General features: G+C 34.3%; 1 long non-coding RNA gene across 1 annotated transcript; it reads right to left on the bottom strand.

Moving 5' to 3' along the window:
- Nucleotides 1-39125: 39125 nt before the first annotated feature.
- LOC308640283 lies at nt 39126-69017 on the bottom strand. The gene is made up of 4 exons (XR_014020210.1): nt 68881-69017; nt 48397-48523; nt 42578-42656; nt 39126-39625 (listed from the first exon to the last, which is right to left on the bottom strand). It is a non-coding gene; the product is annotated as an uncharacterized lncRNA (long non-coding RNA).
- Between the last annotated feature and the right edge of the window lie 3072 nt (nt 69018-72089).

Below are 72089 nucleotides of genomic sequence, written 5' to 3'. Positions count from 1 at the left end.
GATTCTCCATGTACATGTACATGACAGTTAGACCTTGAGAAATGGCTTCCATATACTTGCCTGAATGGCCCCAAGATATGGCTTCTGCAAACACAAAGAATAACTAGGGTAATGGGGCTCTGTTTCTGTAACTGGGGTGCCTAGGCTACCCTAACCTGGGGAACTCTCCAATCTCTGATTGGCCCCTGCCTTTTTACCCCCCCCCCCTTCTCCTCTCTCTATATTAGTCCTCTCCCTCCACAATAAAGTGAGTTGCTGCGCCATCTTGGCTGAATCATTTCCCGACTCGGTGTGATTTTTGCCAGGCTTGGTGGCGGGCTGGATCTCGACACTTACCCTCTCACTCAGCCCAGAGACACTCACTAGCTGTTCTAGTGATTCCCCTCAACCTCTGTTGGAAGGGCGGTTCTGACTACTTTTTTTAAGTATATATGACAGTAGAGCAAATTTTGACATATTATACATGGAGTAAAACTCATTTTAGTTAGCATTCCATTCTTTCGGTGTACATGATGTGAACCTTCACTTGTGGTGTATTTATATATGAACACTGAAATGTTGTGTCTGATTCATTCTACTGACATCTCTATTCCTATTTTCCTTTTCTTTCCTGCATTCCAGCTTTGTCTAATCCACTGAATTTCTATTCTCTCCCCCTCCCTTGTTGAGAGGTTTAGCATCCATATATATTATATATTATATGAAATGTCTGTTTCACTCTACTATCATTCCTATCCACATATCCCCTCCCCTCCCTGCACTCCTCTCTACTTAATCTAAAGTAACTATTCTTCCCCACCCCTCATTGTGAATTAGCATCCACTTATCAGAGAGAACATTTGGCCTTTGTGTTTCTCTCTCTCTCTCTCTCTCTCTCTCTCTCTCTCTCTTTCTCTCTCTCTCTCTCTCTCTCTCTCTCTCTCTCTCTCTGTGTGTGTGTGTGTGTGTGTGTGTGTGTGTGTTGGCTTATTTCACTTAGCATGATATTCTCCAACTAAATTTCATTTACCACCAAATGCCATAGTTTCATTCATCTTTAAAGGTAAGTAATATTTCATTGGTGGGGGGGATATATTTAATCACATTTTATTTATTCGTTCATCTGTTGAAGGACACCTAAGTTGGTTTTATGGTTTAGCTGTTGTGAATTGTGGTGCTGTAAACATTGATGTGGCTGTGTCCTGTACTATGCTGTTTTTAAGTCCTTTGGGTATAGTTCGAGGACAGGGATCACTGGGTCAAATGATGGTTCCATTCTGGTTTTCCAAGGAGTCTCCATACTGCTTTCCATGGTGGTTGAACAAATTTTCAGTCAGTCCCATGAGCAATGTGGGAATGTTCCTTTTCCCCACATCCTCACCAACATTTATTGTTTCCTGTATTATTAATCATTGCCATTCTGACTGAAGTGAGATAAAAAAAAATAAAGTAATTTTGACTAAGTATTCCTAATTGCTAGATGTGTTGAACGTTTTTTGACATGTATTTTGGTAATGGATTATATTTCTTCTGTGAAGTGTCTTTTTAGTTACTCAGCCCATTTGTTAATTGGGTTTTTCGTTAATTTTTGAATTCTTTGTATACCCTAGAGATTAGTGCTTGATCTGAGGTACGCGTGGAAAAGACTTTATACAAATCTGTAGGTTCTCTCTTCACATTATTGTTTCTTTTGCTGAGAAATAGCCTTCTAGGTTGAATCTATCCCGTTTATTGATTCTTGATTTTTAATTCTTATGCTGTAGGGATCTTGTTATGGAAGTCAGATTCTGGACCCACATTCACCTCAGATTTTTAAATGGCATCCCAAATTCATGAATGTTTCACTTTTATTGTTTCTCTTACTATTTCCCCTTATAGATCTACGTGTTCTAAAGAGTCATGAAATGATCTAGCTTCACATGCATGATTTTCTGATGACTGTTATTTTTCAATATGTAGCTGTAGATTATTCAAAATATATTTTTACTATTTTAGACACTTGAATTAAAGCACATACATGTGTTGTGTAGGAAATATTCCATCAGTATATCAACATCAAATGTATAATATATATAAAAGCCTGGATGGAAATGCATGCACATTCATTCCAGAGATTGGCCCATAACACTTATTCTACATTAATTCTACATTTTAGAACCTCCCTGAAAGAATGACCCAGATATTCTTTTTTTTTGGGGGGGAGGATGATGAAGATTTAACTCAGGGACACTCAGACACTGAGCCACATCCTTAGCACTGTTTTATGTAGAGACAGGACCACACTGAGCTGCCTAGTACATCTTTCACTGAGGCTGGCTCTGAGTGCTCTACTGCTAAGCTACAGCCACAGCCCCAGAGATTTTAATCTGTTGTTGTTGAGACTATGCTATGGACTTTTAAATACTTTCTTCACATTATATATGCATTTTTAGGAAATAAATGTAAGTATTAATGTGCTAACACTGTTCTGTGTGGAATCATCATGTCACAGATATCAAACCATTCTACTTTATTAAATGTTCTTAGTAACAAGTAGTAAAAACACACTATTGGGTAAATAATGGCATAAAATCTCTATTAATTATTAATTATTCAATTTACTCAGAGAATAGTATTCCTATTAGTCATATCTTTGTTCATTTTTTTTTTTCCTTGTCATCATTAGAGAAATAAAGACAGGTGTAGATAAGGTATGGGGATATGAAAGTAGGCCCCAGATTTATGTATCTTGAGTAACAAATTTTTAAATTTTTATCATGCAATTCTGGAGAGTCACACAACCTCCTAAACAGGGTAATTAGAAAGACCTCAAAGGCATAGAGCAGCTGGCACATATTCGGGGAAAAGGAGGGTCATTGGAGAGAAATACTCCCAATATTTTCAAGAGAAATGTGGTTACATGTTGATCTTTCCTGGCTCTTGACGCTTTATGTGCAGAAACATTCTGAAAAAGTCAGGCAATCCCTAAAAGTAACCCCTGAGGATACTTGACTGACTTCAAAGAATGTAGGAAAATATTTTCCCCCAATATTGACTTCCTATTTATTCTTGAAGCCCTAGCATGGAAATATAACTAGGAATGGGTACAATAATATGGATATAAAAGAGACATACACATGGAGCACTTAAACCTCCCACATAATTTAATAAGAGTCTCATGATGTACCAACTGAGCTAGCTGGGCACCTCATAATTTACTTAATTAAATATCTTTGTATTTTCCTACCTCTTTTATTGTACTTTATAATATATAATGGTAATTATACACTTGGGATGGCAGGGTAGACAGTATATAGCATAGACTTCCCAAACTTCTCTATACTAGACTGTTTACAAGACAATGTAAACTAAATCTGTCCCTTTTTTCGTCTTTCTCCTCACACTGAGAAAAACAAAATTCTTATTCAGATAAGCCACTAACGATGTACAAACCTGTTCAAAAGTTAAAGCACATGATTAGCCTATATTGTTTCATGTGTTAGTGCTTTGGCTCAAAAAAAAAATTCTACACATGTTGATTTAAGTTGACTGGAATATGTACATGTCACAATCTAATGATCAGTTTTAGGTATAAGAAAACCAATTTAATGGTAATGATGTTTCTGTGATCCTTGATTTATGGTTTCAGATATGGACATATCATGGTCATTCTCTTTTCTTCCAGGGGTCATGCCTCTACCTTTCCTCTTGTATTCATTCCATGTAATTTCACTCATGATAAATTAGTTCTGAGGAGTAATTTTAATTTTTTTCTACAGAAAGTGTACATTGTAATTTGGGAGTCATTGGGAGCTCCTGCATTTTAAAATTTTCAGCCTAACAATAAGATATGTTGTGGGGAGCCACACTGAATGACCACATCTTCCAGTCCTGAAGCAGGTGGCTCTGACCAGTCACTACATTTATGGTGACTCGTGGGCCATTACCCCCATACCATAGGCCTAATTTTGCAATGAAACAATGTAAATAACAGAATTCAGGTATTGCCAGGAGTGATTGATTGATTCAAATTTTTGACATAGTCTAAAATCACTGTGCAATTAGAACATGCCATCCGGCTCTCTAAAAGAGACTATCATGTCATTTGAGTGACTTAATCAAGGGTTTACTCCTAGGGAAATCGAGGGAGATTTACAGGAAGAGTACCTAACTGTAACCCAATCTCTCCAACAGAGATTATCTAATGCATCCAGCCCAAATTTTTTGGAAAAGGCCCTGACCATAAAAAAAATTAATTGGCTCAGAGAAGAGCCAATCTGGGTTTTTCGGTGACCCTTTACAGGGGAAAAGTTAAAATAGACCACATATTAGTTGAGGAACTACTTCAGGCTGGTCATTTAGAGCCCCTACACTTAGCCCTTGGAACACACCCATCTTTGTATTTAGGAAAATGTCTGGTGACTGGAGATTATTACAACACCTAAGATTTATTAATTGTGTTATAGAGCCTATGGGAGCATTACAATCTCAGCTTCTTTTTCCTACCGCTATTCTTTTAGATTGTTATTGGATAATAATAGATCTGAAAGATTCCTTCTTCTCTATACCTTTGCACCCAGGTAACTGTAAAGAATTTGCTTTCAGTGTCCCAGCAATTAATTTTAAAGAACCAGTTAAAAGGTATTGCTAGACAGTGTTGCCTCAGGGAATGTGTAGCAGTCCTACTCTATGTCAAAGTTTTGTGACATGGGCTATCACGCCCGTGAGGGATAAATTCCCTGAAGTATATATTATTCATTTTATGAAAGACATACTTTTAGCTCATGGTTACCCAGATGTACTCTTAAAACTTTTAGCCAAATTAGAGACATCACTCACAGTAATGGGTTTGTGCATTGCACCTCAAATTTGCTAAAGACCTCTCCTTTTTAATATCTAGGTCATGTGATTAAAGGACATACAATCCGTCCTCAAAACTTACAAATGTGAAAGGTCGATCTATTGTAGAAAAAGCTCATTTATCTATTAAGCTACAATTACAAAAGCTAAAAGGGGTAGATCGGACTTGGACTCTCCAAAATAACCTCAATCATGCTCTGTTTCTTTAAAATTTTCTAAGTTGTGACTCAGAAGGTCATACTACAGCTGAGTGACACATCTTCCATAGCAACAGGCCCCTTAAGCCGAGTTTGGTGGAAAGACTTGCACTGGCCAATGGAGAGGAACAAATCCAGTGATCATGTGGGGCAGAGGTCAGGCTTCTATTTTCCCAGAATGTGCTTTTCATCCTATTTGGGTTCCTGAACCTGCCATCAGGCATGGAGGACCTAGAATCAAGATTCAAACTACTGAAGAGTGACCCAGAGATGCCAGACCTAACCCTCTCCAACAAGAGGAACTCTCAAAAGAAGAGAGGAAGAAAGATGGCCCAGAGTGACCCAATGGTGAGGCCACCCTCATGGAAGGACATGAAGAATTTGACACTTTAGGCAAACAAATGATTAGACAGCAAGGAAAAGGTAAATCTCCAACTATGATGCTCACTGCAGTTATAGCTCTATTGAGCCATCAGGTAAAGGGGAATCAGGGAGATACTTACCGGACATATTTTTTAGATCCACCTCTAGTACACCCAGCAGTGTTGACTAGAGAATCCATCCCAGTGTTTGCTAATGACTCATTCATGATGGAGGATATACAGACACCCCTCTTACTCCCAACCATATGACTGGATTTAATTATTCTGTGTATAGTGTCCAACTACGCTTGTGTTGGTCCCACAATAAATATGCTGGCTGTCAAAAAGTATATTTGGGGAAAAGACAGCAGTTGGGGGACCAACTAATTATACTGTTCCTGGAGACTAAAAGCCTAAGATAAGATCAGTTATTAAAATGCGACTTTCTCATAACCTGTCATCTCAGCAGAACATCCACGAATACATTCTTCTTCTAACAATTTGGCAATACAAAATGGCACCTTTCCTAAGTGGATGGAATGTATAAATATTTTTCCAGTACAACATAAGGTGTGTAGAAATGGTGGGTACATTTTGGACTGGTCTCCTAAAATTGACTATAGGCAGTTATGCAAGGGTAATGCCATGAATCCTGCCTCCAGGATTTGTTAGTAGCATCCTGACCTTCAGCGAGGATGGCATTCAGAAAGATGTTTGGCACTTAATTGCTGCCTCAGAATTCTTACATTTTACTGACAAACCTTTACCAGACTTTGTAGGCAAGAACTGTAACAGAAAGGTTCTTGCTATGGCTTATGGGCCTGTGTTCAATCTCCTTATGTTTTAATTACAGGAAATATAAAAGTTAAAAGGGAAGATGATAGATATCTTTTTACATGTCATAAATGTAACCAGAAATAATAATGAAAAAGGAACATTGACACTTCATCAACCCTCTTTTGTCTTAGTACCAGGAAATATTTCGGAGCCATGGTAGGCTGATGCTGGTTTTCAAGTCTTACAACAAATACACGGCCAGCTAGTGAGACCTAAATGCGCTCTTGGACTCATAATAGTGGGGGTTGTTCCCTTGCTTTCTTTTATTGCTTCCATGGTCACGGTCACAGCTTTGGTGGCCATATCTCAAATATTTAACATGTGAATTTTCTTAATAATTTGGCTCAGAATAATTCCAAGGCTCTTCACCATCAAATAAATGTTGATAAAAGGATTGAGACAAAGCTAAATTCCTTAGAGGCTGCTGTCATGAATATAGATAATGAACTTTCCACTTTGAAATTCAAGGAAAGACTTAAATGTCATGCTAGCTATAAGTATGTGTGTGTTACTGCTGCCAAATGTAATGCTTCTTAATGGCATTAGGAGAAGGTTCAAAACCATTTGTTGGGTATTTGACAGAATAATGATGACAGCTTGGATCTTTTGAAGCTGCATCATCAGATTCAAGATATACCAAAAAGTAAGATTAATTTTTCAGATCCTACTTCTTTAGCTGATCAAATACTTAAAGAATTAAACAGCTTTAACCCTGGAAACATTCTTAATCACTCTGCATGGTATATCCTTGTATTGTTCTCATTGCTACTAATTCTCTAGTGTTATAATAGTAGGAATCTGTGCCCCAAGAAGAAGAAATCAGGGACTCTAAATAATGACCCATCACCTGATTTTTCAAAGAAAGAAGGATGGATATGTGGGAAGCCCCTCTTAATGACCCATGCCTTCCTGTCCTGAAGCAGGAGGCTCTGACCAGTCACTACATTTGTGGTGACTTGGGCAATGTCCCAGCTCAGATAGAGAGGCGGGTCTTCAGATGTAGTCATTACCCGTGAGGGTTGACTTACCCTCATGTGTCCCTTGTAACCCTGCCCCCTCTGACCTTTTTTGAATAGAACTTTCTAGGAACAAGAGACCTCCAATAAAAGCTCTCTTCTGAATGTGGTCACTTTCTCACCAGCCTCTCGTTACTTTCTCTTGGCCTCCCTTTTAGGGAACCTGAGGTCAAGAGTGGAGAAGCCGTCCTGAAGTTTGTGTAAAGGTAAAGTGTGACTGTGTTTTATTTAGTGTCCCTGTAAATTCACAAGAGTGACCTTAAATTTAGCTGACTGTGCAGGTCAGGGGCAGCAATTTGCTGGTGTTCAGAGGGATCACTCACACACACACACACACACACACACACACACACACACGACTTATATTTTTCAAGAGTAAAAGCTAAAGCAAAAATGGCCCTGGGATGACTAGATATCCACAAGAAGAAAAAAAAAGTATTTGCATACATACCTCACATAATATACAAAAGTAAAATTTTTAAAAAGAATCAAAGGCCTTTGTGTAATAGCTAGAAGCATAAAACTCACAAAAAACAGTTGAGCAAATTTTGGTTACTTTGGTTGTGGTGATGGATATTTAATATTTTGTATTTATTTTAATCATGGCACTCAATTATAATAATCCCTGTTTAAAAGTTGTATGATTTCATGTCAAAATAAACCTTAATGTTACATGTAACTGAAATTCACTAATAAAAAATGAAATTTAAAAATGAACAAATGCACTGGAGATGTAGCTCAGAGGTAAAGCACCCCTGCGTTCAATTTTCAGTACCAACAAATAATTATTAAAGGAACAAAGACATTTCTGAATGTAATAGGCTTAATCTTGTCTCTGTTTACACTTTTGTGAGTTTGGTGAAAATGAGAACCATTTTCATGATAATTCATAATTTGTTAAAAAATTTGCCTACCAAATTATAAGATTTCTCTTTTTTGGACTCAATAATACATTCATGACTACATGAAGAAGCCACAAGTATATAGCTGTTAGTTTGGGGTCAGAAGTTAATTAGTCAATATTATTTGCTTGACAGCCCTTCAGCTAATATGATTCCACACAATACTATGGATCATTTGGCTCCAGAGTATTAATCTTTACTCTTGAGAAATTTCAATTTTATTTAAGTCTATGGATTAAGACAAATGGATGTCCAGGTTTGACTTATACAAGGTAAATGTAGCTGGAGTTTTTCAGAGAGAAGTCCCCATTGGGACCAGTGAAATTTCAAATAGTATATACAGAAGCCTAGATGAAGTCTATAATTAAAAAAAAAAAAAACATAGTGACTAAATTATAAATATATTTTTCTTTACCCTTCACAAAATTTTTATGCCACATCATAAACCTCATATCTAAAATCCTGTAGATACTTTCTAAATATATGGCATTATAAGCAGTATCTTTTGGCACATGCCTATAATCTCAGCAGTTTGGGAGGCTGAGGCAGGAGGATCACATGTTCAAAGCCAGACTTAGCAATTGGTCTCTAAGTCAAATTTTAAAAGGGCTGGGAGTGTTGCTCAGTGGTTAGGCTCCCCTGGGTTCAATCCCTTGTACCAAAAAGAAACAAGAAAATAGTGTTTTCTAAGAATCTATTGTCCAATGCAGGGTCAAGCGGTTTACATGTTTTCTGCTAAGAATCTTATAGTTCCAATTCTCATATTTACACCTTTCTTTCATTAATTTTTTTATTGTTGGTTGTTCAAAACATTACATAGTTCTTGATATATCATATTTCACACTTTGATTCAAGTGGGTTATGAACTCCCATTTTTACCCCATATACAGATTGCAGAATCACATCAGTTACACTTCCATTGATTTACATATTGCCATACTAGTGTCTGTTGTATTCTGCTGCCTTTCCTATCCTCTACTATCCCCCCTCCCCTCCCCTCACCTCTTCTCTCTCTACCCCCTATACTGTAATTCATTTCTCCCCCTTGTATTATTTTTCCCTTTCCCCTCACTTCCTCTTGTATGTAATTTTGTATAACCCTGATGGTCTCCTTCTATTTCCATGCAATTTCCTTTCTCTCTTGTTTTCCCTCCCACCTCTCATCCCTGTTTAATATTAATCTTCTTCTCATGCTCTTCATCCCTACTCTGTTCTTAGTTAGATTCCTTATATCAAAGAATACATTTGGCATTTGTTTTTTAAAGATTGGCTGGCTTCACTTAGCATAATCTGCTCTAATGCCATCCATTTCCCTCCAAATTCTATGATTTTGTCATTTCTTAATGCAGAGTAATACTCCATTGTGTATAAATGCCACATTTTTTTTATCCATTCATCTATTGAAGGGCATCTAGGTTGGTTTCAGTCTTGCTATTGTGAATTGTGCTGCTATGAACATCGATGTAGCAGTGTCCCTGTAGCATGCTCTTTTTAGGTCTTTAGGGAATACACCGAGAAGGGGAATAGCTGGGTCAAATGGTGGATCCATTCCCAGCTTTCCAAGAAACCTCCATACTGCTTTCCAAATTGGTTGCACCAATTTGCAGTCCCACCAACAATGAACAAGTGTACCCTTTTCCCCACATCCTCGCCAGCACTTGTTGTTGTTTGACTTCCTAATGGCTGCCAATCTTACTGGAGTGACATGGTATCTTAGGGTGGTTTTGATTTGCATTTCTCTGACTGCTAGCGATGTTGAGCATTTTTTCATGTAGTTGTTGATTGATTGTATGTCCTGCTCTGAGAAGTGTCTGTTCAGGTTCTTGGCCCATTTGTTGATTGGGTAATTTGTTATCTTATTGTCTAATTTTTTGAGTTCTTTGTATACTCTGGATATTAGGGCTCTATCTGAAATGTGAGGAGTAAAGATTTGTTCCCAGGCTGTAGGCTCCCTGTCTACCTCTCTTATTGTTTCTTTTGCTGAGAAAAAACTTTTTGGTTTGAGTTAAGTCCCATTTGTTGATTTTTGTTATTAACTCTTGTTCTATGGGTGTCCTATTGAGGAATTTGGAGCCCGACCCCACAGTATGTAGATCGTAGCCAACTTTTTCTTCTATCAGATGCTGTCTCTGATTTGATATAAAGCTCCTTGATCCATTTTGAGTTAACTTTTGTGCATGGTGAGAGAAATGGATTCAGTTTCATTTTGATGCATATGGATTTCCAGTTTTCCCAGCACCATTTGTTGAAGATGCTATCTTTCCTCCATTGCATGCTTTTAGCCCCTTTATCAAATATAAGATAGTTGTAGTTTTGTGGATTGGTTTCTGTGTCCTCTTTTCTGGACCATTGGTCCACCCGTCTGTTTTGGTACCAGTACCATGCTGTTTTTGTTACTATTGCTCTGTAGTATAGTTTGAAGTCTGGTATCAGTATACCACCTGATTCACACTTCCTGCTTAGCACTGTTTTTACTATTCTGGGTCTTTTATTTTTCCATATGAATTTCGTGATTGCTTTCCCTATTTCTACAAGAAATGCTGTTGGGATTTTGATTGACATTGCATTAAACCTATAGAGAACTTTTGGTAATATCGCCATATTGATGATGTTAGTTCTGCCTATCCATGATGAGGGTATATTTTTCCATCTTCTCAGATCTTCTTCTCTTTCTCTCTTTAGGGTTCTGTAGTTTTCATTGTATAAGTCTTTCACCTCTTTTGTTAGGTTGATTCCCAAGTATTTTATTTTTTTTGAGGATATTGTGAATGGAGTGTTTTACCTCATTTCCATTTCAGAGGATTTGTCGCTGATATACAGAAATGCCTTTGATTTATGCATGTTGATTTTATATCCTGCCACTTTGCTAAATTCATTTATTAGCTCTAATAGTTTCTTTGTAGACCCTTTTGGGTCTTCTAGGTATAGAATCATGTCATCTGCAAATAGTGATAATTTAAGTTCTTCTTTTCCTATTTTTATGCCTTTAATTTCTTTTGTCTGTCTAATTGCTCTGGCCAGTGTTTCGAGAACAATATTGAACAGAAGTGTGAGAGAGGGCATCCCTGTCTTGTTCCAGATTTTAGAGGGAATGCCTTCAATTTTCCTCCATTCAGAATGATGCTAGCCTGGGGCTTAGCATAGATTGCTTTTACAATGTTGAGGTATGTTCCTGTTATCCCTAGTTTTTCTAGAGTTTTAAACATAAAGGGATGCTGTACTTTGTTGAATGCTTTTTGTGCATCTTTCGAGATGATCATATGGTTCTTATTTTTAAGTCTATTGATGTGGTGAATAACATTTATTGATTTCCGTATATTGAACCATCCTTGCATCCCAGGGATGAATCCTACTTGATCATGGTGCACAATTTTTTTGATATGTTTTTGCATCCGATTCGCCAGAATTTTATTGAGGATTTTTGCATCTAGGTTCATTAGAGATATTGGTCTGTAGTTTTCTTTCTTTGAAGTGTCTTTGTCTGGTTTAGGAATCAGGGTGATGTTGGCCTCCTAGAATGAATTTGGAAGTTGCTCTTTTTCTGTTTCCTTAAATAGCTTAAAAAGTATTGGTATTAGTTCCTCTTTAAAGGTTTTGTAAAACTCCGCTGTATACCCATCCGGTCCTGGGCTTTTCTTAGTTGGTAGTCTTTTGATGGTTTCTTCTATTTTCTCAATTGATATTGGTCTGTTTAGGTTGTCTATATCCTCCTGACTCAATTTGGGCAGATCATATGACTTAAGAAAATTCTCGATGCCTTCACTATCTTCTCTTTTATTGGAGTATAAGGATTCAAAATAATTTCTGATTATCTTCTGTATTTCTGAAGTGTCTGTTGTGATGTTGCCTTTTTCATCCTGTATGCTAGTAATTTGAGTTCTCTCTCTTCTTCTCTTTGTTAGCATGGCTAAGGGTCTGTCAATTTTATTTATTTTTTCAAAGAACCAACTTTTAGTTTTGTCAATTTTTTCAATTGTTTCTTTTTTTTTTCGATTTCATTAATTTCAGTTCTGATTTTAATTATTTCTTGCCTTCTACTTCTTTGGCTGTTGTTTTGCTTTTCTTTTTCTAGGATTTTGAGATGAAGTATGAGATCATTTATTTGTTGTTATTTTTTTATTTTTTTTAAGGAATTAACTCCAAGCAATGAATTTTCCTCTTAGAACTGCTTTCAATGTGTCCCATAGATTCCGTTATGTTGTGTCTGTGTTTTCATTTATCTTTAAGAATTTTTTAATTTCCTCCTTGATGTCTTCTATAACCCATTTATAGAATTTATAGAATTCTATAAATTCTATAAATCTATAGTAGTTTCAAAATATTTTCAAAGTCTTATGCTTTGCAATTACCATTTTGCTTCACTCTATTTCCCTTTTCAGTAAGTGGGGATTGATGTCTCTTAGTATCACAGTGATTCTTTGTTTTCATTCAACCCTCTCAGTGTTTTCTTTGTGTGTTTGGAAACTATGAAGTAAGTAGTGAATGTATTTACTCTTAATTCAGAACCTAGGGAAAGGGTCCTTTTCTCTCTTTTGCCTCTTTTCAATTTTTTTTTTTAATTTAAAATGTCTTCTATGTCCTATGACTGTCTTAAACTATGTTTTGTGTAGTATAATTTAGACAGCCCAGGTTTTGTTCGATCACTTTTGTATGTGTCATTATTATATCCTTTTGCTTTCAGTATGTGTGTTTTCTTAGATTTAGAGTATCCTGTAGACTACCTACAGTTGCAATATTTAGAGTTAATTCAGATATCCAAGTTTTGTTTTGATCAGAATTTTGTAATCTTGCATTTGCCAACAAAAAAAAAAAACTCTAAAAATGAAGAATCCCCTACTCATACTTTGTATGAGTACCAACTTGACTTCACTTTATTAAAAAACTGAATATATTTATGTGTCCTTTTAAAATTATATTATTGTTACAGGTATATATGCCTATTGACAGTATTGTTGTTATGCTTTTTTCTTTCAAATTCTATTGCAAAATTACATGTTTGGAGACATGTCATTACAGTAAAATAGAATTGTTTGCCAAGAAATGTTTAAAATTTCATATGACTTATGATGTTGTGCACTTACATTTTATTATTAAGGATCACCTTTAGTACTTTTTGGAGAACACATCCAGTGTTGATGAATAGTGTGTGTATTTTTATATGTTTAAAGTCTTCATTTTCCTTCTCTTTTGAAAGGTAGTAGCTGTGAATATAATGTCTTGGTTGATAATTTTATTCTCTCATCCCTTGAATAGATAGACTCAAATTCCTTACTGTGTTGTGAAGATTTGACTAAGGATTTCACAATTATATAGTTACACATTTCTAGATGACCCATCTTTTTCTCTTGGATGCTCTCAGTATTCTGAGTTTTTAAACTTGGATTGAAACCTACTTTGAGTCTTTACAACTTGGAGAAAACTGAGCTGCTTGGATGTTTCATTTTTCCTATTTTCTCAGATGTGTTTATTAGTACTAAAAAGAGAACTTAAGGGTGATTTAGCACTTTGCATATTTTACTTTGTCTGGTCTTCACATATTGATCCTCTAGCTCAACCTCCTATGTTGCTATGTACAACCACCCCTGACTCTTTCAGACATTTTCTAAAGAAAGTCTTTAAACATACATTTTCTGCTTATTACTAGTAACAATTCTTGACTAATGTTTATTCTGTTTTTTGTGTGTTGGTTTATTTCAGTAAACTTCTTTTAAATGATAATCTACTATTCCCTTTGAGTAATTCATAACTTTCCTTACAGTAGATTTAGCCATGTTTTTTTCTGTTGGTAAGCAGAAACCCCTTTTTGAACAGTCCCTAAATATTCACATGTTTCATATTTTTATATTTTTAAAAAAACAGAAGAAAGTTGGTAGATTTTGAAAATATATTCTGAAGGAGGAAAATCTTTGTGTAACACAATGTATTTTTCTCTACTATGTTACTCGCCATAGTAATTTACTCATCTTGGATACTGTGAACACAAAGATGATTAGGAAAATTTTCAAAGTAATTTTCTGTGTGTATTTTTATTTGATTTATATATTTCTACAGTAATGATAGATTTGGATTTAATAATTCACTCCCCTGCTGATGTTATTTTTTGGTGTAATTTCTTAGGTCTGCAAAATATACTCAGCCCAGTACAGTAAGTAAACATGTTTGTTATTTTTATTTATTACAGCCATGACTTCTCATCATCCTCGACAAATTTTACCAGAGCAGGGATTAAAAGAGAGAGAGGGAAGATAAGGAAAGTGTGACTTTGAATATTTACAACCAAGAAAACAATGGGAAAATATAGGTGAGAGTAAAGTTCAAAAATTGTATTATAATAGACAAAATCAATCAGTAGACCCTATTTATGATAAAAATTTGATGGTCAAAAGACATCAGAGAAAATTAATATCTGAAACAAAAATTCAATGTATTCCAATTATTTTGAGGAGTTTTATATGTATTTTAAGAATAAATCCATAGCCGTTTTTGAACTGAAAGGCAAAGTGGAAAATTTGAAATCTAGTCCATGCATCAGTTTTTAACTTGGCCAAGTATAAAAGTAGCACTGAGTTAAAATTCCAGTCAAACATTGGCACAGAAAAGATATTTCTAAAAGTGAACCTTTTGGGAGTTTTTTTATAAAATGTCCATTTTTCTGAAACAAAAGATGAATTTCTCCCTGTGTCCAAATGGACAAAATATTAAAATTTGTAGAAATATTTCTACTTCCCCACTATTGCTCAATGACAATTCTGATACAGATTTCTGGAAAGTGCACTATATAGATAATGCTATAAGTAACACAATAAGCCATGTCTCTACCCTGAGTAATGACTAGTATATTTACATTGGTGATAACAATTATGACTATAGAGAACTCCTAGTCCTTTTCTAAAGAAAATTTACCAAGATGAAAAATGTAGGAAAGTCTTGCTTCAGTGATCAAAAACTAGTATTCATTAAAATATTCATAGCCAAGACAAAAACCTGCAAGTGTAGATATGTGAAAAGGCTCTTAACCACAGTGCAAAGCTTTCTTAATACAAGAGAATTTATAGAGAAAGACAGCCCTATAAGTATAGAAGATATTGAGCAAGCAAATGCTTTGATATATTTTTTTAAACACAGCAGATACTATAACAGTGATAAATTCTACAAATTTAAAGAATGTGAAAAAACTTTTAGTGAAAAGTTACAACTTATTAAGTATAAGAGGATTTATACTGAAGGAGAGACCTGTAAATGTAAAAAGTGTGGGAAAGCCTTAAAAAGTTTTTCAACCCTTACTGAACACCAAAAATTTATTCTGCAGAGAAGACCTACCAATGTGAAGAATGCAATGCACTCAAGAAGTTTACTCAACATCACAGTGTTCATACAGAAGACATGCCATGCAAATGCAAAGAATGTGACAAAAATTCTAATAAAAGCTCAAATCTTATTTGTCACCAGTGTACACACCCTGGAGTGATGCCCTACATATGTAAACAATTTTGCAAAGGTTTTAGTCAAAAACCAAGCCTTAAAAATTACCAGAGAATTCATATTGGAAAGAAGCCCTACAAATGTAAAGTGTGTGGCATAAGTTTTAATAGAATCTCAAATCTTGATCGCCACAACAGGATTCATACTGGAGAGACGCCCTACAAATATAAAGTGTGTGGCAAGAGTTTTAGTCAAAAATCATCACTTACTGAGCACCAGCGAATCCACACTGGAGAGAAGCCCTATAAATGTAAGGAGTGTGGCAAAGCTTTTAATAACATCTCACAGGTTAATTGTCACAAAAGGATTCATACTGGAGAGAAGCCCTACAAATGTAAAGTGTGTGGCAAGAGTTTTAATAAAAACTCACATCTCTATTGCCACAACAGGATTGATACTGGAGAGTAGCCCTATAAATGTACATTGTGTGGCAAGAGTTTCAGTCAAAATTCATCACTTACTCAGCACCAGTGAGTCCGCACTGGAGAGAAGCCCTACAAATGTAAAGAATGTGGCAAAAGTTTTAATCAAAAAATAGTACTTACTCAGCACCTGAGAATCCACACTGGAGAGAAGCCCTACAAATGTAGAGAATGCGGCAAAGATTTTAATCAACAATCATCACTTACTCAACACCAGAGAACCCATACTAGAGAGAAGTCCTAAAAATCTGAAGAATGGCAAAGCTTTTAATATTGAAGATCACATCTTACTAGACATTATAGATTTTACACTGGAGAGAAGTTTTACAATGAAAACATTGCATCAGTGTCTTTAAGGATGAATCAACCCTTATTTCACAGTAGTTCAACACTATTTCACACCAGAGACATGATAGAACAGAAATTATATGAACGTAAAATAGGTGGCAGAGTCTCCAATAGTTGTTCACACCCTACTTAGCACCTCAGAATTCATACGAGTGAGAGGACATGCGGAAAAATTTTTGCAAAGCTTTTGGCCATTGATCAAATATTTTTAAAACACTGGAGGATTTTTAGCATATAGAAACCCAAAGAATGTGTCCAAGACTGTATTCAAATTTCTGACATTTTTAAATTTTTGACCTCATATCTGTAGCAAATGTGGAGTAGCATTTGTCCAAAGTGTGTACCTTAGATAACAGCAAAATATTTACAAAAACACCTTGACAAATATAAAGATTGTAGTAAGTCTCTTATGTGTAGCCCATCCCTTGAAGTATTTGGGACCTAGGTGGAAAAAAATCATTTAAATGTAGAAAATGGGTAATTGCTTTTGACATTTGCTGAAAATTTTCTTAACATCTTTAGCTGATATTGTAGAAATAAGGAAATACAAGTATAGAATTGTGCATCCCTAAAAGGATATAATTTTAGTATAAATCAACAATTACTAAAGAGTCTCATTTTTCACAACTGGAGAAATAATAATACTCAGAGTTGATTATTTCAGAAGTCTCTTAAGATTTATATGAAATTTAAAATTTAAATTTTTAAGAGCCCCTTAAACTTAGGGGCACTTAATCAGTAAATCTCATCCTCAGATTTTTTTTTTCTTTTTTATTTAGAGATATGGTTTGCTAAGTTGCATAGGGCCTCACTAAGTTATGGAGACTGACTTTGAACTTGCAAAGCTTCTTACATCCCTAGGGTCACAGCATGGTCCACCATGCGTTTTTACTTATATTTCACTTCAGATGCAATTTGTTGCTAAATAAAGTGTGAATTTCTTAATGTTAACCTTGTCATGCATTTAATGATGTCATTAGGTCACACATCTCCCACTATTCACTTTGCTAATGAATCGATGCAATAGTAAAACATTCTATTGGATAAATAATGCTATAATGTCTTAATTAATTATTTCATATGTTTAATCAAGTATTATTTGGAGAATATTATTTATGTAAATTATATACTCTCTTGTTTGTAATTATGGGAAAACTAAGAGAGTTATAGGAAGGACCTAGGGATACTAAGATAATGTCCAGATATCCGTAGTTTGAATTATGAGTTTAACATTTCACCTTATAGAGTAGCAGTACACCCTAAGGGATCTACAACTCCAGAGAGTTATACAAGCTCCCAATCAGGGAGACAAGAAAGACCCAAGAGACTAGGAGCCAACATGCAAATGCAATGATAGAAAATTAACTATTTGATTTTAGTAAATCAAGGAAATAAACATGCATTCTTTATATTCTCAGAAAAATAATTCATGATTACCTAAAACTTATTCTCATTTTTTTATATCTTATTCTCATTTTTTTCTAAATATCATTTGCTCATTCAGGATATTTTTCTGCTCTAAACACTTTTTGTCTTGAGGTTGGCTACTCTTTTAGTTTTGCTTCTTCTAATGAAGTTTACAGACAGTACCTGACTTTCCTTCACATCCTTTCATTCATTCAGCTGCACCAATTCTTTATATCTGCTATACACATCAGCAGGTCAAATATAGTTATAAAAAGAAAGATGTTTTAGAGGGTCAAAACCTAGGCTTATGGGCTAGGTAAGATTAGGAAACTATCTATGCCAGGTGTGGTGTCACACATTTCTAAACCCAGCGACTCAGGAGGCAAAGGCACAAGAATCACAAAATTGAGGCCAGCCTCTGCAACTTAGTAAGACTCTTTCTCAAAATAAAAAAAAAAAATCAGGGATATAGATATAGAATTCCCTGGGTTCAATTTCAGTACCATGAGAGGTGAGTGAGGCAAACAAACAAAAACTAGAAAACACTTACAGATTGAAACAGAGTTATTCCAATATAAAATAACAAGAATATTTAAAAAGAATAAAAGATTCTTCTCTTACCTCAGAGTTTTAATGAAAATCATAATCTTAGGACAGTAATGTTGTAAGAGCCCAAGAATGCAAATGAGAACAGCTATAAGGTGTGTATGAGGATTCAGTTACTACCTCTCCTACATGAACTACATAAGAAATGCTAAGCCTTTCCCTTTCCATAGGGAGAAGAGGAACCTTGAGAGAATTAGACCTCTCCCTCTTTGTGTATACATAACATACATTGAAATGTGACTCTCAGGGCTAAATCCTTTGATCAAGATGTTAAGACTAATAGATTCCAGCATTTGAGTGTGTGTCTGATATAGGGTAAGACATACTAAATCTTGCCACACTAACTTGAAGACTCCCTTTTTTTATTATTCCTTCTTTCCATCCTTGTCATTTTATCACTGCTTCTTCAACTTTAATTCCCCTGTTCCATGTAACCTAACATGTTCACAATTTTCAGACATTAGGCACTTATGTTTTTGGGAAACCATTTCACTGTTTACTTGCTCACTTAACAAAAGAGCAACCTTTACAACTGCTGAGTCCTCTTCTGTTGTTCAGTTACACAACTCCCTATATACTCCAAAAAATTATTTTTACAAAACATAACCAAACCCAACATTGTGACTCCAAGATAAGAGCATGCCTGATGCAATGGTAGTCCCTGAGCTGGACCTATTGCCTCACATGTTTTAAAGGTTTGTAAAAAACTTTAAATTTTATTAACATGACAAAATTAACCTAGATACCTTTGCTTACTTTGGATTCAATACATACAATTCTCTAAACATTCACTAAGCAATATATAATTAAATTTCAAATGTACAAAATAAACTGCATACACAACCATCAACACACACACACACACACACACACATACACACACACACAAACTTGCATCTCAAAATAAGTAAGTAAGTAAATAAATAAATAAATAAATAAATATAAAAAGGGTCTCATCATTTCAGGAAAAGATTTATCCTATCGGTTGATCAGGCCAGAAATCCTAAGTGTTATCCATGGCTGCTTGCCATTACCATATCAAAAAATATTATTGATTCTAGTTTTGAATTATAGCAATAACTGACACTGCTACACAAACTGAGGTTAGTCTAAATATAACCTACATAACAAGCATAAAAATGTTTTATTTTGCACAATGAACTTTTGGTCAAATGTTTCAGATTTTTTAAAGAAACATCTGGTGGTGCAGAACACAGCTGAAGCCACCTGATTTTTGCCTGCAAACCATTTGGGCAGCAGTAAAAGTAAAATGCCTTTCCATCTTTAGCCAAAACTGGAAATTATTTTTTTCAAATTCAAAGCCAATATTCTACACAAAAGAATAAAAAGAAAACAATATGAGAAAAAATTATCAAGAGCATGAAAAAAGTTTAGCGAGTAAATTGTAAAGAAGAATTAGGCTGATGCAGAAGAGAGCATGGTGTGTAGACCAGGGTTGGAATCCTAGCTCATCATTTGTGCCCTTGGGTAAGTTATTAGCTCTAATCTGCAGTTGTGAGGATTGTAAGGGAAACTAATTATACTTGCCTCAGAATCCAATTGGAGGAATTAAAAAAGATATCTTTCAAGTGGTCCTCAATGTATAATAGCCACTAAAACTATTAGTAGGCTATTTAAGTAATTTTTCAAGTTGGAAAATAAAACTTACTGTTTCTCTTCAAACTGAAAAAAAAAATTACCTGTAAGCATAAAAGCTCAACATGAGATAACATTAACAAGTAGTAGGAGTGGAGAAGAGGTTCCTCTCCCTCGATAAAAATCTCTCACTCCTGTTGTGTCTGTGAACTGACTGAGGAAATTTAAAGCTGATGCAATGTTTCAATGTTTAGGAGGCTTCCAGACAAATATTCCTATTGCCATCCAATGGAGCTGGTTGATGTATGCTGTGTTCACAACTCCAACTATTTCAAAAAGTAAGAAAATGGTAAAAGAAGCACATAAGACAAAAAAGTACCATTATACACTTTGGGATGGCTCTCCAACTTTTAGTTTCCATGGAAAGAGTGAGAGCCACTGGAATTTTTTATTCTTATATAGGGGACACATGAGGAGAAATTCCATGGAACATTTTATCCCAAAAAGTGAAAAGGGATAGGATTCCTAAGGAACAGGAGTGTGTAACTCAACCTCACTGAGTGATTCCCAAAATTGGAACCACACCTCATTATTCGAGTGAGTGTAAAAGTCAAATATATTGTGGGGTGCAATAACCATTCAGTACCCCTTACTCAGATCTTAAATTTTTGTACTGTCCAGAGTGGTTACCAACATCTTTCAGGCTAAAAAGAACCTCTGATGGTACAGAACACATCTGATGACATATGATTTTTCCTGTCAACAATATAGGCAGGAGCAATGCAGGACTGTCTTTCCATCTTCAATTAAAAGTAGAATTTCATTAGAAAAAAAAAGCTATACATCTTTGAGTAACACATAAACTAGTAAAAAAAATGTCATGCATATACTGATTTATAATATCTTACACAGCTAGCCATGGTGGAACATACCTTTAATCCCAGTGGTTCAGGAGAGTGAGATAGGAGAATCACAATTTCAATGTCAGCCTCAGGAATTACAAGGCACTGAGCAACTCAGTGAGACCCTATCTCTATATAAAATATAAAAATGGGGTTGGTTGTAGCTCAGTGATTAAGTGCCCCTGATTTCAATCTCCAGTAACTCTGAGTAGTATTTGCCAGAACATTTCTATAAAACTCTGCACTGCCATTTGCTCAGCCTAACACTTTTCTAAGGCAATGAGATATTGAGTCTTTCTTTCTTTCTTTCTTTTTTGTTTCACCCAAACAAAAAAAGGCATCTCTTATGATTGAATTTGATATAAAGTGTATATCTAAATTACTTTTCATAAAAAATAAAAAAGTGATAGCACTTATCACACTTTCTAAGGTAAATAGTACTTTTAAAATTTTTAAATATGACTTTTACATATATTTCAGGCTTGTTTTCCTGTTTCAATAACCAAAATGGAAATATTTGCTAAATATGCTTAAAAATACTCTAGATTCAAACAGTATTTGAAGGCCAAGGTGGACAAATGACCAAACTGGGCATAAAGAGGAGATTCCATTGGTGATCCGTTAGGGGAGAAAAAAAGTAGATTCCACAGTTACTTTCATAATTTTAATAAAATCTATTCAGAAAATTGTCTTAGGAATATCTGCTTTCAACAACAAAACACAACAAAATCTTCTTACATAAAAATTCTTCACCTAAGTGAAGCCACTTGGCTGCATAAATATATTTTAATCCAAGCTTTCATAATTCTTTGGAAAATTATTATTTTTAAAACCTTTATATTCAGAATATTGTCTTTAGATTAAAAATACAATCTTTTAAAATGTATACCAAATATTGTTGTTAACAACTTAAATCTTAAAGAAAACCTGTCTGGCATTATAAAAATATCTTGAATAAAAGATAGACAAGAAAACCTTGAAATAATGCTTAACCAATCACAAAGTGACTATTCTGTAATAGATTACCTCTAATTAGACAAAAATAAATAAAATTTATAAAAGAATAAAGAAAAATAAGCAGTGATTACTGATTTATCATTAGAGAAAGTAATACCAAACCCAACTCAATTAAAAAAAAAAAAAAAAAAAAACGACGGAAATCCCACAGCTGTACTAGTAAACAACAGGCCTGGCCAAATTAATACTAGTAGCTAGACACAATTCAGGTGTAAGAATGACACCTAAACATCTATTGAAGAATGGAACTATGACCTGCAAAGAATAATGTTACATGGGCACTGGCTGAAAAATAACCAAGCTATTCTCAAATTAGCTCTTCATTAAAGACTGAGTTAGGACTCTTAAATGAGGATATTCTTTTCAAATTATTGGTAATTTTAATTGGTTCACTTACTATGCAAATAGTGCCAGGAGGTATAATCAATTGTATTTGAAGCTTTAATGTTTAGAGCAACCTACTTTCTAAGGACACAGAGAAGCCCAGAAAAATGTCTTGCAAACATGGAGATAGAAGATAGCAATCTACATCTCAAAGAGTGGGTCTCAAAGGAAATCATTCCAGCAAGTATCTTGATGTAAAAATTCAAGAATTAGGACAAATAAATACCTGTGTAACTCAGTCTATTCATTGTCTTATGAGATCCCTGTGACACTGATGCAGCCCATTAGGATACACATACACTGTCCCTGCCCCTTGGTTGAATGAATGTACAATTGGATCAAATCACATTCCAACAGCATTGAAAGGCTGACCTGCTGCAACAATAAATAAATAAATACATAAATTTCTTACTAGAATATTCTAAAGGCATTCAAGGACATAGCTTCTTACCAGATGGGGCTATAGAGACTTGTTTTCTGGTATGGCACATCCATAAAGCAATATAGGCTACATTTACCTCCTTTGTTTATGTAACTCCCACTTCTCTTTGTGTCAAAATTTCTTAGTAAGGATATTCATATATAAGTCTCATAAAGGACTAGAAGGCCATGGGAGTTGACCGGTACATGGGCTACCTGGGGCAGGTAGTTAAAACAAAAACAGTAGCAACAGAAAAGAAATATAAGTGCCCAATAAACACTGACAACAAAGTGAAAATGATTTCTCTGTTATTTCTCCACGTATATAATCTGAAGATTTACATGTATTATGTTGTCAGGGAGAATAATACAATCTAGAATTCTTTTGGAATGGCCATGTAGATGAGTCAAGTGGTGAAATTCTTACAGGTTAGGAGATTCCTCATCTTGGGTATTTGTTCTGCATATTCTGGACATCTGCAGCTTTTTTTTTTTTTCTCTTGAAGAGACAATTTTCCAGAAGGCTTAGCTAACCTTACAACACAGATACCACTGTGAGTTTTCTGGTGCACTTCCTCTTTCCCCAGGAGACAGAATTAACAAGTAGCTTTACTATGGTTTACAAGGAGCTTGGCAAAAAATTTTGATTTACTTGTAGGACAATAATTAATACTGGCTGTTTCCAAAGATAACATTCCCACTGAAAAAAATTATACACAGATTAAAAATAGATGAAATATATGCATAGACCTCCACACATTGGACTACAGAATAAGATCTTTGGATAGTAATTTTAGTAAAAAAACTAGAATCCAATATTTAAATATCCACTTTACCACCCATGTCCTGATATGACCTAATTGTGCCATTGAAGGTGCCCCTCAATTACTTCCCTCCCCCTGCCCACACACAGAAGGGGAATGTCAAAAAACATTCCAGCTCTGATCCCAGATGAGGACTTGCCTGGATTGGTCTTCTCTAAATTGCTCTCTTTTACCCATAAATGCCTTCTGATAAATAGTCATAGGTCCTGGTGTGAAGGCTGAGCCAACATGCAAATGTGCTCTGGACATATTTGTGCCTAGAACCCTGGAAGGTTTGAATACACCATGAAAACATCTCTTTATTGTGTGCATCTCCCTTTAAATGAGATGAATAATGCACCCTCTGTGGAATGTGTGTACCTGGTTACCAGAGTTCTAAGTTTTATTTGGTTCTAATGCTAAAAATTTGAGGTTGATTTCAAAGCTTCATTACCTGGGCCACTTCCTATAATAAGACTATCACAAAGCATTCTTTGGAGTGCTGACTTTTTATCTTTTATATATTTAAACATATGCAAATGAATATGGCCTTTCAGTTTGTTGGAAAGTTGTCAATTCATCTTGTAAAAGTACTGGAAGTCCAGTAGAGTTGACTGATACATGGGCTACCTGGGGCAGGTAGCTAAAACAAAAACAGTAGAAACAGAAAAGAAATATTCAGTGCCCAATAAACACACTGCCTTTTGCCCACATTGGTGAGTGCTTCCAGCAGGCTTGACAGGTGCCCTGTAGTAGACTTGGATGTGGATGTCCACATTAGAGCCTGATTTTTCTCTAAGTGGTTTAATCTGGAGGCAGAATAAGAAGATAAGCACAGAAGAGACATCAGAGAGCACAGACATGTGTAAAATCCAGCTGTCCCTGGGCTCCCTTGCTCACTGGTGAGACATTTTTTGAAAGAAATACCTATGGTGGCCACATGATGGCAGCTTTCCACAGAACAAGGCAAACCTGGGTAATTTTTCTGGCTCCCTCCACTCACCTGGATCCTGGGACCTGGGTGCTCACTTGCCTTCCTACAACAGTCAAAAAAGCCCTGCCAAGGGGTGCATCCTTAATTGCAGGTGGACACTCGGTACTTTACAAAGAAAAAAAAACAGCATTACTTACTTCTCACCTCTGCCTGCTTGTTTTGATATGATTCAAAAGAGAGCTCTGTATCTTGCTCCGCAAATATCAGGGGTGCAAAAAGTCATATAATACAGAGGAGACTTACTATTAAAAGAGGGTCAAGGATTTCTTTCTTCAAGGAAAAAACATTTGGCTTTCATTGTAAATCCAGGAAACTAATTCCAGATTTTTATAATTATATATATATATATATATATATATATATATATATATATATATATATATATATATATATCCATGTATGTGCCAATAAATAAATATATAAACAAGCACCTTGCTCCTCTCTGCCCTAGTTAAACATGGGGGACCTTGAGATTATCTTCTCATTTGGATACCTTCACCTGTATATCAATGCAGAAGGGGTGCAGTCCCTTCTTCTTCTCTTTTCAGGCCTGAATACCTTTGGCAGACTCCACATAGAAAGAGATTCAAAAAATTTTGAATTGAACCTAAAGACATTTAATCATCAGACTTTTATTCTATAAATTTTGTTTCATGTTCCTATTCCATGTTTTTTAATTTATTTTAGTTGTTATTCTTAAGTTTAATGGCATAGAATCCATTTTGATAAAATTATACAAGCATAGAAACTCTTATTTATAATTCATAATTATTTTGAGCTGAGAATATAGTACATTGGTAAAGTGCTTGCCTCACATGTAAAGATCTGGTTCAATCCTCAGCACAAGAAAAATAAATAATGATATTTTGTCCAGTTAAAACAATAATTCCTAATTATTCTAATTATTCATTCTAATGTCTTTCCTATTCTTATCTATTCTACCTTTCTTGAAGGTTTCTTTGGATAATCTACTGAACTTCTCCCTTTTTCCTCTCTCATTTATTGTGGTTTAGCCTCCACATATCAGCAAAAACATTCCACCTATGTTTTTATTTCTTGTTTCACTCACAATGAGAGTCTCCATATCCATTTAATTACTGGGATATGTAATAGAGTCATTCTTCTTTATGGGTGAGTAATATTTTATTGTTTATATATACAACAATTTCTCTATTCATTTATCAGTTGATGAGCATCTAGCTTTGTCCCATAGCTCAACTCTTGTGAATTGTTTTGCTATAAACATTGATGTTACTTTGTCACACTGTATTTTGCTCATACCAAGTCATGTATGTATGTATGTATGTAGATATGTATGTATGTATGTATATATATATATATATATACACACACACACACACACACACACACACACACACACATATATATGTTCTCTCACTATATATATATATATATATAATATTGAAGAATGTGATAATTGGTTCAAAGTGCAGGGGGGGCATTAAATACTAGATTTTTCTTTTATTGAATCTCCACAATGCATTCCAGAGAGTTTACACAAATTTGCAGTCTCACCACAATGTTTGAGTGTTTCCTTTATTCCCACATCCTCATTAAAATTTGCTTTTACTTATATTCCTGATAATTGGCATTATAATTGGAATGAGATGGTAGCTCAGTGTAGTTTTAATTTGCATTTCTCTAATTGCTAGAGGTGCTGCCTTCTCAGTGTTTTTGACTTTTGCTTCTTGGTAGCAGCATCTATGGCATGATGGGAACCAGTTTTGCTTTATTTATGAAGTGTGGACAAGATTTCACCTGAAGGAATGACTTGAAGCTTAATACACATGACCATGAGTCCATGGATGACTTTAACACTGTTGTCACGACCATGATTATGTAAAAATGAATATAGGGTGAGAAGAGGGAAAACCAAAGGGAGCAAGAAAGAAATGAAACATATTGGGGACAAAAAATACACCTTCCTCAATTAAGTGTAAGTGAATCCAAACCAGTCCTGGTCCTCAGATGTTTAGGGGAGGGATGGGCCATTTCTCCAAAGACCAGTTCCTTAGCTAAGCCAAGATGAGACTGGTAGCAATGTGCCCAAGATGCTCCCTGCTATGGTGTGCAAGGTATCTCTGGAAGTCACAACTTGAGGTAAGTATCCTCTTGAATTTTCAAGGTTTAATTAATGCACACACCCCTTTTGGGCACATTGGTCCAAGAGCTGAGATTAATGCTGGCACAGACTCTTGGTAATGGCAGACATGACCCACACTCCCCTTGTATTTTCTAACCAGTAGAGGTAGCAGCTGCAACAATGAAGCTATGGTTTCATCCCAGTGTTAACAAGAAGCATGCCAAATATGGCTTTACATAGTGCTGATGAAGGAACTCCCTGTGGGATCCTGCTGAAAAAAAAATGGGCAGCAAGAAGAGAGACAGAGAAACAGAGACAGAGAACTGTGGTCATGGTACTTGACAGGTACTAGTGACCTTGAGTTCTCTTACAATACTGGAGAAGGAGCAAGACCTGTGAATAGTCATCCTGAATTGTAAACCCCCTGAGGTTAGGGTCAGGGCTCAACCCTCAAGCAACACTGACACATTCATTCTCATAGGAATGTCCATTCCAAGCCTTAAATTTTTAAAAACTTTTCCTCAAGACCACATGCACTCTGAAAAATACAGTGTCATTCTTCTTGGTGTGGCACCTCCTATGAAGCAGGACAGGTTTGGTACCTGGATGAGCTTCCTAGCATAAATTCTTAGGGACAGCTGTACAGGGCATGCAGGCCAGAGTTGGGTATCCCAGGCCACACTGAGGCACTGAGTGGAAACAGGGATTATACTTCAGTCATGTATTTCTATATTTGTATGCACTAGCAAGAAGTTCACTAGGACCACTATAGTTGTATATGGGTTGAAACATTTTCCTCAAGAAATTCAGCATCAACTAGCACAGTAGTAATCTCATCACACATGCAATTAACATTTTGTATTTATATATGAACATTATCTGAAATAAACCATCCATACTTTTAAACTATCATTCTTAGGTCTGCATAAGAGCTTGTAGAATAGTTGCACCATAGATACCCAGCCATATTGCTATATTGGGTGATTGGGTTTCTTATAGTTTTTAGCCATTCTAAAAATAATCATAATAAACATCTTACAGTAAATAATAAAACAAGAAGTGAGTGTAGAGGAAGTATTCTTGATTGGCAAATGATTTCTTTCCTCTCCCTTCCCTTTTCATAGGACCACACTTTCTTGGAAGTCTAGGCTTTGGGGATAATATCTGTCCTTAAATTGTTGGGACCTCAACTTATAGACTCTTTGTGTCTCTCACCCATACTCAGCTATCTTTCTGGTGTAGTTGTACAGATTTTGAGCAGGTGGGATGCATTCACCTCCTAAGGATGACCCTTACCAGCACTGAGAGGGGAGCCAGACTGAAACCCAGTTGTGAAATGGGGCTGAGCAGAAGGGAGCTGAGTGGCCAACTATGAGAGAAAAGAGTACAAGCCACAACGACTTCATATTGCTTTCTGAGAGGAAATGTACTTTATGTACAGCCTTCTGGTTTATGCAATCACATGAAGACTTCTCCATCCACAGGATGAAATGTCTTGGAGTCTTCAGGATGAGGGCAAGGTGTGGTGGGGCTCTCTATATCCGTTTGTTTTTCCAAGTTTTTTTTTAATTTCTATTTCTATAGGATCATTAACTTCTAGGAGGTCACGTGGTTCATCTCCTAGGTGAGAGAAAGTCATTATGACTACGTGGCCGTTCCACAGACTAGACAATTTTAGAGTGAGAAGTTTGCACACTCTGTCCTTAGAGAAAGGAGATCAATGCCATTTGTGATAGAAATAATCTCAGTTGAATAAAAGAAAACTTTGTGCAAGGAATCAGGAAATATTGATCAAATACAGCTCTGTCCTAGCTGTTTGTGCAAGATAGTTAGACCAGGTCCCTGAGTACTGACTTTTTTTCTCTTCACAGTGACTGGTATTGTTCTTACTCTCAAAGGCCCTTTTTTATTCTGGGGTTGGTATCCTCTGTGTCTTCCCCCTGAAAATTGGTCTAAGTCAGACATCTGTGCAGCAGATACACAGAAGAAAAGTGGGAAAAGATATGCAAGGCCTAGCACTGCCTGGCTCCCTGGATACACAATGCAATCCTGTTGACTTCTTCCAATGGCACTTAAAGCAATAATCACACTAAAGGTAAAACAGGAGTTACAACATGATACAGTGTTCACACAAAATAGTGCTGGAAGAAACCAAGGCCCCTGAATAAATTTATACACCTATAAATGTATGTGTTCAGAAACTAGGGGGTGCAGTGGCCAGGATCTAGTGCCTGAGGAAAGGTGCGGAGACTTGGCCACATTTGGGGTAGGATAACCTGGAATCCTGGTTTAGAGGACCTGGTACATCCTTTGACTTGCTCTTAGAGTGCAGAGGAAATTACAAAATTGGAAAACTGCATGTGGAGAAGAAGCATAGTGGTCATTTGTGTTCTTCTGTGACCTGGTAGCTCTAATTATTCAAATTGATTCAGAAGACCCTACCTCAGTTGTGGGATGATATTAAATGGTGAACAGATGGCTAGCCTTTTATTAAATTCTTTCATGGAACTTTAATGTAATTTTTATTTGAGGCAAGCATTACTCATTTGGGTTTAAAACTGCCACAAACACTTAAGATTTTGAGGACATTTCTGTAAGTATACAAGGGAAGTTGACACAAGAAAAATAAGTGAACAAAAAAAAACAATATGAATGCCAAAATTAGAAAGGTGATGTGGAAATATATATGTTTATCAACCACTAGAAGATATTAGTAGGCAGGAAACCTCCCAAACTCAGGAACAAACTTACCAGTACAGGGTCTATGTGAAGTTCTATCAGGGGATCTGTATCTTTCCTGCTCCCCTCTTCCTCCTCTATGTCAATGATAATCTTCTTGTACTTGATGGAGAGTAGCCTTGAGCTGGGAGGTCAACACTGATTCAAAACAGTCTGGATTTGTCTTCATATTCAGGTCTACCACTTTCAAGGCCAATGGCTTTTGACAGGAAGTTTAAACTCCCTGTGAGCTCTAGTCTCCTCATCTATAAAGTGGAGATGTTCTGAGCCCTGAGTGCTTGGACAGTGTCATGAACTAACATAGATTCTCAGCTTTACAGTATAGAGAATGGCTTCCCTGGACATCAGAGGGGAGTCTGATGTGTTATTTATCACCAGTATCTCTTTTCTCTTCTTCCAGAAGTTGCTTGTGTTTTTTTTTCCCCCCCTGGGAATCCCCTTCTGCTTTCCGCTCCATGTGGGGTGAGTCAGACAGGTTACCCAGACCAGGAATTCATAGCATGAAGCCCCCTGAACAAGAGGCTAATAACCTGCAAAGTGGGTTTGAGCTGGTCTGAACATACTCTTCCAGAGGGCCACCAATAAAAATAGAAAGTGAGCATGAAAAGTTTATTGCCAACTATGACTAAAGGGGAGGCCAGAAAATAAAATGGAAAGTGAGAGATGAAAAGACAGTGATTCCTGAAGTCAGATGTGCTTCAGTCACAACTATCCACAGATATTTTACATGTAAAAGAAAACAAATTTGGGGCCAGGTGCAGTAGCACATGCCTGTAATCCAAGTGGCTCTGGAGGCTGAGAAAGGAGCATCCTGAGTCCAATGCCAGCCTCAGCAATAACAAGGTATTAAGCAACTCTGTCTCTAAATAAAATACAAAATGGGGCTGGGGATGTTGCTCAGTGGATAAACTAACTCTGAAAGTGTTGTTTTTTATTTGTTTGTTTTACTGTTATATATTTATAGCCAATAATTTGTTCCTAGTTTCAGGCACATTATTATTTTTTTTTTACTAGTTCTGCAGTGCATACTAAAAACCATATCAACTGAAATACTTTTCTTGAGTGAGTAGAACAGGTAAAGCCAGGTTATGGATTCCAGTTTCTTGAGTGTCCCTTGAGCAGGGATAACTTGATTGGCTACATGTACTAGTGGTTTGAATAGGCTGAACAGAATTTGTGGGTGGAGATCAGATTATTGCTTATTTCTAAACTAAGAGTGGTTTATTGAGCCAAGCATTTACCAGAGCCCCTTATGCTGGAGATACAGGATGGAACTGATCCTCTGATGAAATTCTTCTGGTTGTCCAGTGCACAGGCTTACCATTTGTTTTGGTGAGTTTCTAACATAAAACACCTCACATGCAAATCTTTATTTGAAAGTGATGAAAATGCACATATATCTTGTGAAAACATCTCATATCTGGCCTCACATACTGTGGATGATGACCATTCTAACCTCATTGGTAATTTGGATGCAGAAGTGGGAAACAAAGGTCTTTGCTGCACAGGAACTGGGCTCAACCTTATCTCCTGGTGGTCCTAAGCACTAGAGTATGAGGAAAAAGACAGTCACACCATTTAGCTTTATCTTAGCTGATCTTAGCTCTATCTTTTGGCTTTTCCTGAAAGAGCTGGAAACTACAACTTTTTAAATCTTGAAAGTGTAGCTGGAGCAAGCTTAATGTAGATCATGAGAACTTTGTAAATGTTTAATGATACAAGGTTGGTGACTTCATATAAACTGAGAGAGTAAGAAGGCCCCCTTTCAAACTCTAATTCTTATAACTAAGTCAGAAAGATTTCAGACATTTCACTCAGAATAACAGGCATGAATTTATTGAATAGATAAACAAGGAAAGATGACACTCTCATAGTAGATAATGGGTCCTCTGAGAGGGGAGAAAGACAGTGTGCCTTTCATACAATGCACTTTTGTTGGTTATCCCAGAGAAGTTTCCAAAGACTCCCACACAGGCCTACTACTTAACTTTCAACTGACTGCTGGATGGCATCCCACTGTCAAGTCCCCACTGCTATGATAACTTTAGGTCACCTTGGCCAATGCAACTGATTCTAATTGGATTCTTAACCATAAATTCTTGTAGATTTTAGAGCTAGGAAAAATATTTTTATCTCTCTGGGTTTCAGAATCTGGTATGTGGAAAGAGTCACAAAAGTTCCCTTCTTAGGGTAACATGGCTTCCTCTTATGGACATTTATTTTATACCTGACTTTCTCCTGAAGATAACAGTTTACTGATAAATGTTAAGGCAGTCAGGGTAGTAGGTTAATTTCTTCATGAAGAGAAAAGCATGTGGGGGTCAGCACAGTGACCCCCACTTTATAGAATTATTCTCTGAAAATCATGCTCTCACCACTCACATCTGTCCCCTATCATTTAGCAAGAAGTAGTTTAGTCTAAATCATACTGTTGTTGATCCTACATCCCAAAGATTGGGCCCCAGACAAACATCAGTTTTACCAGAGACCTGGATAGAAATGTGGGTTCTCAGTTTGCAGCTCAGCTTTATTACATGAGACTCAGAGTGGCTCACAAATCTTAATATTTATGATCCATTCAGTTGCATGGTTGGGGCTTACAATCTGTGCCCTGATTTGGTCTCTCCTCCAAGAACAATTTTTTTGACCACTTTACAAAAAAAAGTTATTATGACCTCACTAACTTACACCTTAATGACCTGCATCCAAAATTTTCTATTTTCAACCCTGGCTGACAGACCCCGAGATCCAATGGGCTGGGTGCATGGATCTCTACTGCTGAGATGTTCACGGAATACTGTTGCAATGACCTCATTAAGACCTTCAACCACAACACCCACAGCTAAGAGTCAATCCCTGTAAACATTTTAACCTTTACTTCACTTCCAGAGATTAAAGTGATACCTAATCTCTTGTTTAAAAACTCTAAAGGGGGCTGGATTTGTGACTCCGTGGAATAGTGTTCTCATAGCATGCATGAGGCACTCGATTTGATCCTCAGCACCACATAAAAATAAAATTTAAAAAAAAAATTACATCCACCTCAAACTAAAAACAAAATGTTAAAAAAATAAAAAATCTCTAAAGGCCATTTTACTGCACTGTAACCATGATTGTTGGACCATGGTTTTCCTAAATAAAGTTTCTGGATCATGATGTGCAGATCCCCACAGTTGCCCTATAAGACCACTAGATGGAGAGCCTTTTTTTTTTTTTTTTTTTTTTTTTTTTTTTTTTTTTTTTGCCAGTGGAGGTGCTCTGCAGTTGGCTGGGGCCTTCTCTTGGTTGTTCCCATCAGACTCCCTGAAGTGTCCCTATGCTGAGGCAGGTTTTACTGGAGATTCCAGGAAGTGATATGAAGCCAGGGTCTTTGACTACAGTACTAAATGTAGCAGGAAATTTATTTAAAATGGTGCAGGTCCTCCTCCTCATACAGGAAAGGCTGACTATTTGCCCACAGCCTGAAGTCCTGATAGTGGCAGAGATATGGTCTAGGCCCTAATAATACAAATTTGGAAGAGAAAAGTAGAGACAATATTTTCTTCTCCTGAAAGGTATACTCTGTTTTATGAACACCCAGAACATATGGCCTGCCTTTTGTTGACACTTTAAAGTGTTTATAAGGAAGATAACTGAGAAGGTGGGAAGATATCTCGAATTTGAATCTAAGCCTAGCTCCACTCCAGACTATTGTGGACATTATCTGCTAATGTACCTCTTCTGCAACCCACATTGACAACAATGCTGGAAGAGACTGTATGCAACAGGAACAGTGCCTGCACAATTCCCACATTCCAGGTGCAGAGCCCTTCCTTTCCTCCCACCTCTGGAAGCCTTTTGTGTTCCCCAGCACTAAGATGGGGAAGGCCTAACAGAAAGCAGGGGCTTCGGTGCCTCCCTAAGACCACGTCTAAGTGGTACAGGTTACAGATGCAGTTGTTCTGGCCCTTTTGAGGAGATTTATAGATTTGCCATTGTCGTAAGAGTCCTCAGGGTTTGTTTTAATCATATATAGGAGATGCACATGAACACATGCACTGTCACAGAGAGCTACAGCTTCTATAAGCAGTAGTGAAGAGCCATTTGAGAAGCTCCAGGGTTGGTCAGGAGATAGGGGTGTGGGAGGTGATGGAGAACATGTAAAAGAGACTTTATTCTATTTGCACAGGAAGAAAAGATGATACAGCATAAGTGGATTTAGGGTTATTATGTTATTATATTTTCAGTGAGCTGTAGGGGGCATGAGCCATCTCTGTTATTCTGGTAACTGGACATGCCATTATTATATCACACAAAGACTGACTTTGGATGTTGGGAGCAAAATTAGAAGGATATTGGTAGTGTGATAATTATATTAGTTAATTTTGACATGAACAACTTGGGAAAATGGCTGACTATCTCTAAAAACTAGCTCTCTCCAGAAGGTCATGACTGAGTGAAGTGATGCATGCCTGGGTGAGGTTGTCCATGCCTATAAATCAAGTGATTCAAGGGACTGAAGCTGGTGGATTGTAAGTTCAAGGTCAGCCTGAACAATTTAGTGATATCCTGGCTCACAGTAAAATTTCGAAAACACATCTAGGAATCTTCTTCAGGTATAGTAGAACAGCTGTAAAATGCTCTTGAGTTGAATTCACAGTAACTTCCTCTGCCCCCAAAATACACACACCCACCCACCCACACACACATACACAGTTTAAGAATTTATCCCCTTGATGATAAGCAAAGCCCCATTGTCAAAGAAGAGAGTCACAACTGTAAAAGGCCTTGGTAACACAAGTACTTTGTATTTCCAGAAAAAAAAAAAGAAAATGACTCTGTAGGTTCTTCTAGAGGCTTGCTTTCTGCTCCCTCAGGCAAGGAATGGTGTTTGTGATTATTTTTTCTTTTTTGCTTAATGGACCCTATGCAGCCTTTTGAGTGACTGCAGAGCAACAGGACTCTTTGTTTTAATAGAGTGTCTTCCAGTGAGCCATAAATCTTGGCCAGCAGAGCAGAGAATTCTGATGCCTTTCCACAATCTCTCCTCTGTCCTTTTATCCTCAAATTGACACCAGGTGATAACTGCCTGGCACAAACTCAGGATGTATGGGACAAGAAAGGACTACTCAGATACAGAGAAGATGGCAGTGAAAAGGCTTTGAATCTCACTGTAGCTTTTTTTCTCTCGGATGGCATCTTGGAAAGGGAAAGTGAAAGACTGCACAGAAAATTCTGGAATGTGCAGGATCAGAAGTCAAAGGTTTTTCTTGGAGATGGCAAGATAATGTCCCAGGTCACCAGCTCCAGCATGGGGTTGCAGATTCTGATGGGCTGAATATTAATTTGTGTGTGTGTGTGTGTGTGTGTGTGTGTGTGTGCACGCGTGTGCACAAGAATGCAGGTGAAGTCCTCAGTGACTCACTATTCATTCTTGGAAAAGAAGAGGTGAAAAGACTGCATACTCAATGGGGTTTCTGCTAAGGAAGAATGTTGCCTGTTGTTCAAGTAGGGGCATCTGGCTTGAAACTGACAAGTGACCCAAGACTGGTAAGTTTGGGAAGATTGGTAGAACTCTTTGACAGAGTGTTAGTAGCACCACAATCAGGCCCAAATTAATAATTCTCCTGCCTGAAGGCCTTAGGTTTCTTCTGATAATATGCTGTGTGTCTCCTTCTGCTCCTTCTCTTGTTTATTTCCTCCCTTCCTCACTACTGGGAAACAATCATTGTGCTTAAAGCACTGGGAGAAAAAATAAATTAGAAAAATACCAGTTTTTTTTTTTTTTAAGCATGTATGATCTACCCTGAGCCTCAGCATGGTAAAACTTAGAGACCAAAGGCTTGTTTTTGGTAAGAGGCTTGCCCATCATGATGATGTTTAGTAATCCTATTCCCTACTTGAAAATAAAACTGCCTCTAGAATGCCCAATGTCCACTGGGTGTAACCACTGCCAGTATGAGTTCTCTGGTATTGAATAAGGCATAATCTTAAAAGCTTTGCCACCTTCTTTACATTTGTATGGGTTTTCTCCAGTATGAATTCTCTGGTGTTGAGTAAGGCATGATTTTTGAGTCTGAATTACTGAAACTTTCAGGGGTTAAATGCACACCTGTTGTGAGAGAGGAATTGAACAGAGGCTACCAAATGAATCCCTCCATCAACAGAGACATCATCTTAATATTGTGGGATTATTATGGAGGTATTTCTGTGACAGTAAAAGTTAGTGGATGTATCTGTGCTTTATAGCACTATGATGATCACTAAGTAACTATAGCTAGTATATTTTTTAAAAAAGTTTTTAAATAATGCAATTGTTCAGACTTATGTACAGCATAAACTGAGTCTGATGACCACAAAACCTGAGCCTCTTTTTTTTTTTTTTTTGTACTAGGGATCAAACCAAAGTGCTCTCTACCACTAAGACACATCCCCAAATCCTTTTATTTAGAGTTAGGATCTTTCTAAGTTGCTTAGATTCATGTGAAATTGCTGAGGCTGGTTTTGAAACTGTGACTCTCCTTCCTTGAACTCCCCTGCTTCTTGGATGAAAAGTGTGTACCAGTGTGCCCAGCTGTAGTTTGAGTCTTCCAGAATCCTGAAAGAACCTAAAGTATTGCAGTAGAAGAGATTTCCTCATACTTTATTAACTGTTAAAAATATCATTCACATGGTAAAGCAACTTGAAGAGCTGAGGATGGGTCCAAGGAAAGATGTAACTTTCTGAGCTTTCACAGTGTGGCTTGGGACAGACCTGCCTTTTTCTGGGTGACACAACTGTATCCTTGTAAGTGCTACTGAAGGATGGACTCATCAGTTCAAATGCTTTTCATTGACACCATTTTTTAACCATTCTTATTTTTTTCAACTGTAACAAAATTGTTTTAAAAATGTGCAGGGCTGTGGTTTTCTATTAAGAGAAAAAAGGGCAACTATGGTTCATCAGGTACTGTCCCAGTGTTCTCTAAAACAGATGTCATATATATGCAAGTAGAACCACACTTTGGTACAAAGACACACAGTGCTTCCTCTGCTCTGTCTAGTAAACACTATAGTATGTTTAGGGGTGGGAAAAGGTAGTATGCTTCTTTCTCATTTGTGGAGACCCTCTGAAGGCTCAGGGGCTCAAAGTCTGAATGGAGGCTCAGGACCCTCAGGGGTCATGTACAGGCTTCTTGATGTCTATTTAGTGTGAGCATTTATACCCATGACATGTGTGAATTTAACCACAACATGTGTTGCATTTTGCTGTTCTATATCTTTGTTTCTCAGCCACCTGGTTTCAAGCTTTTGAACTCTGCATTTGATGTAGAAAGCTAAGATGTATCACGAAGGACATTTTAAAAGCCAGAATCTGATGCCTGAAGTGTGACAAAACCATCTTTTGAATGCTTTTTATGGACATGAAATCCTGAGTAATTTTTTTTTAATTAACTACAAAGCAAAAGACATTGATTTCTGGGTTCAGGGATGCATGCCTTGCATCCAAGTAGTGCAGGAGGCTGAGGCAGGAGAACCACAAGTTCAAATCCAGTCTTAGTAGTAAAAGTGATACCCTAAGCAACTCAGTGAAATTGTGTCTCTAAATAAATACAAAATAGGGCTGTGATGTGGCTTAGTGGATGAGGGCACCTGAATTTAATCCTCGGTATACACCCAAAATAAAATAAAATAAATAAGACATTGACACAGGACTATTCTGTCCAGCTGAGATTATGGGAAAAATATTGATGTGATCATAGACTTCAGGCATAAGATAATTTTATTAATGTGTTGGTTTGGTACAAATAGGCCTTTAAGTCCAAATATAGCTTTTGGAAAAAAAAAAAAGATGATTTGAATTCAATCAATACAGAGAAACTGAGGAAATGACAATTGAACCTAGAGAGGTCCACAGAAGAAGCTGGAGCATCCAATCATGCTTCCTGCCCACTTCAATTGGCTAATGAATAATGGCCAGCTGGACAAGGGTTGGAATTTTATGGGGAGTCAGTGCTACGGAGCTATTTCTAGGCAATTGTAATAGTTCTTCCCATTATGAAGTTTTTGGTGACCAATGAGGTTTGATCTTACAGGAAATGGCTTTTACAGTCTATGTATTTGTGAGAATTGTTGCAAGTGTGAATGATCTGTTTCTTGTTAACACTTGAAGCATACTTAAACTTTGCCACATTCTTAACATTTACATGGTTCTTATCCAGTATGAATATTTGGTGAACAACAATACTTTTCCTAATAGAATAGCTTTGCCACATTCTTTGCATTTGTATGTTTTCTCCCCAGTATGAATTCTCTGGTGTTGAGAAATTTGTGATCTTTGATAAAGAGCTTTGCCACATTCTTTAAACTTGTATGGCTTTTTCCTAATATTAATTCTCTGGTGTCAAGTAAGTTATATTTGATTAATCTTAGCCACAATCTCAAATTTGTATGGCTTTTCTCCCATAAGAAGTCTCTGGTGTTGACTAAGAAGTGACCTTCAATTAGAAGATTTGCTACATTATAGATATTTGTATGGTTTCTTCCTAGTATCAATTCTCTGGTGTTGAGTAAGGCATGATTTTTGATTAAAAGCTTTGCCACATTCTTTACATTTGTATGGCATTTTTCCATTATGAAGCCTAGGGTGTCAAGTAAGGTGTGATTTTTGATTAAAAGCTTTGTCACTTTTTTTCACATTTGTATGGCCTTTCTCCAGTATGTATTATCTGGTGTCGAGTAAGTTCTGACTTTTGATTAAAAGCTTTGCCACATTCTTTACATTTCTATGGCATTTCCCCAGTATGAACTCTCTGGTGTCTTGTAAGTTTTGATTTTTGATTAAAAGCATTGCCACATTTTTTACATTTGTATGGCTTTTCTCCAGTATGAACTCTCTGGTGTTCAGTCAGGTGTGATTTTCGATTAAAAGCTTTTTCACATTCTTTACATTTGTATGGCTTTTCTCCAGTATGAATACTCTGGTGTTGAGTAAGGCATGATTTTTTATTAAAAGCTTTGCCACATTCTTCACATTTGTACGGCTTTTCTCCAGTATGAATTCTCTGGTGTTGAGTAAGTTTTGATTTTTTATTAAAAGCTTTGCCACATTCTTCACATTTGTATGGCTTTTCTCCAGTATGAATTCTCTGGTGTTGAGTAAGGCATGATTTTTGATTAAAAGCTTTGCCACATTCTTTACATTTGTATGGCTTTTCTCCAGTATGAATTCTCTGGTGTTGAGTAAGGTTTGAATTTATATTAAAAGCTTTGCCACATTCTTTGCATTTGTATAGCTTTTCTCCTGTATGATATCTCTGGTGTTGAGTAAGGTTTGATTTTTTATTAAAAGCTTTGCCACATTCTTTACATTTGTATAGCTTTTCTCCAGTATGAACTCTCTGGTGTCGAGTAAGTTTTGATTTTCGACTAAAAGCGTTGCCACATTTTTTACATTTGTATGGCTTTTCTCCAGTATGAACTCTCTGGTGTTCAGTCAGGTGTGATTTTCGATTAAAAGCTTTTTCACATTCTTTACATTTGTATGGCTTTTTTCCAGTATGAATTCTCTGGTGTTGAGTAAGGCATGCTTTTTTATTAAAAGCTTTGCCACATTCTTCACATTTGTATGGCTTTTCTCCAGTATGAATTCTCTGGTGTTCAGTAAGTTTTGATTTTTTATTAAAAGCTTTGCCACATTCTTCACATTTGTATGGCTTTTCTCCAGTATGAATTCCCTGGTGTTGAGTAAGGCATGATTTTTGATTAAAAGCTTTGCCACATTCTTTACATTTGTATTGATTTTCTCCAGTATAAATTTTCTGGTGTTCAGGAAGGTGTGATTTTTTATTAAAAGCTTTGACACTTTCTTTACATTTCCAGATTTTCTCTCCAGTATGATTACTGTAGTGTTTAAAGATGTTTGAGCAACACTTAAATACATTTTCATATTTCTTCAATTTGTAAGGTTTATCTCCATTGTAAAGCCTATTGTTTTTAGTAACACATAGAATTTGAGTAAAATATTTTTCACATTCTTTACTTATGGAGGATTTATCACAGCTCTGATAAAGAATTGAGGAATTTTTAAATGCTTTTACATATTTTTTTAACTTGTAGAGCTTCCCACCAATATTAATTCTCTGGAGTTCAGAAATTCTTGTAGTTTTATTAAAAATGATTTCACATACCTTATAGCTGTAATTGGTCTCTTGATTATAAAAGCTTGGATAAATACATTTTGGGTATAGATTAAAAACTTTTTCACTTTTCTCGTTGTAAAGCTCTTTTAAACAATCACATGGGTGATTTCTAGGATTTAAAAAAAGAGGAAAATTTTAATGACTTTCACAGAATTTACATTGTTTTACACCAAATCTATTATGCTGCGAATTACCTAGGGTAGAGACTGTCTACAGGTCCTAAAAGATTTATCATAAATATAGGTCTCTCTGAGTATCACTGAGGGTGTTTTTAAAATTCTTTCTACTTTTAAATTAAGCAATATTCGGTAAGTACAAATATTCCCACATCCATTATAATTCCATGCATTGCCACAAGGAGAAATTGTTCATTTCATCATTTTTGTAAAGTAACAGTCAGAGAGACTACTAAAACTCAGAAATTTCTTCTTCTCCTTCTTTTTCTTCTATCTTGTCTCAAGAAATATTTGTGTATATTTACTCAATGGTGAATTTTGAATTATTCCAGTGACTGACTAAAGCATGAAATAGACTCCATTGCAAATTTTTCATTTTTTTAGAGGAACAGTATAATTACAAATGCTGTTCAAAAATGTTTAAAAGCACACACAGGTCCTCAAATGTGACTGCCATATGTGTTCTTGTCTCTCTCCAGATTAGCCAATGCCCCACATCCCTACAGTTCCACCTTTCCTCCAACACACTATTGTCTACTTTTAATTTGTGGGGAATCCTGCAGGCACTGGACATATTATTGCCCTGATGTGCCAGAGCATTCTTCATTAAGCCAAAGAGCAAACTTCATCTGAGCTTGGCTGCTCAACTTTCCAGCAAAAATATCTATCACTGAGGGTGTTTTTAAAATTCTTTCTATGTAACTAGCTCACTGAAATAAGTTAGAGAATACTTTTGATTTGTTGAAAACATATTTCTTGAGATGCACAGGTAAGTAGTACTAGGGCCTCAGAAAAATCTAATGGCAACAGAATTTAGTTCATTAGGGACATGTATAGGATCCAGGAAGTCTCTGTTTCTCACATTTGGAAAGTTTTTCTCATTCCACCCAAAACCACAAAGATGAAGCAGTGCATGTCAGATGGAGCTGCTGAAAGATATCTATAAACTGTTCATGAAATTAAAAAAAAAAAAAAAGCATGGAAGCCTTTAGGGAAAAAAGTCTGGTATCTGGGAACTCACAGTTGAAATCCAGCTGGTTTGGGACTATCTAGTACATGTAATATACTACCTAGTTTTGTCTAAATTAAGCATGGCACTGGAGATGGTATCATCCATTGGAGCCATATAGTCACTTAGCATCACAGAGATGGGTGAGACATGTCAGAATGCCAATCAACCTGTCTCAAGAAAGACTCTTACTGTTGAAATCTTATTCCTACTTTGATGCACACTCCCTTAAATAAAGAACTGGAAAAATTATCTAGCAATTGATTTTCAGAACTTATGAGGTCTAGAGAATCTATGTTTTACCGCTTTTAACATAAGTACTTGCCTGGTCTTATATTCTTTTACTAATTATGTCAGATATTTATTTTTTTTCAGATGGCTCATCACCTTCCAAAAAAGAAATTACTCAGGAGGGATGCTTGATGTCCCATGACACAGAGTAATTATGCTAACTTATGAGCCATAAATACATTGGTAACTAAACAAAGACTGCTTCAATTTGAATTAAAATTATAAACATTTACAAGCACCTTTGACTCAAACTATCAAGTTTCAGGGAGAAGGTTCTACAAAAGTGGGCTTCTGCAATGGTAGACAGAATCATGAAATGAGAAAGACATTATAGATCTTTTTTTTTTTTTTCTTACAAAGGAGAAGTTTAATGGTAAGCAATTCCTCATTCAAAGGTTGTCTTAAATCACCACTGTGGCTGCTTTACTTTTCTCAAAGGGTTATACAATTATTAGCTTAATCCCTTCATTGTTCTTCATTTGTCCCACACCATCCCTACTACTTCTATCTCAGGCTTGTTTTATACCTCTTAGCAAGATCCCAGAAAAGTGTCAGAAGCCTTTCACAATTCTCACAAGACCCTCATGTCTGCTTTTGGGGTGTGATTCCTGCAAGCCATTTGGGCTGTGAGTGTGATTCCTGCAAGCCATTTGGGCTGTGGGCTTTCTGGGAGACTGTGCTAAAAGTTCCTGGGACTTTCCTGTGTTTGGATTGTCATACATGACAGATGAGCTGTATGCTTATTTGATGTGTTTTAGAAAGATTCAACTGCTTCTCTTCTTCTTTTTTTAATTTTTTTGCTTAATTGTTATTGCATTTAAAAACAATACCTACCAAACTTTCACTGTAGCACATTTAATTATTGAATTGTTCTTTTCAACAGAAATGTCTTACTAAGGCTTGTTTCAGCATTTCCTTAATCTGCATGTATTTCTTTTAAGTAGAAATAGTATGCATGTGTTTAAATTAGACAATTTGTCTATACTGTGTAGAAAATCTCTTTTTATTACTTTATAAAAAAGACAGATTAGAATGCTGCAACTTTAAATTAATGATTTGTACACTTTTCTCTAACCTGCGCTTATGTAGAGATTATTAAAAGTTTTAAAAACATAACTGACTATAAGCATTTTATAACTTTTGAGTTTTTTTTTCATTAAAATGCCTATTTCTATTTTAATCCTATTTCTAAAGCTGAGCAAACTGGCTGAGTCTTTATTATCCTAAAGGTATTTTTAAGATACAGCTTAATAATGCCCTGTAAACATTGTGTAAATGTAATTTGATACATGTTTTTGCAATTTAAAATATTGCAAGTGGTTTTACAAAAAATACTGAATAGTAAAAATTTTACAATTACAATAGTGTAATTTAAAGTTTTAATGAAAGAAAACTGAATGGCACTAGATGAGCAGTCAGTCTTCTGAGATTTTTGTAATAATATAACCTGATGAACTTGTAATTTTTTGAATAAATAATTTTCATGTTTTTTTTCCATTCATTAAGACAAATTTTCTGAACTTCCCTCTCTTTCAATTTCAATTTCTTGTTTAAAACAAAGTATTAACTGCCCTGCTTTCCATACCTTTGCTTTTTCAAGTTTTGCAAAAAATATTGTATTTCTTGCTCTCCTGAAAATTCTTGGTTTTGATTAGAAGACATACCTAAAAAAATAATAGAAAGTTATTTCACTTACTATGGTGAATAACTCTGCAATTATATAAAACTTTATCAAAATGGGGGGGAATAGCCACAGAACAGTATGATTCAAGGTGATTTTTACTCAGGAAATACATAGAATTTACTACAACATGATGACAAAAGCTTTGAGAATTTTGAAAATTATCTTAAGAAATTATAGCACCACAGATGAGGACAAAATGCAAACTGACTAATATTACTACAACAATGTCAAATCATAGCCTTTCACTTCAACATATTCAGAATCCACCTGTGACTCAAATGTTTCAGGAAATGAATATCTCTTATTTGATTATTTATATTTTTATCTTTGGAGGGATCATTTCATAAGAGAACACAGGGGTATTCTATCACCAAACTAGATCCACAGTCATTTCTCTATTTCTATATCTATATCTATATACTTTTTTTAAAAAGACAGTTTATGAAAAAGATGCTGAAATTTATTTTAAACTGGCATTCCACTGTCTCAGCTTTCCAGTTATATGGAATTAAATTTATATATCATTGCACATCACCTTTTTTTGTTTACTTTGTAACTTCCAAATATTTTCCAAAATGACTATAATGATCTAATTGAACAGATTTTGAATAGAAATATCCCAATGAAGATAATAGCTCACACAATAAAAAGTACAATCAACTGAAGTAAACAAACAATATAATACTAGTAATTGAGAGTTCAAAAATTGATGTTGTTAATTATCTAAGTAATGCCAGAAAACCACCTGAAATGTATTTAATAAACTAAATATCAATGTAGAAAATTGAAAAAAAAAATTAGAAAAAATAGCAACAGAAAAGTTAGAAATTATATACTAAAAATATTCTTTTAAAAACAATGTCTCAGGCTGGGGACACAGCTCACATGTTTGAATTCTTGCCTCACATGCAAAAGGATGGGCTTAATCCCCAGCACCACACACACACACACACACACACACACACACACACTCTCTCTCTCTCTCTCTCTCTCTCTCTCATAAATTAGAAATTTGAGGAAGAAAATATATCAAAGGCTAGAATTAATTAAAATACACAGGTACTGCTGGACGATGTGGTACATGACTGTAATCCCAGTATCTGGGGAGACTGATGCAGAAGCACCATAAGTTCAAAGACAGACTCAGCAATGGTGAGGCACTAAGCACCTCAGTGAGATCCTATGTACTTATATAATTCCAAAGTAATGATAAAATAAACATTGAAGGTAATAAAATAAAATAATCACCATAAAATCTATGAAAATATTGATGTTGTTAAGGCAGTTTTTTTTTTATAGTAGAAAAATTAAGGCAGTTTTTTTCATAGTAGAAAAATTTATAAAAAATCAACAAAATTTGAAATCTACAGAAATAAGTTCTTTCTCATCAGGAATTTAAGTAGAAATAAACTAATTTGTAAAAAATTAAATAGAAAACAATGTGATTAATAAGATTAAAACTAAAAGTATATTAACTATGTCAGATGCAAATCTACATAATGTTTTCTTAAGATATAAGGTCACAAAAGTCTAAAAACAAAAAGATATAACAAATATTACATTCAAAATTGCAAAGGTGATAATAATTATATAAATGAGAGACAAAGTACAATATCATATAAAGATAAATATGACTAATCACTGGAATACAATCATAGTTGAAATATTTGTAACTCCAATCACATTTTTTATATATAGAAAGAAATCACAGAAAAAAATTCAACAGCATAAAAAGCAACACAGTAATAGTAGGATACATCAATCCCCACTTGATGTAAATTTAAAAAAATATCATTGCATTAGTAGTCAGGGAATGAAAATACTTCAAAAAGCATTAAAAACTAATTAGGTTTACAGAGGCAATCTTCTTTATAGTGTATGGAATATTGTTCCAAAAAGATCAGGGTAAAAATACAAAACAAATGTTAAATATATTAAAATATTGAAGTTGCTTTGTAACATAAAATAATAAGTTGGAAAGCAAAAGTGAAAGTGATATTCAAAATTTATGAATATGAGTTTAAAGCCAAATTCAGCAATTAAGCAAGGCCCTAAGCAACTTACCTAGGCACTATCAAAAAAAAAAAAAAAAAAAAAAAAACAGCTGCCAGCTAAGCACAGTAATATACACCTGTAATTCAAGCAGCTTGGGAGACTGAAACAGCAGGATTGTGAGTTCAAAGCCAGCCTCATAAACAGCAAGGTGCTAAGCAAATCAAGGAGACCATGATTCTATGTAAAATAAAAAAATGGGGCTTTAGATGTAGCTCAGTGGACAAGTGCCCTGAGGTCAATCCCTAGTACCCTTCCCCAAAAAGAGCTGTTGATGTGGCTCAGGGGTTAAGCACCTGTTCTTAAAAATAAAAAATGCCAGTAGCACCCCCAAAATTCTAAGAAGACTATGTAATACCAAACAATCAATATTATTTTTGTGTAAACAAAATAAGTTATTTGAACAATTCTTTAGAATATTCTTGGTACATCAATAACTACATATACTAAAAAAATTTTAAATAGTAATTCCTGATATAAAATAATAAAAGCTACAATATTCAATGGAATGAGGTTAAATGAGAAAGCCAAGGGTAATAAAATTGAAAGTATATCAATTAGCCCTCAACTTGATGGTCAAATCAAAATATATTTACAGACCTACTCTCATTGAACAACATTCAAAAGAGACCAATGTGGCAAGCAAATCAAATATCATTTCAAATGACTACATGAAGGCAATTTGGAATGAAAAAGTTAAAAATCTTTTCAAAAATAATAAATTATATAATATCTACAATGATCAACATTCAGGAGAGTATGTTAAGTAAAATAGTAATTCACACCCCCCCCCAAAAAAAATACCAGGTAATTCTACTTCTGAGAGATATCTACTGTAGCCAAATATAAAAACCAAAAGGAATGGCATTAGGGATGAAAAAGTAAGGAAAAGGAGAACTTGTTTGAAGAAAAAATGTGATAGAAATTTTCTAGAAAAAAAAGTTACAAAAAAATTTGAATGAACAGAACTGACCAGTAAATTTAAAATATATAAGATAATAATTCAGCAAAGATATACAGTTTTGAACACAATTACATATTTGACAAATATATAAAAGATAAAAGAAATGTAAACATCTTTATGGTACATTTAAAAAGCTAATGTCTTACTCCTAGACAAAATAACAGATTTATATATGTAGAGATGATGAATATGCCATTAATTCTAGCTACTTGGAAGGCTGAAACATGGAAATACAATTCCAGCTTTGGCCACTTAGCAAGAGTCTATTTCAAACTAAAAGTCAAAAGGGGGTGATAATGTAGCTCAATATTACAGGAACCTCTGTGTTCAATCTGCTCTATGTGTATGTGTGTGTGTGTGTATGTATGTGTGTGTGTGTGTGTGTGTGTGTGTGTATATATATATATAAACAAACTTTAGATACATTACATGATTAAGCACAAAAGCAGAGTAAATAATCAAGGCAATATACAATCATATATAAAACAGGGGTATTATTTGTACTTGTAAGTAAAAGCATGGAAAACTTGATTGAAAATTGGCATATGGGTCACATGCAGTTTAATTTTATCTAATGTTGTCCTAAAGTGACAAGTCATGATAATTTCTATTAAATTATTACATATAGATATAAAAACAAAAACAGTATCACTAATGTGAGAGAACATAATGAACAACACTGAAGCTCTCTAAAGAGTGAGAGTCAAAAAAGACACAAGAATTAGAGAAATGTTACCTACAATATTATGAATAATTGTATTACAATAGAAATCTTTCTTTTAATTTTTGTAGCCATAGATGGATAGAATGCATTTATTTCAACCATTTATTTTTATGTAGTGCTAAAGATAAAACACAATACCTCACATTTGTGAGGCCAGCCCTCTGCCACTAAACTACAGCCCCAGCCCTGAAAATTCTTCTTTAAACCACATTGATCAGCTATACTTACAGAACCACTAGGAGCAGGTATTGTGAAATACTAGTATTCATTACATGACAGAAAAACTTTACAGAATATTCAATATAAGCGTTCATATAAAGTTCTGATGAGAAAAATTTGAATGAATAAATATTTAAATTATATTAAGGAAACTCTCCTGTAATATTAATATCTTACAATGGTTTGCCTAGAGATATTTGGAAATGAGCAGATTTTCTAGGGAGCCTCCAAATGCAAATAAATGCCAGGTTATGCATATCTTCACAGTCATTGTGGAATAATTTGTAGGGGTGACAAGACTTTGTTTCCCCGCCTTAGAATGCCCTGCAATTTTCCCTAGGAACTAGTCAAATAATTAAATACATGTGTAATGTAAATCTGCTATGGCAGTGCCCTGCTTGAAAATGCTCTGCACCGGAGTATTATCAGCCTGAAACATAATCTCTGGCACACAACTCCTTGGAATAAAGAAACTCTTTTTAGACGAGCACAATGGTTCACTGAGTCTAAATCTGTCCATAAAACAGTAAGTTTATACAATGGACTTTCTTGAGAGCTACAGAAACTCCTAACACTGCACATTGCAACTTAGTATATAACTGATAAATAAGCTGCATAATGTTGCTAAGTTTGTAATCTGCCTAGTAATAAAGTGAACAGTATGTATTAGTGATGCCAATGACCTAAATTAACCTGTTGATATAAATAAAGCTTGGCAGTTTGGCCTCTCTGTCACTATGCCACATTTCCTGTCACTTATCTGGTTATTCTTTTGATTTTCTTTTTTTTTTTAAAGAGAGAGAGAGTGTGTGTGTGTGTGTGGGGGGGGAGAGAGAGAGAGAGAGAGAGAGAGAGAGAGAGAGAGAGAGACAGACAGACAGACAGACAGAATTTTAATATTTATTTTTTTCGGTGGACACAACATCTTTGTATGTGATGCTGAGGATAGAACCCAGGCTGCATGCCTGCCAGGAAACTGAGCTACCACTTGAGCCACATGTCCAGCCCCTCTTCTTTTGATTTTCCTAAAATATTTTGTTAATTGAAATGTAGGGAGATCACTGAAGAACAAGAAGGAGCTTAAATAATTGATATGCAGGGTAAACAGAGAGTATGAAATGCTCTTTAATGATTGCAACTGAAACAAACCAAGGTTTGAAAAAACATTTTCTATCAGATTTTAGCTTATCAATTAACATTTTAAAATGTGAATTCCTCTTTAATTTTGGACCTCTTATCTGTATTCTTTGCTTCATTGATTTCTACCTAATTTGATATGTCTACTGTCACTTTTCTCTTCAAATCCCAAGGTTATTTCATTGGAGACCAAGTGGTGACCAAAGATTACATAGAGACATCAATATTTTTTTTTGATGGAATGTCACATTTTGTTATTTTCTTGGTAACTAAAGAAGTCTTTTTAATGTTACCCTCATTAGGAAAAAAAGAAAGAGAAAATATCCTATAAGAGTCTACAAAATTATTTTCTCAAACATTTTTTTCTAGCCAAAAACACTAAAATACTTTGAAACCATTTTCATTCTCTACATTGTAATCACTACTTAGAAAAGATAAGTTACACCTAAAAAGAAAAAAATCTTTAACATTTTCTTTTCTACATAAACAAATGCCCAATCTTTGTACTAAAAACAAGAAGCAAACTTTTTAATGCAGAATAGAAGCTACCATAAGATACTCTATAAAGTTAAACAAATAAATATTGGTTTTTAATTAAAAATTCTGAATGAAATTTAGGCTCACCAATAAAGAGTAGGTTTTTACAGATCTCTAACATCACATCTCCATATAAAGTCTGCTGAGAAGGGTCCAGGAATTTCCATTCCTCTTTCGAAAATTCAATGACCACATCCCTTAATGTCAATGGTTCCTGAAATAAAAATGAAGAAATACATAACACATAAACCATATGATTAATGACATAGTATTTAATTTCATACAAATTTTAATGAGAGTTAAAAGAGGTGGCTTTCACAAATGGTAGTGATGTCAACCATTCAATAAGATACATTTTTGTGGTGCCCGGGACTGAACCCAAGGCTTTTTGGATGAAAGGCAAGCACTCTACCAACTGAGCTATATCCCCAGCACCAATAATTCATTTTAAGCAGTAAAATTGGTGGATAATTTTGGTATAATGAAACACAGCCAGCAGCACATGTAAAGCAAAACACTGAAGCAAAAAAAGTGGGAAAAAATCCAACATAATAGTTGCAATTAGTTATTGAATATTCAAAAGAAGAACAACCAAACAAATCAATGATACTTGAGATATGCATAACAAAATTGTAAGTAATAACTATACTCATATGACAGTGGTCACCTTAGTGGGCAGAAGACATAAGAGATCACTAAAGACACACCAAAACTTTCAACACTCCACATAATTATTTGAATGTTTATCTCCAAAGTTGTCTATCTTCTCATTATTTAAATATACCATAAATCTATACTGTATTTTAAAAATTACTTTTACAACATCACAACTCACTTCTAAAACAAAAGAATAAAATTTTTAACTATCAAACTATTACAAAACACTTAGGTACTTGGGTCAACTTGAATCACATGGCACAAAGTTATAACAAAAAATAAAAATAAAAAAAGCAAATTAATTGAATAGACTATTAATCTCTCAGTTCATAAGGAAACTGGCATAGCAGGTTTAACATTCCCAGATTTGTAAAACCACTCTCACTGTGAAACTGTATCCTCACTTGGCTCATTTCAAAGTAGAAATTGAGAGAATACTAAGCAGTTAAGAAAAAAATTCTGAAAGGCTCTTGCACCCTAAATGCCTCTCTGACAGCTTGGAAATACTCCTTTTACCAGGGTCTCAGTTATCACTAGTGAACAAACACATACATGAAATTAGTATAACATTCTGATCTGTGATGTCTTTCTTCTGATTCAGCATTATTATTATTATTATTTTTAATTTAAAGATTTAATCCAGGGGCACTCTACATTTCAAGAAGTTTTGATTTTTTTATTGTGATAAATGGGCTTACAATGTTGCTTAGGGTCTCTGAATTACTGAGTCTTGAATCATATTTACTTTTATCCTACCTCATTTTTTCCACATCACTATGATTACAGGTTTGTGCCACCTTTTCCCGACTCTGCAACCACTTTTGATACCAAATGTGCAAACTTGCACAACAACCAATATTTCAACAACTAGTAGTCCAATAATTCAGTTCTGATACCATCTAGTACAGATCCCACAAGTTTGGTGTTCCCTACTATCAAATTTTACTAACTTAGGTGCCAGTTTCAAGCCCCAGAATAGAACAATATTCATATTTATAATTAATTTCCTATAAATTAGGGGTCTCTACATTTACTTACTCAAGTTACTTATTCTGATAAAAAAGAACACTTATGTATACCAGCTTGTTATAAATTATATAAATCTGGAAGATGACAATTGAAACCTTACAAAGAATCTAAAAAAAGTCACAGGAAAAAGGGACAGTATATAGGCCATTTGAGGAAATAAGTGGTTGAAGATATTACCTCCAATTTTTATGTTCTGCCATAGAAGAGCCCCTTTCCCAATAAGATTTAGAAGATCCTCACTATTTAAAATATGCTGATTCAGATACTCATTCTGAATATTCCCATTGTTTTACATAAAATAATATTTAATTGAACACTTTTACATTCAGGGGTAAGAACAAAATATTTGTTAAAAAAACAGGTTGGTATTCTTTAGATAATTTCCTTTATATGAAAATCTAAGAATACTGAGCCATCTCATGGCAGTCCAAACCAACATACACACAATTTTCTTAAAACTCCTAAGTATTCATTGGCTTCAGGGAAAAGGATACTTCATTTGGAATTTTGATTTTTTTTTTTTTTTTGGTACAGGGGTATTCTACAACTAAGATATATTCTAGACCTTTTATTTATTTATTTTTTTTTGAGACAGTCTCTCACTAAGTTGCTACACTAAGCTTCAGCTTTGATCTTTCTTCCTCAACCTCCAGGTTGTTGTGATTACTGGCATGTCACAATATGCCCAGAAAGATATGAATGCTCTAACTTCCTTTGGTCCATTTTCATTTCACCTTATTTATTTGCTATTTCTTCTAAAAAGAAACCCTTGACAGCCTAAGACTTTGGATGCATCCATATCTTATATTTGATAAATTTGAAGTATTGCAAAATAGATTTAGAAAAACAAAAGCTGCTTATAAACTATCTCTGAATTTTTTCCAATCTGACATTCTAGAAATAGATCCACAGCAATAAAAATTATAGCCACAGATACAACTAAGATCTCACTTACCTTCAATGATGTTCTTTTTCAGGCTCAAACAATTACCTCAGTTTGAATACAATTTTATTTGAAATTTGCCTCTATCTTTTCTCTTTGGCAACTTTTTTTAATCTTTCAAATGTTAGTGATGAATTGCATTTTATAGGTAATAAAAATATTAGACTAAGTGAGACACGCTAAACCCACCATCCTATTTATTTAAATATTTAGTTAACACCCCAAACTTGAGACATTGCATTATTTCTTCCAATTAGCATATACTGAGTTTTTCCTTGAAGACATCTGCACAAACATACTAGTTTTTGTTTGTTTGTTTGTTTTCTAAATCCTTGCTACGTATTATTCTCATTTCAAATTCTGGCCCCTTATACTCAATCTTCCCTACATCAGTAAGAAAAAGGAGGACAAAAATCATATTTCCCTTTCTTTTCAGTTACAGAATCAATAGATCTGAGCAGTAATGTGTTTCTCAGGAGCTGAACCTAACATTTGGGGAAAATATTATTAATATTCTAATATCTGAATTATTTAGATGAAAACTATAAAGGATATTCCTGTAATCTCTAGAGTATCTAGAGTATCCAGCTAGTCCAACAAGGTGTTCCATTCCCTGACCACAAGCTGCTCTGTAGGAAGAGAGGATTACACACAGGTTAGCATTCTCTAGGTAATTCAACAAACATGGAACCTGTGGACACCTTGGGTCAGCTTCATGTAATTTTTACCCCATAGCCACTCAAAGACATGGCAGATACTGAAAAGACATCACATTCTAAACTTTCTTAATGGGGACCTAAACTTGCTGTCTATGCTTATGAAAGACAAATAAACAAAAGTTCAAAGATTTTTTAATTTTAATATCAAGGATTAAACTCAGCAGTGCCTACACACTGAGCATCATTCACCTCCCCTTTATATTTTTTATTCTCAATATATTAATTCTCTCACATCAGCCTATTAAAATGCTGAGATTATGAACTTGCATCTTCACACCTGACATTAGGTAACATAGCATGGTGTCATTTAAAAGAAAAAAACAATATATTCACAAAGTGAATATTTTACCAGTGAATGAATATATATATATATATATATATATATATATATATATATATATATATATATATCCATCTCCACTGGTGTGTGTGTGTGTGTGTGTGTGTGTGTGTGTGTGTGTATTTGGTGATACTTACTTCCATCCTCTGTACTGAGGGAAAAAATGAATAAAAAAATAATATTTACCAAATGTTTGCTGAATTAAATAAAGTTATGTCCAAGTGTTAGAACATGGGTAAATGCTTGAGAATGATAAAATATTAAAATGGAAATAAAACCTATTTGAGATTTATACCAAATCATAAATTGTTACTAGTATTCTGAGAAACATAATTATTTCAGAAACATAACTTTTAAAATTTTCATTAAAGTATGATGTACATATAAAACCACATAAAGCATTTATGTAAAGATTCAGAAGTTATTCAAAAGTAAACACATTTTGAATCAGCCTTGCTCAGGACAGTCTAAATCAGTTTTTTCATCTACTATCCCGAAGAGCAAAAAGTTTCTTAATAACTAGCATGGGAATGTTTTATTACATAAATGTAAAATGTATCTTAAAAAAGTAAATATTTTACCAGTTACCCAAATTTAATACCTGTATATTTTATGCCATTTTTATTTTTTCTATGCTTCTACCCATTTCACAACATAGGCCAGCCATCCTCCTTGTATATTTATTTTTTGGTGAGGTCATATGTAAAATTCTTGAATGTCATAGAAATACATTATACAGTTTTAACAAATTAGAATGTTAAATCCTTCACTACTTTTAAGCACAGAGTATTTACATCATTGCCCCCCCCAAAAAAAAAAAAACATTTTCTTTTACATGCAACTTTGTTTTCCCCAGAATGATGTTATTATAATGTATTATAAAAACTATAATTTTATTTTGCCTGGCATAATGCAATATAATTTTAAATACAGCTGCTGTAAGAGTCAATAAGCACGTGTGCTTCAGTAAAGTGTTCCTTTATATTGATGACTGATTTTGTATTTTATGGATGCACTACAAATTGTTCATTTCAACATTCAAGAACATTTGAGTTATTTCTTATTTTGGACCATTAGGATGAATGGGGCCATCAATAATTTTAAACAAATAATTATTCCACTCAGCTTATTCTTTTCTAGTATTTCAATGACACTATATTTCATTTTTACTGGTGGCTAAGAAAATTATAATTTCCATCTTATCTCAATTTAATTAGAGCCAATATTATATGAGTTTACTAAATACAAAATAAAAACCTTACCACAGACTCTTGTACCCTTTGTGCAAGTACTATAAATGTTTATGTACACATTATACATCCCAAAATACATTGCATAATTTTTGTACAAAATAACCATAGGTTATAATAAAACAAAGAGAAACAAGTGTCAATCTTAAGGTTGCTAATATATGTTAGACATGGTGGTATACACCTATAATTCCAGTGACTTGGGAGGATGAGGCAGGATGATCACAAGGTCAAATAGTGCCTCTGCTACTTAGCAAGGCTCTAAGTCATTCAGCAAAACACTGTCTCTAATAAAAATATAAAAAGGGCACGGGAGCACAGGATTTGTCTCAATGCTTAAGTGTACCTAGGTTCAATTAATGGTACCGAAAAAAGAGAAGATTTCTAATATATTACAAAATTTAGGCAGTGTGGTAAAACTTTGACAATAATAAAGCACATACAGAATTTAATAGATAATACTGAGAAATTATAAAATGTTGTTAGTTACATTTTGGCTGCAATATTAATAGGTATGTAGTTTTTGGTAAATTTTCTTTGCTACGTGCACATATTTCTAAGTATAGATTTTTAATATCACTATTTATAGGTTGAGATCCCATTTAAACAACAGAATATAGTATTCTTTTATACTGATTGATTTATGTTTTAAAATACACTTTTTCTCAGCTTTTTAAAGTTTCAGGAACGTGAATTCATAAATGGTTTCAAAGTCACTGAACACTACACAATAAGGAGTATAGAGATCCTTTAATACCCCTGGTAAATACTCTAAGACACATTGGAGATGAAAAACAGTTCTATGTGACCATTCTGAATTTAAGTCTTCACTCTCAAATTTTTATGTACACAATGACAGCACATTAGACAACATTCAGCAAAAAATTCACCACATTAGTCAGAAGCCCAAGTGCATATATTTTGTTTACTTTTCCATTTTGTCTAATTTTTTTCTATTTTTATACACTTCCTTTATGGTGTCCTTGAAAATATCTACTTTTTTAGCTCTGTTATAACTCATTTGGGGAAAAAAAAAAATTAAATAGCAAGAGACACAAGTAAGCTACTTGGTATATACCTTACTTTTACCATATTAAAAACATTGGTTTGAATCTCAAAAATCTACAATTCAGAAACAAAACAAAACAAAACAAAAAAACAAGACCACCAAAGAGACACAAATATATCCACTCAGTGAAAAAAGTGAAAGAAACATGAACCAGTAAATTTTCTGTTCTCAATTAAGTAGATGACAGAAGCAATAAAAAATTCCTCCAATTTTTAAAAATAAAAACATATTTTCAGGAAGTTTTTCAGAATCAGCCCTACATTTTTGAAAACTGCAAAAATAAAATATATTAGAAAGTATTTTAAAAGAAAATATTTTATAAAGAATTAGAAGTTATATAAAAGAGTCACATCTGCAGTAAGCAGCAGGTAAGATATTAAATAAATAAATAAATAAATAAATAAATAAATAAATAAATAAATAAATGAAATGCTGAAGAATTTGCCTTACCAAGCTCATTCTGTTTCTGAAAATATGCTAGGCAGCTTTCAATTAAACTTGCAAATATATATAAACAACCTGGACAACCAGTATTTATATTTGATACCTACCACTTTTGGAGAATTAAGTTTGGTTACATTGTCAATTAAACTTGCAAAAATGTCCCTAGATTCCTAATGCTACTAAAGGAAATAATCACAAATATAACAGCTTAAAATAATAAAAAAACTCATTTTTTATAGTTATGGATGTTTTTATTATCAAGACAGAGGATTAATAACAAATTTTAGCAAAGACACACACCTTCAGAAACTCTGGAAGAAAATCATTCCAGCTTTTAATGGCTATTGTATTTTTTCTGTGGTTACAAATGTTTCCGTTCTCCTAGTATTGATACAGCCTTCAAAAGAATAAAGAGAGACTACACAAACACACACACACACACACACACACACACACACACACACACACACACAGAGAGAGAGAGAGAGAGAGAGAGAGAGAGAGAGAGAGAGGGAGAGAATGGTGCTGTCATAACAAGTTACAACATTCAAGCCTCATAGAATCAGAACTATAGCAACATAGATGTTAGATCCTCCATTGAGCTTATTTTTATTCTTGCACAGAGTATTTGACAGAATCACAAAAAATAAAATTTCATGCACAGTGGATGAAGGAAGAGAGGGGACACTGATCCAGGAGAAAGTAGCAAGACAGGTTAATTATGCACAAAACTGACTATGACAGATTAAAATGTGACATCATACACTGTCTCCAGATGCAGAGCAGAGGACATAGCTGTGTACAGAGTGGAAGATTTACTTATTTTTTTCTTGAAACCCTGTAAACCCACTCAATTACATGGAGCTTTGGATTATTCCAACTAATGCTCTATTTATACTTTCTGCCTGTCCTTGGTAATCCTCTTACAATGAATGTGCATGGTACTTATTTGAATACTGGGAAAAGAGAAACTATATCAGTGACCTATATCACTCAATTTTTAAGACCCTTTCCTGTTTATTTTCATGGATTTATGTATGTGAAGGCCAAATTTTAATATTTTAGATAAGGAACACTCAGGTATCCAAGATAAAATATAAAGTGAGAGAAAATACTTGCAAAGTACATATGTAGCAAAAAGTTGATATGACAGAATGAAAGTGGTTTATATTTGTGAGAAAAAGAAGGCATACCAAAAGAGTATGTTACAGTCAAAATATTTGTAAATTCACTTAATTAAAGAGGAAATATTAAACCATATGTAAATTTACAAAAAGGAGTATAAATCATGACTATAGAGACAAGTTTACAAAAAGAAAATTCACTATTGCATATCAATCAGGAAGGAGAACATGAAATAGAAAGGCAAAAAAAAAAAAAAACCTGAAATTACAAGCCTTGTGGGAAATTGATTTGGTACTGCCTACATAGGTATACCTCAATGAGTCATCAGTTCTACTCTTGGACACCAAAATATTGTGAATTTTCCAACAGGTTACTGCCACTGCTGTTTTCATCATGAAAATACACTGCTTCTGCAGCCGTCTTTCACTGTCTAAGTCAGAGCCCTGGTTACCAAGATTCCCATGAGCCCATGCCCAGTCCCACAACAATGTCAGAGTAAAGCATAAGGTATGTGGCATCCTTGAGAATCAAGGATCTGAATGTGGACACAATGAAAGAAAAAGCAAATTGGAACAAGTAGAAGAAAGGTGAAGGACTAAAAGAATGGATCTAAGGAGGATGAAGAAACTGCTAACTGTGTATTAGATGAGAAAAGAGGTTGATCCCATGGGGAAGAAGACAGGAAATATTGTGGCAGCAGGATACTTACCCCAGTGGCCTCATATTTGGACATTCCTAAAAACCAGAATGCTGTAATCAAACAAGTATGCCACACACCTGGCTTCCTGCTCTTAGAGCTTTACCAGAAATGTCACTCTCATTTTCTTTAAAGACTTCGAATTTATCCCTCTCCAGGCACTGTTCATTCCATTTAAATCTGCTGGTCCTCTACTTCTGAACCTGTTCCGTCTGAGCTCCCTCAGATTGTCTCCAGTAACTCATACCTAATCTTTTTTCTTTTTCTTCTTCAAACCATCCCACAATCCTTATACTCAGGTAACCTCTCATAACTGAACTCTTCATGCTCCATCCCTGATATTTGGAGCTACCCCTCTTTTTTTGACTCCTGGATCACCCTCCTATTTGCTCCACCAAAAACTTCAGGCATAATTGGTGTAAGATTTTGTTTCCTACACAATGAGATACATATTTTACTCAATTCTTGTACAATTAACAAAATAAGTAAATGGTCCCAATTGTTTTTTGGTTGTTTGTTTGTTTAAAGAATAATACTTTAAAATAACTAGTTGAAACAAAAGAGTTGAAGTTACCACGAGGGTGACTGGAGTGTATAGTGAAAGCAAGAGGACACGAAGCTCTTCTACGTAGCATCAATAATGTTCTATTTCTTAATAGAAATAGTAGTCACATAGTATGTTCCACTTGTAATAATTCATTGATCGGTAGACTGTGATGCCGATCAAGTATTTGCATTGTTAAATATAATCAAATTAATTTAATAAAAGTTGGTGGGGAAGAGCATAAGGGAGACTAAAAAAATAGGGTACCTGAAATTACACTATTAAATGATTAATTCAAAATAAAAGTAAGAATTCATTCACTAAATATCAGTCTCAATATTTTGAGAAAGGCAATTTTTATAGATAGAGTGTATAGGGAAAATACTAACAAAGGAGTAATACTTGAACATATTAACAGTGAATATAGCATAGAAAGTATCAGTAATTCAAAATGTTTCATTGAGAACACAACTAAAATTAAAAGAGCTCTGGTAAATTTTATAAGTAAAATTTTTATATTTACATATTATATACTTGTAAAATGTATGGTATGTATAATGATGCCTCATTTAATTATGTGGATACATTATAGAAAATGCACCATAAGGTGATTCTGTTATTTTACTAATGATATAGGGTACTTACTTAATTCTACATGGTATATACCACTACACACCTAGGTTATAATTTAGCCATTAGAGTACATAAAGTCCATCATTAATGAAAACATTGTGCTACATATGACTATTGGATTTAACATTATAGCAATCAATATAGATATCATGATGATGTGAGTTATTAGCCCTGTGGAACTAAAGACAGAATACTTCAGAAGACTCTGGCCATTTAGACAATGATATAACACAGAAACAGAACTACCATAAAGGAAAAAAAAAAAAAAAGATAAACTTTCCAAAAAAATCTGCTTAAACAATGCAGTATCTGCATAATAATGCCATTGTATCATTTCCTGGTATTAGTTAATAAATCATTCACTGGTAAAATATACCTTAATATAAAAGAAAAAATATAAGATATGCCATAGTTTTTACAAGAAAGAAATTTATACAGTGTACATAATGGTTGGTGATTGTAATACCAGCTACTTGGAAGGAAAAGAAATATTGTAAAATTAGGATAAGCTTAAGCATCTTAGTGAGATGCTTACTCAAAATAAACTTTAGAAATGGCTGTGAATGTGTCTGAGTAGTATGACACACCTTTTTTAATCATGAAGAATATTAAATAATAATAACATTAATAGACAGAAATATGGTTGTTTATTTTCAAAGTTAAATGATACCTTTATTTATTTATTTTTTTTTTGAGAGAGAAAGAGAGAGAATTTTTTAAATTTATTTTTCAGTTTTCGGAGGAAAAAACATCTTTATTTTATTTTTTTTATGTGGTGCTGAGGATCAAACCAAGCACCCCGCGGATGCCAGGTGAGCACGCTATGGCTTGAGCCACATCCCCAGCCCCTAAATGATACCTTTATAACAAAACAGGAAAATACTTAAATGCAAATCATATTTATAATATGATACCATTAAAGGGTACAAACTGAAGTAACAAATTGGGGAAAAAACTAATTGCCTCACATATGACAAAATGTATGCCTCACATATAAAAAAGGAGTAACAGAAGCTAGGGAAAGAGGATCCCAAGCCTTAGCAACACACCCAAGCCCATAAGCAAATTAGAGACCCTGTCTAAAACTTAAAAAATAAAATAAAAATATTAGGGGATGTTGCACAGTAGTTAAGAATCCCTGATTTTAAAACTGGGCAGCAAAATAGTAAATAAAAATAGAAAGAATATCAAACACAGAGACTCCAAAATAGAGAAAGTAAGAGCTATGATTGGTGGCAGATTTTTATACTCCCAGCAGCTCAGGATACTCAGGAAAGAGAATTGTGAGTCCAAATCCAGTCTCAGAAGTTTAGTAAGGGCCTAAGCAATCAAGTGAGACCATGTATCCAAAGAAAATATTTTTAAAAATCTAGGATGTTGTTCAGGGGTTAAGTGCCTCTGAATTCAATGCTCGGTGCCAATAAAAGGAAGGGAATTAATTCTGGATATAAATTCAAGGAGTTAAAATGAGTAAGTAAAAGAAATGACTGCATGCCCATTATCATGTAGCAGTATTGCCAATAGTCAAAGAAAAAAAAAAAAAGAGACTTAAGTGAAGGATGTCTCAGGAGATTTATTTCAGGTTCAGGGCATCCAACTACTCTCCAGATAATCTCCACACAATATTTCAGAGTGCTTCTCCCTTTCCAGTGTACACATACGGTCTCAATACCCTACACAGTAACTATTGTCTGGCTTTCAGGGTGACTTGCATTTTCCAAATAGATTTTTTTATTAACTAGGTGGAAGCAGAACTTCAGTCTCCTGAGCACTGTGAAGAAATCCTAGAAATGAATCTGAAAGAATGACAAGCTCCAGAAATTAAAACTCGATCAGATAGTGTAAGTCATAGCTTTTGTACTTATCATAATTTGGATTAATCAATTATCATCCAAGAGCACCTGATTGGAAACTGCTTCTCTCTTAGTCTGAATCCACTAAGCCTACTATCTAATAACAGTAGATGGCATCACCTCCAGGAATTAATGAGGCCAGAATGAGTCAAGATAGGCATGTTCTTGCGTGCATTTACTTCATTTTTTAAAGGTGATTATATTTGAGTACAGACAGCAGCTTTTTTAAAAGACAAGTTTATCCAAAAGTTATGGAGTCTAGCCTGGCAATAGGATATTTACATTAAGCCTTTTATATAGGATAATATCAATGTATGAATTAAATGCATACATATAGTTAATTACTGAAAACTATATAAAGGGCAATAATTTTTTTATTAAAGTCTCTTGATCTAATTTCTAAAAAGACAGTTAGAGCTCTCAACTGGGAAGCACTCCCCTAATCTCCAACTACAAATAATATGTTAGGCATAGGTGTAGATTTAACTATTTTAATATATAAAATAAAAAAAGACATAGTTGAAATTTATTTTAATCACAAAACTGAATATATCTAGAGTATTATTATTATGAGACAAATATAAAATTACTGATAAAGAATATATATGTATTTAGAACTCCATCCTCACAACTCCCTCAATTTTAATGCTCTAGCACAACTTAATTCATAATGATCACATTCCATTTTGAGAATATGGCTTCCCTGTCCTTGGGGAGTCAAAGGGCCTGGACCCCTGCATTCCATACAAGAGATATGAGAGTACACTTTCTAATAAATGCTTTTCCACAAAACCAAACAGCAGTAGAGGCACTTCCCTCAGAAAGAGAAGGAAGACCAAAAGACAAGGTATAAAAGATAATGATTTTTTTTTTCTATTTGATGCTGGACACAGACTCATTCCCATTTCAGATGTCAGATAGCATAACAGAGTTCCAAGAGTTGGATGTCTCATTTTGGTATATCTTTTCACATCCTTGACTCTAAAACTTAAATATATTAAAGACAAACATCTTATTTTGTAACTTAGCCTTTGACCTAATGCCTACCTAGGCTGTGATATTGTTTCCTCAGTTTGTATGAGGTATTGTGACAGTTTTTGCATCAATCTGATGTATACATGTCTGCATAAGCTAATAGCACCTCAATAATGGTCCAGACTTAACTTAGGGAAAAAGGAAAACAGCACCAATAAGGCAACTGCTGTTTTCCACAGAATTTTCTCCAAGTATGTGATAGAATCTTGGTTTCCAATTATAAATGGTGAATGATTCACTCTAAAGCTTATTAGATTTTGATTGGGCTGCTTTATTAATTCAAGCTGGGCTTATCTGGGTATTTCTATTAGAAAAAGTTAGCTGATGGCTGGTGAACTTCAGAGGGTTACCTATCATCCTCACAAGCAGCACCTTGATTCTCTGCTTTGATAATTCTGATTATTAACACTTATGTTAATAAGTAAGAATGATTTTAAATAATGCAAGTTAACAATATTTCATCTTTATAAAACACAAAAACTAACAAAACATGGTGGCACATATCTAAAATCCCAGTGGCTCAAGAGGTAGAGGTAGAAAAATAATAAATTCAAAGTTAGCATCAGCAACTTAGTGAGGCTCTAAGCAACTTTGAGGGGTTCTGTCTCTAAATAAATATGAAAAGGTATGGGGATGTGGATTAGTGGTGAAGTGCCTCTGGTTCAATCCAAGGTAAAAAAAAAAAGTGTTTTTTTTTTTTCTAAAAATGTTGTGCTTCAATTTTTTTCACTAGTTGATCTTGTTAATGTCTCATAAAATTAAGTAAAAATGTTCTGTCATTACATATTATATCTTACTGACATTGACATATCCTATTACCTTAATCATTATAATTATTTGAATATTCAGGTAGTATATATACAAATAAGATTGAACAACACAACAATGGAAGAAAACTAGAAATCTATAAGTAAACTCCATACCTCTGGTCAATTTAATTTTGGCAATTGTGTCAGAAAAATTAACTAGAGAATAAGTAGTCTCTTGTTTAACGTAGATTGATATAAATGCATGCTTATGTTTTAAGTAATGTTATTGGATTTTACATGAGATTATGTACAATATTTAACATAAAATGTCTTTTACACTAAAATATAGTAATTAAAACTATAAACAATTAAGAAGAAAACAATCACATATTTATAAATCAGATTAAGCTGTGGAGTCTTCATTATGCTTCCAAAGTAAAAATAAGAAATAAGAAATTGGACTTGAAAAAACTTCTGTACAAAAAGTAACCTCAACATGAAAATGAAGACATAATTATTAAGTTTTTCTTTTTGTTTTCAAAGAACTATCCTTTCCAAGTTTTTAGCCTTGGCTAGAGGGTAGTCATTCCTCCTTATTGAGAGGCTGATTGAGCCCAGGGCCCAAATAATTACCTTTTTAGGCTCTCATACTCCAGTGCCAAAATGCACCCTTCATAATTACCCAACAATAAGGGAATAAACCATTAAAAATGTTATACATGCCAGAGACCCCCAAATTTTTAAGCTGTTAAGTCAATGATAATTCCTAAAATCTAGATGACTTCATAGTACATAGTATATAGTACAGAGTACATAGAACTGCTACCACAGTTCTAATATGTCTTTGTTATACCTTTGAATGAAAAACTATGTGTTTATTTTTGACATCATTCTTTTATTCCTTTTGCCTATCCAAAGCAACTGTTTTATATTATGCAAACAAAAATTATAAATATTTGCAATAATACCCTAAAATAAAACAACATGGAAAAGAAAAAATGTAAATATGCAGAATATTGAAAATTCCATGCCTCTCTAATACAAAAGTAAAATTACATTGGTGGTTTCTTGGTAAAATAAAGAATTAATAGATGAAGAAGCATTTATTTCTGAAATATACCAAAAGTAACTGGAAATGTACTGAGACTGTCATTCATATAGGAATATTTATTACTGAACTATTCATAAGAACCAATATGTAAAATCAGTGCAAGGTAAATAGATAAATGGAAACATGTAACTTTTCACAGTAGACTATTACTCAGGAAAGTTATATTTGTGTTGCTAGAAATTGAACTCTGGGCCTCACACAGGCTAGGAAAGCACACTACCTCTGAGTTATTATCCCAGCCATATTGAGCAAGTAGGATTCATTAGAGCACTAAATGTTACAATGAATGTGTACATGGAAACTTTAAGCTAATTGAAAGTAAGGAGAGAAACTATAATGTGATTTACAATTAATATTATATTTAAATTTTTTGCACAAGTAAATTCATGAATCCAAAACACATATAAGTCATTGCCTAGAGCTATGTGAAAAATAAAAAAGGAAAAACTGGTAGTGGGCACTAATTTCTTTTCATCTAAAATAGTTTCTAAAACTAAATGCTGGGGATGGTAAACATGTGAATATACTAAATGATAAAGAACTACACCCTGAAAATAATTTATAAAGTTAATTTTAAGTTCACATGTGCTTTCTAGGAATGAAAAGATAAATACTTTATGGAATTCATAAAGCAACCAAAATTAAAGCCTGTAAAATAGGGAAATAAAAATGTAACTTATTACTGTTAAAAAAAACACTGAGTTTTCATTGTGAGATCCACTTACATTTATGTGAATATACTGTGACTTTTTAAATTTTCATTTTTACTTTATAATTTGTAATAAGTATATAAGAAAACTATGTCTATACATCAACCACTATTGTAAAGTTGTCAAGTTTTTAATATTCTTGTATGAATTAATATTCATTTTTTGTGAGTGTGTGTGTGCATGCACCAATGGAGATCAAACCCAAGATCTTGCACAAGCATGGCAGGTGTTTGACTGTTTTGCCACAACCCATGTAAAATGTATATTTTTAATCTTGGTTGCCTCTCTCTCTCTCTCTCTCTCCCTTTCTTTCTCTCTCTCTTTGTCTGTCTCTTAGCCCCTCACTCTCTATCTTTCTCTCATTCTCTCTGTTTTGTATTTTTGGACACAGATGGCACCCTGGGGTCATTTACCACTGAACTACATCCCTAGTCTTTCTGATTTATTTTGGCAGAGAGTTTTCCTAAGTGTATTAAGCTGGCCTCTAATTTATAATCCTCCTGCCTCAGCCCTCAGTCCTGGGATTACAGGCATGTCTTGCTTTATCTGTCTATTTATCTCTTTTTGAAAAAATATATAATGCCAATTTTCAACTGTATTATATTTCTTATTGCAAAAGTGAACATTTATTATGTTCTAATTAACATTCTACTAATACTCTATTGATTGTTGTTGCTGTTTTATGAGTGAATAAAAATTTCACATGATTAACTAATATTTTCTAATACTTCACATATATGCTTTCTTGTACTGCCTATTTATTTTTTGTAGAATATAAACTTGATCTCCCTGCTGATTAGTGTGCTCCGTCTCACACAATCCTCAGTTCTCTGGGCTCCTCAGCTTCCTCACTCCTACTTTTGCTCTACTTCAGTGTCGGCAATCTCTCTTACCTATGCTCTTTCATATGTCATGGGTCTTACTCTAACATAGCAAGGAACAAGTCTGCATTAAAACAAACAAAAATCATCTATAACTCATAGCCATGTTTTCAGAGAGAAGAAACTATTCATAGGGACAGTCAGATTTATGAAAAAGGAGTCACAAGGCATTTACTAAAAGACAAAATGAAACCTGAGAAATAAGATCCTGAGCATAAAGTTTCCTGACATGTTATTTACACATAAGTTATATGAGTAACTCACAAAGACGCAAATTACACAATTTATCATACATTGGTAAAACTGGCAATTTTGGAGGCTGTGGTCAGAGGATTATGAATACAAAACAAACCAAGCAAGGTCATTCTATTTCCAATTGTGCTCTCTTAAAATCTAATAACTTTAGGGGGCAGTGGAGCACTACTGTAATCACAGAAATGTTGAAGGTTGAGTCAGGAGGATTGCAAGTTGGAGTCCAACTTCAACAACTTAGTGAGGTCCTATGCAACATAGAGAGACCATGTCTGAAAATTGAAATTCTCAGGCTGTGACTCATCCGTAAAGTGTCAGTGGGGTCAATCACCAAAACCCTTAAAATGACTAATATCTGAAATTTACTAAAAATAAATTAATTATCTAATAGGTTTTTTTTTTAATTACAAAATTAGCACTTAGTTGAAACAAATATGGCCTACAAGTTTTTTAGCCTCTACTTTAATTTCTATTTGAAGGAGATAACTAACAGTTGCAAATCAAAGGAACATGATATATATTGTAAATAACTGATGAACTGTAATCTCCTGAGACCAGGACATATACATTACTTTTAGTTCATTATCCAGTTTCATAAAGCCTAATTATTACAGTATGGGTTTAATAACCAGTTTTATTAACAAATATTAATTTAGTAATAAAATAGTAAACAAATGTGAAGTATGTGTCTTGTTGTAGATGGACTTTTAATTTTTATTTATTTATGTATATGTGATGCTTAGAATTGAACCCAGTACCTCAAATTTACTCAGCAAGAATCAGGCATGATGGTGTACATCTATAATTTTAGTAAGTTGTGATGGTGAGGCCAACCAAATAAGTACAAGATTCCTTGTTATGATGGTGAACTTCTGTAATACCAGTATCTCATAAGGAAAAAGCAGGTAATTCTCAAGGTTAAAGGCAACCTCAGAGATTTAACTAAAAAAAAAGTTTTTCAAGTAACTCAGAGGTTAAGTTCCTCTGGGTTTAATTCCTGATACTAATGAAAGTACAAAACTAATTGGGCAACTTAGGCACAGATGATTTTGCTCAATTATAAAGCACTGCTAGATTTTATCCCCAGTACAAAGAACAACAAAAATAAGAAGAATAAAATAAAGAGTCACACATTTACTTAAGTCAATTCCACAGTAAAATTAAAAATTAATTAATTAATTAATCTGTGCTTTTTGAGGACTGATTTCCATTGGTGAATAACTAATGTGGCACTAAGTACATGCTAGACTAGAAGATACACATCTGGAACTTTTGGTTGCACTCCAAAAAAAGTGCAAATTAGTAGAATTAAACAAGGATTTTTGTACCAAGCCAAATGTATGTGTATGGGTGATGAAAAAAAAATGTTAAACACTTCAGTCTGAAGACACACTCTATTTTTTACATGTTTCCCTTTAGAAACCTCAAAATATGTGTCAAACAATATAAAGAAGAATACTAAGAATGCTTACCACATAGCGAGAGGTTTTTTTTGTTTGTTTTTGTTTTTATTTTTATTTTTCAGGTTAGGGTTTTTGAGGAACTAAGGACATATATTCTAAATAAGCAATTTCATATGTTGCTTTCAATATCCATTAAGAAAGTAGAAAAAATGTGTATTTCTATTGCCTTTTATACTTTTGTTTGTATCTTTACTTGTCTATTTTCATGAGCTACTTTTCTGGACCAGCAATTATAAATACTTGGAATTTTTTTTCCTGTTCACTAGTTCTGCTGGGCTAACCTTTCATGAATATCTTCATGCTGTCATGCTAAAGGTCTCTCAAAATATCATATTTTAAAGAATGTTCACTGAGTAAATCATGAGCTGTTTCTAATGGACACATTGTGGTAACATATTAATTACTAAAACAACTCACAATCACCTATGAAGTAGTCACACTACTATTTTCTTTATAGGCTTATCAGATGTGATGATAACCTGAATAAATACAATTAAATATTTATTTTTTGAATGAAACTAAATTTTGTCATTGGCCTACTCATCATAAAATGACAAATGTGAGTAGAAACAGTAAAAATTGTGTCTGAAACTAGCTACATTGGGGTCATATAAGATTGAAGAAATATGAGCTTATTCATTTTTAGTTACTACATAGCTACAAAAATATCAAATGTTGTAAAACACTGTCAATAACATGACATTAACATGATATATATTTAATTTAGTAGGTACAACAGAAAAATTATAGAGTAACATTACCCCCCCAAAGAAAAATTTTGCTACCCCAATAATAATTGCATAATGAATGGAAATATATTTCTGTAAGTGCAAAATAGTTGTATTTGCAAGTTTAAAATGACATCAAATTAAGACATGCAAGATCTAGCTGGGTAAGGAGGCATAGAATCTCAGTAGCTTTGGAGACTGAGGATGGAGGATTTCAACTTCAAAGCTATCCTCAGCAACAAGGCACTAAGCAAATCTGTGAGGCCCTGCCACTGAATCAAATACAATATAGGTCTGGGTATGAGACTCACTACTCCAGTTGCCCTGAGTTTAGTTTCTAGTTATCCCCACCACCAATCAGAGACTTTGATGGGAAACTTTGAAGAAACCAATATCAATGAGGTAGAAAAGTAGAGAATGGGACCATAAAATTGATCAAACTACATTCACTTGATGAAACAAATGATAGGAATCTAGCCAACAAATTGATCAAATTTAAATTGAGTAGGTTAAAAAGCTGGAAATAAAACAGCCAATCTCCAAAATATAGAACTAGAATGATCAGAGTATATATATAGCAGTAGAAAACCTCCTTCTGTGAAAATTAGTTTTTTTAGTTCCAAATAATAAAATGAATCTTTATTAGGTTCATAAGAAAATAATAGTCAAGGCAGAAGTTATCAGAAGTAACTAAAAGCAAAAGAGAACATGTAAGTATCTAACATGAAGAGAATGGTTTAGCAAAGAACACCAATAAGTTACATCACAAACAAACATGTATTTCTTTCTTTCTCTCTCTCTCTCTCTCTCTTTTGTGTGTGCTAGGGGATTGAACCCAGGGCCTTATGCATGCAAGGCAAGCACTCTACCAACTGAGCTATATCCTCAGCACTGGAAACTAGTATTGAAAAATGAATCACAAATAAACTTAAATACTATTCAGAAATTTAACATTGCTTTATCAACCTGTTTCTTACAGGGAAAGGCAGGGAAGTTTCAATCACGTTTTATAGCAACTTTGTTCAATGTTCTCTTAATTCCTACTTAATTCTGATCACATTATTATCGTGGAAATTTGAATACATAGATTTAATTTTCAGTAATTTCTGATTTTAATATGGCTAAAAAATTAAGTCACTTATTGGAATGAAATAACCAGAAATTATTTCTTACAATTATGGATTATTTAAATACAAGACTTTCACAGTGTGAATGACTGTGAGTATATAAATTTTTATCAAATTGATGAAATAGCCATACTTCCTATAATACTCTAAGAGAAAGTTATTACTTGCATTTTCTCAAATCTTATAGCTTCTAGTGTTCTTTAGCTTATGACCAAAAATACTTCTCTTCTGAGTTGGTGGAATACAAAAGATAGATAAACCTTCTCACAGGGAAGATGATAGTAAAACAGTAGGGAACTACCCTCAATTCCCATAGGGTCTGAGAACCATATTGTATGATATGGAAGACCCTCCTATAGACTGACTATTTCAAACATTGTTTGCAATGATAGAAAAAAGTCAGTTCATTGAACAAAGTGAGTGAAGTGGGTTTGTGCCTCTGCAGATGAGAATAGATTGTAAAAAAGCAACAAAAGTGAGTTCAGGACTGGGCATTACAAGACTTAGCTGACAAAATCCTGAAAACAAAAGAAAACAAAAATTCAGAAAGCACTTTACCAACCTAAGCTTATTTGAGAGAACCAAATTCAGAAGAACAGCAGAGGAAAGAGGCATACCCAAAGTGATATAACAGTATCTATTTTTATTAATTTTTTATTATTATTCCCCACAATTATAGAGTTCTGTATCACCTCAATTACTACTTTCTCCATCTTTTAGGTGTTATCATTACCTTATACATATAACTCATGCTGTTATCATTACCTTGTACATACAACTCATGTACACTGAATTTACTCTTGCATTTATGAGCTTATCATTTATCTTTTTCTCTGTATAACTGTATATGTATGTGTATATTTTTATCTAACATTTCCAGGATTCTGCCATTAAAATTTCTTTGGTACCACCTCCATGAAATGCATTTTTGTCACTTCAGTTCAGTACATCTAAATGTTCTATTCCACGTAGTTGGAAAAGATGAAGGCTATTGCAAGGTTTTTCTTATTTTACTAATTATCCACTAGAATTAAAGATCAACCTTGGTGCCTCCACAGGATTTAATTCTCATTCACCTTTCTTATACATAGTGTTTTATTTTTTATGCAAGCAGCAATAACTATATTTAAAAGGTGAATAAAAGATTCTGATATGGACATGGTGCTTTAGAGGTCCCCAAATCCCTAGGGTGGTGTTCTGACTCCACCTTACCACTGAAGCATCTTGATTACATTCCACCTTGGACACTGGTACTATGCTTCCACTGAAAGTGATTCATTAGTTATGAATATTCTTCTTTTTCTACTCTCAATACTCTTGGAAATGTTGGGATTCATGATAGGTTTAGAATCATAATTTTCAACACACTTATCATAGATGCATTTGATAACAAGAGACCACACATATCTAAGAAGAAGAAAGAAGAGAAATAAGACCATTTATCAATCCTAAAGAGGTAACAGAATAAAATCTGGGAATAAAATAGTAGTCATCTAATAAATTTTTTCAAAAAATATTTTAGATGGTAATATATTACTGCATTAAAAAAGAGTGATGTAAATGCAATTTCAATTATTAGAGTTGTGACTGATTATTTTAAAGAGAGTATCAAAAGCTGTGTGCAGTGGTGCATGCCTATAATTCTGGAGTCTTCTGAGGTTGTGGGTGAAAGATCAGTAGTTCAAAGCCAGCCATCCTCAGCAACTTAGTGAGGCTCTAAGAAACTTCACAAAACCTTTTTTCTATATAAAATATTTTATAAAGGGCTGAGGATGTTGCTTAGCAGAAAAGCATTCCTGGGTTCAATCTGTAATATGAAGGAGAGAGAGAGAGAGAGAGAGAGAGAGAGAGAGAGAGAGAGAGAGAGAAAGAGAGAGAGAGAGAGAGAGAGAGGTGCGGGGGTAATCAGTGAAACTTTCAGAATCAAGGATTTAAACAATTTAAAAACAATAGTGGATTTGTTGATGAAAACTCATCTATATTTATTAAATGCTGCATTCAGAAATTAGTATGTTCTCAAACATATACAAGTGGGAGAGGAGTCCTATTTTAAGGTGTAAATAGGAACAAAGAAAAGATTTGACACATCTTTTAATTGACCCAGATGCCCACTTTAGTTTGTGATTGGAATTATGCTCAGGAGATAGATCCTTAAGCTGTTTAAAATAATGTTTTTATCAAGTATTTATAAAACAAGATTAAGATCTAATATAAATCAGGTTTGGCAAGGGGGAAATTGATCAAATAATAAGTATATACATAAACACATAAACCAATATTAGAGAAGTTAACATTTGGGATATTTATGCCATTATATAATCACTAATAATGTAAAAACAATGACAAGAAAAAGTGAGTAAATAAACAAATAAATAATTGAATGAATGAATGAATAACTAAAAAGTACAAGGATGTAATGTGACTGCAATTGTAAAAGAGAGCTTGTAGCCTTGAAAAAGTGTAAAGGTACATTCAATATGGTGTTCTACTACTTACTGAGGCACACCTTATGAACTGTCAATTCCACTTCTAGATGGGAAGTGTTAGAAAGAGAACCCACACAACTGGCTCTCTCACTTGGAAATAGTGCAACAGTTACCTTTTTCTTTCTTCCCAAATTTTATTTCTGCTTCCAAGAACACTACCCATGCAACCTCATGATGCCATTGTAGACTTGTTGCATCTGAACCCTTCTGCTGCTCAAATTTTTTTTTTTCATTGATCTTTTTCTCCCTACCCCCATATATTCCACAATTTTTAATGTGTTTATTTTCAGTTGTATTTGGACACGATATCTTTATTTTATTTATTTTTATGTGGTGCTGATGATCAAACACAGGGCCTCTTATGTGATAGGTCAGAAATCTGGAGCTGAGCCCAGCCCCTCCACCAATACTTTAAAAAAAATAATGTCACCTACATACTTAGCATCCACCAGTCTTACATTCTGATCCATCCATTTCCAGCTTTTTGCATGAATAATTTTGAGATTTTTTTAAATTCAGACATCAATAGTCCAGAGTGCTCAGAATTGGGGGTAAATTTTACAGAATATTAGAGGTCAATTACACAACATTAAAATTTATATAGTGGGATGCACCTAAAGCTGAGGATAAAAAGAAAATCTACAGACTTCACTAGTTAAAATAAAAGGTCTAAAATTCAGAAAAATGAATAATTTTGAAATGACAATTTCATAAAAAGGAGAGTAAAGGGCAGAACATACTAAGCAAAAGCAAAATTTTCACACCACAAAAAATGTACATCTGCATAGAGTGTCATGTATGTGTGCTTCCAGAAGACAAATTAAATTGAAAGAGATATGATTAATTTGAGATGTAGCAATAAAATATTAATTGTATATAATAGTAATATATATGTACCTGTACCAAATATGCCTCATTTAATAATAGGTATACATTGAACTCTAAACTTTTTTAACTTTTTTTTTAATTTATCTTAGGCTACATATTAGATTTACTTGAAGTACATCACTGAAAAACAGATGGATTTTACCACACATTGTTGTACAATATGAACTTATAGAAATAGATATCTTATAATAATATGAATAAATAGATGTGTGTAAGTAACATAGAACCTTTATTAAGAAAAAGAAAATGAAACAAAACAAAACAAACAACAAGAAACTTGAAATTTAGAGAAAGTTTGCAGTGCTTTGCAGAAATAGAAATATGACATTCTTTCCAAAAAAAAAAAAAAAAAAATCATTGGGACAAAAAATTATTTGGGGGGAAAACTACATTATATGCTTTCTTAATATCAGAAGAAACTCATTTTCAGGAGTATTTTATACTTCAATATAAAAATAAAATAGAGTTGTGGATGGTATTACACAAATAATCTCAATGACTTGGGAGGTAGAGGCTGAAGAACCAAAGGTTCAAAGAAAGGCTTGTCAACACAGGAAGGCCATGACCACCATGAGGAAGTTTCTGTCTCAAAATAAAATATTGAATGGCCTGGGTATATGGGTGTGGCTTAAGGGTATACCACCCCTAGATTCAATAACACATATATATCTGTCAAAAGTTACTATAACAAAGAATTTATGCTAGGTGTGGTGGCACATGCCTGCAATCCCAAAACTCTGAAGACTGAGGCAGGAGGATTGTGAGTTCAATGCCAGCCACAATAAAAAGCATCACTAAAAAGCTCAGTGAGACCCTGTCACTACATAATATATAAAATAATCCTGGGAATATGATTCATTTGTCAGTTACCCCTGCATTCAATCTCCAGCATGAATAAAAGGGATTTATATGGAAAATGTCATAGTACTTGCCTCTAATGCCATCTATTTGGAAGACTAAGGCAGAAAGGTCAAAATTTCAAGGTTAGCTGGGCCACTTGCCAACAACCTGTCTCTATATAAGATTTTTAAAAAATGCCTGGGGATG

Source organism: Spermophilus citellus (assembly GCF_964194105.1).
Source record: "Spermophilus citellus genome assembly, contig: SCAFFOLD_204, whole genome shotgun sequence".
NCBI classification, from domain to species: Eukaryota; Metazoa; Chordata; class Mammalia; order Rodentia; family Sciuridae; genus Spermophilus; species Spermophilus citellus.
Note: the sequence above shows the minus strand (reverse complement) of the source record. Positions and strands in the feature narration are given on the sequence as shown.